General features: G+C 42.2%; 2 protein-coding genes across 2 annotated transcripts; both read left to right on the forward strand.

Annotated features, from left to right (window-relative positions):
• Window positions 1-6,828: 6,828 nt before the first annotated feature.
• LOC307229552 (sterile alpha motif domain-containing protein 9-like) lies at window positions 6,829-12,715 on the forward strand (the record flags this gene model as incomplete). The annotated part of the gene is made up of 1 exon (XM_079999552.1): window positions 6,829-12,715. The coding sequence occupies one exon, from the start codon at window positions 6,829-6,831 to the stop codon at window positions 11,548-11,550; it is 4,722 nt and encodes a 1,573-aa protein (XP_079855678.1). The 3' UTR covers window positions 11,551-12,715.
• A 25,021-nt stretch (window positions 12,716-37,736) lies between these two features.
• Window positions 37,737-43,623, forward strand: LOC307229553 (sterile alpha motif domain-containing protein 9-like; the record flags this gene model as incomplete). Its single annotated transcript, XM_079999553.1, has 1 exon — window positions 37,737-43,623. The coding sequence occupies one exon, from the start codon at window positions 37,737-37,739 to the stop codon at window positions 42,456-42,458; it is 4,722 nt and encodes a 1,573-aa protein (XP_079855679.1). The 3' UTR covers window positions 42,459-43,623.
• Between the last annotated feature and the right edge of the window lie 22,204 nt (window positions 43,624-65,827).

The raw sequence follows: 65,827 nt of genomic DNA on the forward strand, positions 1-65,827 counted from the left end.
AAGGACCGCTACAGGAGGTCATTTCTGCCCATCACGATGGCCACCTACAACGACTCCCCTCTGTGCCAGGAGAAGTTAAATTCAATTTTATCAATAAATTGTCATTTATTTTTATATGGAACGGTATATATTTTGCTATGTATATGTACAGTATATACACATATGCATATGTGTATGTATCTGTATATATGTATATATGTATATATGTGTGTATGTGTATATATGTATGTGTGTATATATATATATATATATATACACTGTGTGCATATGCGTGTTTGTGTGTGTGTGTGTGTGTGTGTGTGTGTATATAAATATAGTAATTGATTCAAAAACGTGGGCTTTTGTACATTATGTGTGTTTTGTCATGTATGTCATTGCTGCTGCAACACTGGAATTTCCATTTGGGGGTTAATAATTTATTTATTATGATTTATTTTCAGACTATGAAACATAATAGAAACAACTTTTTTCATGATTACGTGTCAAATTTTTACAGACGTATTAATAGGCAATTCCATTAACTAAGAAAAAATGCGGTACAGTTTGTTTTTCCCTTGATGTTCCCTGCTGTTGTGTTTACAGACACACTGACACTTTATATGGATGTGATATTGTTACTGCCGCTACGCTCATGCTCCGGTAGGTGTCGCCGTATGACTGCAAGATTAGGTGAGAGAGGCGGTATGTAAGAGAGAGAGCAGAGCAAGTGAGGATAAGTGACGTGAGAATTGAGAGTGAGAATAAAATACTTAACAGTTCGTCATCTCCTGCGCTTCACTCACCAACATAACAAATTGGTGACGAGGATGAACGCTTCAGTACCGAGTCCACCTCCCTTCTTTCCTCATGTTGTTGAGCCGCCGATACTGTTTGACACATGGCGGAAATTCTTCGACAATTACATGCTAGTGATACATGCTAGAGGAGACGCATGGCCAGATACAAGGCAACTTGCGGTCCTACTACATTGCCTGGTCCCGGAGTGACAACGCCTATTCTATACTCTGCTAGTACAAGGTGCAACATTTGATGAAGCCATGGCTGTGCTTCAAAAGCACTTTGTCACAAAGTGAATGTGTTAGCATGCCGACATGCATTCAGACAATGCATTCAAAGGACTGATGAAACCGTGACACAGTACATTGCATCTTTGAGGGCCCTAGCTATGCCATGCGGTTTTGGGCCAATGGAAAGTAAGATGATAGGAGACCAACTAATTGCTACTGCCTCTCTCACTGCTGTCAGGGAAAAGTTAGTACTGGAAGAAGATCTCACACTGGACAAGGCCCAAACAATCGCACGCCAAGTGGAGGCAGCGGTCAAAAACGCCATGCTCTTTTCTTCTGTCAGCGCAGTCCCGACGCAACAGTACAGGCTGTCGGTGCTTCAAACACAAATTTGGAGGAATATTTAGGAACGGAGGAGACCGAGCACCGCCACCAGACAGTCGCAAACATGCAAATGGTAACCAGCAACCACGCAAATGCTTCAGAGGTGGATTCAACACACACTTGGCTAATCATAAAAACTGTCCAACTGCAACAATGAAATGCAACAACTGTGCAAAGAAGGGACATTTCACCAAGGAATGCAAATCAACAGTGAGGAACGTGAGGGAAGTGGTAATCCTAGAGCTGGCTGTGCTCTGTGTTGGTGATGTCAAGCTTCTGGCTTCAGCTCGTGATAAGATAAGCTGTGACGTCAACATTCAAGCGCACAAGTAAATTCTCACATCCTTCAGGTAATTGTAGATATTGCACCTTCTGTGTCTATGCTACCAAAGACAATTTACAGGCATCATTTTGCAGATTGCCCACTTGCAGAACCTAAAGTGGAACTAGTCACTTATGCAAACGATGACTTGCCTGTCATTGGCTGTCTACCAACAGCAGCTGCCCTAGGAGATCATGCCAACACAGTTCCCAGAACAGACATGCAGACACTTTGATGTAGATGAATGTGATAATGTTAGTGCCGCTACGATCACCCTCCAGGAGTTGTCGCCGCAAGACTTCAGGATGAGGTGAGAGAAGAAGAGTATAAGAGAGCGAGCAAAGAGAGCGAGGATATGTGATGTACACCATGATTGCGAGCAGTTGCGAAGAGTAGAATAAAATACTCAACAGTACGTTGTCTCCTGTGCTTCACTCACCAACATAACACCGGCTAGGAGAAGACAATCTGGTCAATGGCCCTCAGGTCATTTGGGTTTGAGACCCCTGATTTTAAGAGTAATTTCAGTTTCAATTAAAATATGGTCTACCTCATTGTCATGTAGTCTTCTTTTACATTCAATTCTTATTGTAGTTACGATGCTTATGCATGCAAAAATCAGCCATTCGCAGGCTTTATTCAATTTCATTCAAATGAACAATTCGTACATGATCACATTTCTTCATTTTTCTTTTCTATTCAGTATGGCAGCTACACAGAACAGCTAGCCATTCCCTCCCTGGACAAGAAGGAAATGGAAACCGAGTGGGAAGAAAGAAGCAGTTCCCCAAGCCGTCTCTCTTTAAAGAGTGATTCTTCTTTGGAGGAACCCCTCAACTTCAAATGTTCGGAAGAAAACAGAAAGGAGCGGTAAGATTAAGAGTTTGTCTTCCAATCTGTTTAAATCAGACCATGAAGGTTGGACCACATTTTAAAGCACACTCTCAGACTCCACAGTGTACAGTATTGACTCAGACTTGACTTGATTTTGGTTTGGTGCAGACGCTGACATTATTTTGAACGTTTTACGTTAACTTATTTGAAATGAATATCAAAAATTAATTTAGATGAATTAAAGGGTAAGCTAACTTTTTTAACTTTGGTTTCTCAAATGAAAGGAAAATAATGTACACAGTATTCAGTCATGGTATTCAAATTGACTTGCATTGTTGTCCTGGTGTCCGGCTTGACTCAAGTTTGAGTTGAACCCACGACCAGAAAGTCTCACAAAAGGATTGCGTGGCTTTTGCGGCTGCTAAACCCGCACAAAAAACAGAAAAATGTCTAATTCCCAAAGCACCCGGAAAGGGTGAATGCATCGCTAACTACGCTGCCACTTGCGCATTTTTGAATTAGGTATTATTCATACATTTGGTGCAAAATTTGCCCCTTTCTATGCAAATGAGCCTCATTGCAAAAAACTTCTAATTCACAAACAACAGCACTAGTAGCCACATGCAGTTAGCATGAAAATATTACCATCTGCCGAGAGTGATGGTAATATTTGCCTATCTATCATCTTCATAGAGCTGGTGAAATTGAAGCGCATTTATCTGTAAATGATATTTTCACATTATTATTAGGGGTCCAGCCCGCCTATTGTTATTGCTCGGCATGGTTTTATTTGTCTTCTATGCATTTTTCAGGCTAAAAAGTATCTCAAACACGACAACGACAGAATACACAGACATGGTTGAGGTCTCATTACAACAGGGACATTTTAGATGTCTTAAGAAATTTGTGAAAAACTGTCGGAATTTAATTTGTTTGTGGAGCAGGCCTCTTTGTGATGAGGTGTCTTGGAATGTGTGGCATCCCAAGACAGTACCCATTGTATAAGATAATTATTAACAGACGGTGCCAGGGGTCTCAAGAGAGGGAGAGAGAGAGCCCATTGTCAGGGGTCCCGGTGAGAAGGGAGGTGAAAATGTGAACGGTGACCTATGTAGGGGAATCAGATGGTCAACGTTGTCTCTGGTTAAGCATAAAAGCACCTGCCCGAGTTTCATCTGACAGAGAATCCATCTGGCTCGCTTCTCTCCTGGACGTCCTAGGCAAGTCTGGTCTGATGCTGTTCTTTTGTAATAAATCTATTATTTTACTCAAGTCAGTGTCAGCGGTCACTTCTTCTTCATCAACACATCAAATTCATCAAAAAACTACAGTGACATCATCAACTGAAGGACCGAGGTCCAAGCTTTGTCTCTCGGAAATCATTCCTGTCCAGTGACTTGCGCCAGCCACTTGTACTGCATAGTGTTCACAGACAACCTAGGTAGACAGACAACCTGAGCAGGGCGCGAGACTAACGGCGTCCTGTCGTCCCGGGAAAGATAGAAAATGTATTTGGGAACAACAGAGAGACACCATCAGTTCGCCAGGACAAGAAATATATTTTTTCAACACCAAAAATTATGCCAAATATCCATTTACTTTTGGATAAATAGTAAATGTGTTAATCTTAAATATGTTTTAATCTTTTTCAAATTCCAATTTTTTAAACCATTAATCCTTATTGACAGATGACTTGGCTCATTGTGTACTATAAATACTTACCGCTTGCACTTGCCATAAAAGTTTAGTGGCCGCATGTATACTGTAGTCTCAGTGTTCAAAGCTGGTGCTGCGTTTTTTCAAAACCACGGAAACAATATTCATTAAAGAAAGTTGTATTTGTACCGCAGGAAGTTCTAAGAACCATTGGAGGAATGACGGTTTATTTGTGTCCACACTGCATCATCCAAGAACGATCGCAATTTTAAAAATGCCGTTCTTCAGGGATATTTCAACTGAACGTCACGCTCTGCTCGCTCCCTGTTACGCATTTGGGCTTTCCCTGTTCTTTATTTTCCAAAACAAAACAAAAATTAACATTTTTTTCATTTTACATTCATTACATTTTCTACGTTTTCCTATTTTATGAAACAAAAAACCGCTGTGTGAACGTACCGTGTCGTGTCCGCAGAGCCATTGGTATCCATTTTTCTCATTCTCTCTGCCATTGTCCTGCCTACTGTGTTCTTGGTGTAAAGCCACACTGTGCCACATGGATAATTGAAACCAGATGCAAAACAAGGGCAAATTGCACCCAGCAGCAAAATGTAATATATTTTGTGAATCGGACGCTAAGACGGCGCTGAAGCAATTGATGCGCAATTCATGATGCTATTACAAGCTATTCTCAGAGAATTCTCCCCTCAGATTTGACCTCACCGCCACCTCCAAAAAAATTGGGACACGACTTAGTCTGACTTTGGGTGTTCTTGACTTCAATACTGTGGTATTGTAGCCAAAATACAACTTCACATATAAAAAAAACATTCTACAGAGGCCGCATGAAAGAGTGCCAAAGATACTGTATATTATATCATATCGTAATCTCAAAAGTGAATGTAAATGTTGTCAACAAAAGGTAAAGGTAAAGTTTCATACAGTTACTTTACATATATGATTTCAACAGCTATGGGGTTGACTGTATATGGAAATATGTTTTCTTTTCATATGAAAAGATGTTTTTTTTTTCATATGCAGTCAACCCCATAGCTGTCTCTCTTTCTTGCAGTAAAAAACATACAACAAATATTCCATTCTAACTGGACTTTTGAATTACACTGTGTGCAGGAATGTGAGACCAGACGAAACTCAACTGTCTGTTGATGGGACACAAGCAACACCGGTATGTTATCTTGGGAGTTCCTCAAGAGTAAAAAGCGAGGGGACACGAACAGTGGAATTACTATGGAACAGTATTAGTGCCAGAGAAATACATAATCAACACCATTTAACATCAGTGTATGTGTCATTAGTGTTGGATATCGTCCACCAGTTCCTTTTAGGAATCCTGAGCAAGTGGTTTGATTATACGAGAACAAAGTAATTTGTATATATTGATTCCTTATTTTGATTCTCCGAAGGTGCCTACTACTATGGACTCCCTTATTCCTGTTTGTCAGACACTTGGCATGCCCACACACAGCTTTTTCAAATTGTGGCGATAGCATGAGGTGCATATTAATATTGCTTTGTCAGTCTGTCATGCAGAAGAAAAGCAAGACAGATTATCATCCAGGCGTATGTACAGTATATGTATGTGACAAATAATCTCTTGAACTTGAACTTGAGCTTGAATAAGTAAACCAATCAGAATCCTTGAGGGTGAAGCCTAACTGCAATATGCTTACTACTGCCCTGGCGAAATAGTGTAGAGGGAAAAACAAGGAAGATCTGAAGATGGGATACACGCATGGCAGAGCATCATCAGACTTAACTGTAAAGGATTTGCAGCCAAATATTAAATATGGCAACTATTTAAGTTAATCTTTATCTGTCCAATTACTTTTGAGTCCCAAAAATAGCGATAGTAAGCATTAAAATGCTATACTCTAATCTTAAATTGTTCACCCAACATTGATTTAAATACTCTCAAACTAAATTTTAGAATCTGAACTTTAATCTCAGAGTAATTATAAAATGTGTAATCTATTGTATTGGAGTACAGAGAGAGAGACAATAATAACAATGTCTCACAATTACTTAAGTCAGCACTACATGCACCCAAGACAACCATCTGTATACTTGCATTGAAGATGTGTAAAATGGGTCCAGCTACAGATTTTAACGAGGTGAAATAAGACGTTGACAAAAATCAGTTGTTTCACCTTAAGTCATCTAAACAACTCAAAGATGCTATCCATCCAACATCCAAAGTTGCTGCAAGCAGTTCATACTATCGGTAAGGGGGTAAATGACGAGTCATTGGAAACGATAGAGTGATGTGTGCATAGGTAACCTTATTTGATATGATGTAAAACTGAAACTAAAACTAAAGCTTGTTTTTGTATCTTTGTATTGAATTTCTATCTGGCACGATACTGCTTAATACTGTACCCTATAAACCTTATAAATATAGTTAAGATTTGACTGTTAATATTTTTGCCACCCAAACACTTTAATGGATATTCCTCTAATGATTTACCCATGTGCTTGCAGAGAGGAAAAGAAGTTGATGAATATCCACAAATGATGGAGGACTGGACCAGTCATACTGTGAAAGAGTGGCTTATCATCCATCTAAAAATCCCACTGAGTATTGCGCAGAGCCTATATGACAAAGAGATGACAGGGGCTGCCTTGGCCTCCTTTGAAAAACAGGACCTATTCGATTTAGGTGTTCCGCCCGCGCTCGCACTCCAGATTGTACGCCAGGTGGAGAGGTTTAGGAGACCTTCAGAGATGTCCCAGAAGAGTGCAAGATTACCAGGCAGAGCAGCTGAGCTCAGAGGAAATGTGCACAATTACAATGTGTCAGCAGGCCTCGATGACTATACAGATGTGGAAACTGGGTCATCAGAGACTGGATTCCAAAGTCAAAGCCCTTCGCTGCTGTTACTGAAAGAACTAAGAAATAAAATTAATTCCATCCAAAATACAACAGACCACGGCCAACTAGAGAAAGAACCTCCCAGAATCTCAACCACAACTACTGAGGACACAGCAGCTGTACACCCAGCAAAGACAATACGTCTTACCCGGCCATTTGACTTAAAGGACCCATCTTTCTTGTACACTGAAAATGACATTCTCCCTCCTCCAGATGGTCCAAGCAATCTTCTTGATCCGGTGCATGAGTACCATATTTTGCCTAGCATAAAGAAGGTCAGTGAAATTGAAATTATATATAAATTCACAACTGCAGTATTTTCTTTCGCTGCGAGTTGCATGAATTCCCGCACAAATGGCACTATTCATTTTGGTGTGAAAAGCCAGCTGACGCAGGAATGTGGTCGGGTAATTGGACAAGAGATAACTTCTTTTGCTAAATATAGCGAGGCATTTGAATTGAATCTAAGGTGGCACTTTGAAGAGGAACATGTAAATGTTGCAAAAACATGCATCAGGCCTCCTAAATTCATTCAGATTCAGTGTCTTGATGGAACAACCTCTGACAAATGGGTCATTGAGGTTGATGTTGTTCCAACGCATTCTGTGACACAAGAAACGGTTTTCTATACATTTTTAAAAATTGCTACAGCAGGAGATGAGGAGCAATGCAAGACTGAATGTCTGTTTGTGCGTGAAGGCCCAACAGCTATTAACATCTTAGAAGATCCTAATCCTCGTGCAACCCAGCAGAAAATTAAAATCATAACAGACAAAATAATCTCCTGGGCATTAGCACGCAAATCAGCAGAAAACAAAGAGGGATATAGAAGCCAAGCCCCCCAAGGCCACCAGGGGAAAAGGCTGAGACAACTGATAACTCGTGGTAGTGATATGTTAGAAAACATTCAACTAATAGTCATTACCAACAAATGTCACCCTAGCCAACTGGAGTACCTAGGCTTTCTGAAAGATATGAAGCCATTTGCAGTACTCGATTTTGACCCGGAGTCTGATATAAATGGGACGTGCAGTTTTTACCGCAAGGACAACATCGCTAATATACACTATCCACATATGTACACCACCCAGGACAGTTTTACAGCTTTCATTGGAAAGCTGAACCTCTTTAGACAAACGAGCTGGGTCTTCTGCAATGGACGGGTTAATGAAGATACTGAGATGAATAAACCACTAAACCCTGTCGATTGGCTTAAAATACGCTCTGGAGGAATCAGCAACATGGTTTCATTCCTCTGCAATTCAAATCTGCTTTCCCGAGATGGATTATTGGTGGTCTTCATTCTTCACTCTGCAGTCACTGACATCTCAAGCCCTATTATAGAAACCTTTTGTGCAATATATCGCACAATGGAAGGCCACGATAATATGCTATGTATATGCAAAGACTCTGATGTCTTCAACAATTGGCGACAACTTATAGAGACTCGTTGCAAAGTGGATATCACTGGAAAATGCATCTATGAACTGAGCCTTAATGAAATCAACAGCACCATCAACAAGCTCAAAGAACCCCAAACACAGTCTTATAGGAGATACCTGCCCTCCTCAGGTTTCAGCCCAGTCTTACTGACAAAGAAAGATGAGGGTATGATGACTGCTTTAAACATCTTAAGTGAAAATGAATGTGAGAACACAGAAATTGAGGCAAATGAGTCTTTTCACGAGTTTAAGACCAAAATTGAGGAGGACTTTTACAGAGGCGGTCAAGTCACATGGTGGAACTTTTATCTTTCAGAGAGGCCAGGTTGCCTGCCGTTTATCAAGCGAGACAAATACAGCGAGCTTTACGGACTGATCACTCCAACAGAGGGCTACACATCCCCATGTGTCATGGTTAATCTCTTTCATCACCCTGGCTGTGGGGGGACTACTCTTGCAATGCATATTCTCTGGAATTTGAGGAATACATTCAGATGTGCTGTTGTGAAGAACAACATGGTGCCGAACAGCGAGGTTGCAGTTCAAGTCAGACACTTGCTGTCGTGTGGCAACCAAGAGCAGTCGGTCTACACACCTGTCTTGCTCTTGGTGGACAACTGGAACAACATGGAGGACCTAAAGCAGTGTATCCTGAGTGTGCTTAGTGAGAAAAATCGCCGTAACAATCCAACGGTCATAGTACTGAACTGTGAGAGGACTCAGTTCCCAACTGAAAGCTCCAGAAAAAGCCTTGTGGCAAATGTGTTCCTCAACAACAAGCTGTCCCTCAAAGAGAAAAGTCTTTTTGCCGAGAAGCTGGAACAGCTTAAGGACCACCATGACAAACCTGAAACCTTCTACGCCTTCATGATCATGACCATGAATTTCAGTGAGACATACATCAAAAATCTGGTGAACAACATTCTCACAGATTTGGATCCCAGGAGCCAACAAGGTAGATTAATCTGCTTCCTAACATTGCTGAATACTTTTGTAAATGGGTCCTACATGTCACTCTCTCTATGTGAAGAGCTAGTGGGCATAAGGTTTTCCCTTTGGAATTCAGAAAAACTTGAAGAAAAAATGAATCCTTATTCTACGTTGCTCATCATTTCCACTGTTGAGGAGCATGGCACCTATCGAGCAGTACGGTTCTTACACCAAATGATTGCCAAAAGCTGCCTCAAAGTGTTTAACGAGAGACACAAGCTTTCTTGTAGTGAGCTTACAACTGACATGTTGCACTGTGACATTCTCTACAAATCCTTAATGGGAAAGGACTTTCTAGAGCAAAACATTCAAAGTATGTTAATCAAACGTTACAAAAAGGAGAAGGGGGATGACAAAAACACATTGTTTTCTCCTTTGATTGAGCAAATATATGAAAAAGAGAGCCCAGACAAAGTGGAACAGATCTTACAGAGGGCATCATTAAGATTTAACAGAAGTGCAACATTGCCACAAGCACTGGCAAGACATTTCTACCTTAAAGACAAAAACTATGTATTGTCCCTCAAGTGGGCCAAGGATGCGCTTGAGAAGAAATCGAATTCCTACATTGCAGACACAATTGGACAAGTCTACAAGAGCCAGCTAAAAGATGAAACCAATTGCCTTGAGCACCTTACCCCAGAAGTGGTTGAAAAGTGCCTAAAATTAGCATCCAATGCCATAAAGGCATTCAGGAACTCACAGGAGTTAGCCGAGACGGACAAGTTGATAGATCCATATGAACCTCTTGACGGAAACATGCAAAGGTTATATAATATGTCAGGCTATGCAGGAGAGGCAGAGGTCACCCTAAACATTTTAAAGGTAATTCAAGCTGTTCCTCTTTTCACGATCAGTGATAGTTACAAAAAGGACACAATGCTACAGTTCCTCAAAGGTACCTGGAAAATTAAGAGTTGTCATGGCGATAGCAATGAAACAAACAACCACTTCATTCGAGTCCTGACAGACAATGAGACATTTCTGATCTCTCTGCAGCCAAGACTCAAGAAGATTTTTGGTGTTTTTGAGGAATACTTCACATACCTGAAGCCAAGGTCACTGAGGGAGAGGGACACAACAGATGATAGAAACAAAATAAAGTTGTCACAGTGCTTTAAACGGTACATCGAGATATTCTGCACTTCCAGTAAAGAGAAGGAATCTGAAAAAGCTTGTTACCCCAAACTAAGTCTTGCACAGCAAATAGCAGATCAGAGAGACTACCTGGAAATAAAACGTGCCGACTCATTTGCGGGACTCTTGCATTATTTAAATGAGAAGAATGGCCTTGAAATGGAGATAATTCTCCGCAAATGGGAATTTCTCATCAACAATTCCCCCCATAAAACCACATCAGACAGGATCAACTTCATCCTGGCCAATATTGTTCTGCACAGCATCAATCCAAATTCTAAACTGTTGAAAAAATATGGCCAACTGGTCTCACTTCTCAATGAGGCACTACAACAAGAAGGGACTAATTCAAATGTGACAGAGTTGTACTTCCTCTTCATGGTACTGATGTGGCCTACAAAACACAGAAAGTTTGAGCACCAAGCAGCCTTCCAGAACATCAGTAGCTACATCACATTGACCAAGAAATCCTTTCATCGTCGCTTCTCCCACATGATGCCAGCAAGAATGCCCATTACACACTTCTTCCTTGGACACAATACTGGACTGAAAAGAATAGTTTCCAAGGGAAAGATTGATCAAGCCTGTGCTTCAAATCAAATATCCGCTTCGAGTGGTCAGAGCCAGCCATGCAAGCCATACCTTCTCTGGCAGACCGGTGCTGTGTGGAAAGACCCTGAGGTCCAAAGGATGTTGCTGCGAGTTAAGGGTAAGACGGAAAACCGTGAAATTTATGTTAATTGCGGTAGCGATCTTAGAATACAGGTGCGTCCCATTTACTTGGGTGGTATTCGCAGTGGAGGAAGTCAGGAGGAAGTATCGTTTTATCTTGGATTCAGCATGGAGGGACCTGTGGCCTATGATATTAAATATGAAAATGAGCAGTGAGTGCATAACCTCAATCCTGTCAGCACATGACATAAATCTTAGAATACTGCTTTTAAAAGGAATGTACAGGCATTTATATACTGTATACGGTACCTTCTTCTCTAGGTAGTTTTGTTTAAACTGAAGTGGCAGGTATATTTTGGGCATAGTTGCCTTGATTGACAGGTCTCTCATTCAGTCCAGCCAGCTAATGCTCACTGCCAGCTGAAACTAGTGGCTTCAAACCATCTTTTCAGAAACCTGTGTGTGACATAGCAATCTATAAAGACTTCTATACATTAATTTTGAGTTTAACTTTTTATTCTGAATTTAAATATTGAATACTGGTGCTTAAAATATACTTTAAAAAATTATAATAAACCTAAAATATTGAAATGTGTATTTTCTGTAAGTCATAGTCTACGCTTAAAGTATAAAAGTTTAATAAAGTACAAAAGCCAATGTTTAACATGCCAATACAAAGTATGGAAAAAAGTATGCAGATAATTATGAAAGTTTGCTTGCGGGAGCTAAGTAAGCCACTAATATGATCATCTCCATTTGTACAGAAAAGTGCATCAATAAGAGGCTCCATTTTCCTGTATTATTGTATGTGTATGGATTATGGATAATGATTTCAATATACAAGTGTAAGAATTATGTGATGTTCCTGTTGCTTCCTACAATCCTTTTTTTAAATTAACAGTGCCACAAAAGACCTATATGCATCAATTATTGTATCATTAACACAAGCACATGGCCTTTAGGTTTTTAACACTAAAGCCATGAAATTAATTTTTAAGACATATTGTAAAATTTAACAAATGAATGAATAGATACATAGCATAGTATAAAATATTGTTGTGTATTTTTGTCAGCCAATGTCTACACTTAAAATATAAAAGTTTAATTAAGTACAAAAGCCAATGTTTAACATTGTCAATAAAGAGTATGGAGATTAAATATGCAGATAATTATTCAAGTACGCTTGTGCGAACTATGTAAGCTCTGAGCTCAGCCATTTTCATAGAAATGTACATCATTAAGAGGCTCCCTTTTGATGTAATATACGTATGTATGGATTATAGATCATTTAAATATACAAGTGTAAGAATTATGTGATGTTACTTTTGCTCCCTTTACTTTATCATTTACAAAAGCACATGGACTTTTGGATTTTTACGCTAAAGCCTTGAAATGTATGTTTAAGACATTGTTTAATGGAATAAATAAATAAATAGATACATAGATGATTGCTGATGTTTCACTGATTATTGACAAAAAGCGTTTGTCTTCACTTACTGCTAGAGCACCAAATTGACCACCCATGAAATCTGGGCCTTGATAGGACAGTGGTGTGTGACCTCAGATTTTTTTTCTTTCAAGATAAATTGACTGACTCAGAATTGTGTGTGTATAATAGCTATGGATAGTCCGGCTCTTTTAGGTGATTGGGCTCTTTACAAGTCATGTGTAAGAAGATTTGTTACATTGTTCCAACTCTTTGTTCATTTAATTCAGTTGGTGTAACAAGTCAGAAGAATCGGTTGACCCTGAGTTGTAAATGGAATTCTCACGAGAATGACTTAATTTGGCCAAAATTATTTGTTTAAGTAGAATTGAAAGTATAAACCAGACACATTCAATATGAATTATATAATTGTTTCACATTAATCTAATCCTCAGTCATTATTTTCTATTCGTCGGTAGAGGATTCGCTACAGGGCTCGATTTGAATGCGTGACTCGTGACTCAAAAAATGTATATTTGATGTGACAAAGACAGCTTGATATTCAATATTCATCAGACATTCAAATTTCAACTCGCGATTGCTCAAAACAATACTAGAAATGTTGAGTGGACGACTGCCGATATTTTTTTTCAACCATGTCACACTTGATCCATTTTGACTAATGTCACTGTTTTAAATCTCTATCTAAAATAAACAAAAATACAATGCAGTTTGACCATGTGGTCCCCAGAGAAGATTTACAAGTTTCAGAATTGGGAGACCTTTTGTCTATTTGTGAAAACAGAATTTGGATTTCTGCGTCCTTACATGGCCGACCACATGAGAACAGGTCTCGATGAAAACGAACGACCCTTGAGAATTGTTATAGCCATGGGAAAAAATATATACATATTTCTGTCTGCTTTCACAAATAGACAGTAGGTTTCACAAATATGAAAGAGTGTCTTTTTTTTAACAAGGCTCTCATTCGAACACAGTTAGTATGTAGTCCATTGCTATCACGGTATTTGTGTGTGACGGTGTTAGACATGAAGGTTGTAAACCCTCAAACACAACTAGACGGAAATAGGCCATAAACGCTCTGAAATAACAGGTTAACTGGCTGTTCTCTGCATTCTGGGATCTGTTTAAAGCCACACTTTCAGCACTGCTTTCGGCAAATTCGATTTTGAGTTCAGGTTTTCACATTTCAACCAAAACCTTTTCCATTCACCTCCCAAGCAGGTTCCTATACGATAGCATGTCATTAACAACTTTGTGATTCAAATCAAGGGTTGGAATGGTCAAGGTACAGTATGGTCAATAAGAAACATTGCTAATTTAATAATCTTCTAACGATGCTATAAGTTCACTGGGCCAACAGACAATTTAAAAAAGTACATGGAAGGAATTCTCTATTTCATCAATAATACTTAGAGCATCAACAATTATTAGATTAATTTATGAGTTTTTTTCTATGATGTGCCCATGATTGTCTATTAGGAAAACTAGAGATGACACAATACCATTATTTCGAGACAGATACTAAAATCTTAAATGTCTACCGCAGGCAGGGCTGTTTGCAGGCTATGCGGTTGCAAAGGGCCCCCACGGCCACCAGGGGGCCCCCAAGCCCCTAAGCCTATTTTTTGTTGGACAAGCTCTTGCAAGTCACAGGCTCAGTTTTTAGGCTTCCAGTAAGCTTCCGGTATTAGAGGAAATGAGGCTTCCAGATGAATCCGTAGCTGTAAACCATCTTATGATACCTCGCCGAGAAGCGGGCATAACATAGCTCCAAAGACGGCGATCTTTTTTGACAAAAGGAAATGTGCATGACCATATTTGAACGGGCCTCTTGACCTTTCACATCAAGATATCTGAATGAAATTGGGTTCATTAGAATCGCAGGAGTCTCACCTTTACAGTTATGCCTGACATATCACAACTACATAGGGTATCTTAGCTTTAAAGTCCGAAAAAAAAAAACCTGAAAATGTTAGCTTTGCTTTTTTTTATTTTCGCTATTTGTGCACATTGTGGTAACTAAACAGTCATTGAATTGTTGAAATGTGTGGCTACAAAGCTGGGATTCTGATCAATCCAAAGAGCCCAATTGCATTAATGTGTGATAAAATACACTCATCAGCCACAACATTAAAACCGCTGACAGGTGAAGTGAATCACATTGCTCATCTCGTTCCAACGGCACCTTTCAAGGGGTGGAATATATTAGGCAGCAAGTAGATAGTCAGTCCTTGAAGTTGATATCTGTTGGAGTCAGGAAAAATGTGAATTAATGTGCAGCCATTCGGCAGATTTACGATTAAATCATAAATCGGCGATCGACTCCATTATCGAAGATTGATTCCATTGATCGCGATTGACATTGATGACAGATTTTTGTTTGTTTGGTTGTTGTTTTTTCGCGAGGAAACATCCGGGAATTGAAACGGTGTTGGCGCAGTTTACCGTGTCCTGAAAATGGAGCGAGAGAGAGGAAGAGGGAGAGAGGGGACGGGGGCTCTCAGAGCTGTCCAGTAACCACTGGTGATCGGGTCTACTTTCCCTCTACAGTCCGAACAGAAACTTTCGGCAGGTGCTCAAAAAGAAGAAAAGTCACATGGACCCCCTGATCTGATTCTAAGCATTTTGCTGTTCTGGGCAAGCACAGCGGAGCCGCTGATCACTTAGAGGAGGCGCCCCGTTGGGGCGCCCGTGATCTGCACTGCGCTGTGGGCACGTCGCAGGTGGCCGAGGTTCATGAGGAATTCCTCATGAATATATCTTTCCCAGACAATCCGCTACTTCGATACCCATTAATTAAAATTAAAACAAAAAGCACGCCTGATAAGGACACCGTGCGGTCCATAGGATCCCCTCCTCGCCTGCACGTACCTGCCGCTCTATATGCAAATCTTGTGATAATAACATAGCAATGTTATCTCATAGAGAAAGAAGATATTTCCAAATTAACACTTAAAGTTTGGAATGGCCAAATTAAAAACCATTAGTAAGCGAACCCATAACTCCTAACCAAAAAAATGTCCCTCTTTGTTACCCTACTTGGCAAGTTTTATACTGTATATCAACAGCTACCTAATTCAATGTCTAGTCGAGATCAGTTTTAGAGTGAGAAAAAAAAAATGCTGTTTCGATTATACTTCAACAATTACCAGCCTTACCAAAAAAGAAACCAGTAAGGATTTGAACACACAAACATTACTGTATTTCACACTAAAACTGACAGTTTACGCATGCAATATTTTTATTTAATGTATTTATTTAATGTAATGTATAATCTATACTGTTCGTTAGTTTATTATGTCCTTTAATTTAGAATTACCAATTTACTAATGCTTCATGCTATTGTGCCAATCTGTGACTGCTGTAATACTGCAAACTTCCCCACTGTGGGACAGATAAAAGATTATATTAACCAGCAGATCACTTTGATGCAATAACACAAAACAAAGAACAGAAAATAAATAACTCCAACTTTATAAACCAAAAACGAATGGATTCCTCCTGTTGGCATGCATCATATCTGCTTTCCGTGACATCACAAAATTATTTTTATAAGCAATTTTTCCCAATTTGTATTTGATTAGTTTTATCAATTTGGAATGCTTTGCGATTAAATTCTATTAACAAAGCACAAAAAACACTTCTGAAAACAAAAACTCATCATACTCCTCACCTTTACCAAAGTTACATCAATAAACCAACACACCTTTTCCAGCAACTTAAGATTCATTAATATACGCAGTGAAATGTTAATATCTGCTAAAGCTCACCACACACACCACTATTGTCATATATAAGACATATGAAACACAGAAACAGCATTGATCATCTGCATTTTCTCTCACAGGCTATTTTAGATTCACAAACTATTCTTGAGGAAAAAAATAAAAACTCACTCCACTTAGGGTTTGGGGCTTTGGTTTTGGATGGGGTTTATCCAATCATGTTCAGCGACACAAAGTGGTATTTCACCTTCAAATGGTATGAGAGTAACACAACGCAATTCCTTCCTATCTAATGAACCGCAAGCTACTGTCTATCCCTGTAGCGCAGATATGGTGTTAGCATTCCACTTGCAGTACGGCTCAAAAATGGCAACGCAGCTTATGAACCTGGTGAAGATACGGCCTTAGTTGAGACAGGAGGTTAAGGACAAATGGCGATGGACATGAATAGAGGAAACTGGTGGAGACAGGATGCCATTAGGCACTTGGTTACAGTTACCACTGGTGCTTTGGCATCAATGGCCGACCGTGTTTGTGATCAAAAAGACAAAACTGCTTTGACAGAACTGTCAATTTCAAATCAACATGCCAGCTATTTAAATGCCCATGGCATTGCTCCAGAGTTCAGGCAAGGTTTATCTGACAAGCTAAAAAAAAGTGTGTAAAAGAATGTTTTCACTGAATGTTGATGAAGCTACGAGCCTGAACATGGACAAAATTCTCAATGTCCTTGTTTGCTTTTATGATGATGATCTGGCCAAAATGTTTACACATCTAGCAAGCAGAAAAGTTAATATCACCAATGCATCAGCCCTTATACTGGAGCTAAAAGATATCCTGGAGTCCAATGGTCATCAGTCAAAAGTCATCAGTATTCTACTGGACAACTGTACGGTAAGGCAAGAAGACTGCAGTGAAGACACTACCCTCACTGGAGCACCCAGAGGCCCCACTACCCCCACTAGAGCACCCACAGGCCCAAATATCTCTACCAGAGTACCTAGAGGCCCCACTACCTCCACTGGAGCACCCAGCGGCACCACTGGCTCCAGGGCTGTGAGATCTGTAGGACCTGTAATAACTATTAGACTAGGCCCATATTCCACTTCTTCTGAGGAAGTGGGGCTTTCTCATCTCAGAATAGAGTCAGTGCCTTGAAAAGGAGTGGCTTGGATCAGTTGCAGGGCTTTGTTTACAACCCAAAAAGAATGAAGAAATAAGTGATAGCGGCCATGTTATTTTCACGAGTGTACCAGTCCTTTAAGGACATAATTGTTACTGTATTTTTTTCATTCTTCATTTTTTCCTCCCATTATTTAATTATCTCTTTTTCAGAAAGAAGCACTTCAGAGTTGGGAACTGTTAACAGTATTGCAGCATTGTACAAAGTTTTAATTCAGTATGCAATGCACATACTTGTATAGAGCAATTAGTCTTTGCCATTCTTCATTCGTTCTAAAAGTCACTTAATGCAGAGTTCAGACTACGTGATTATGGCCTGATTTTCCACTTGCTGACAGACTTTTGGAGATCGCCAAGTAAAGCCCCAGATCGGAGGCAAATTAGAGCAACGAGTGTGTGGTGTGAACTGCTCACAGCTTGCCGAGCGCTTGCCAATGGCTCGCAGATGCCTGGCGAGATCTCAAGCAAGTATCTGGTCATGTTGGTCTCAACTCGGGAGTGGCTCAACAAGCTACAGCCAATGAGAGCAGACACGGAGCGAGGGGGAGGGGAGGAGTCGAAAAGGTTAGACAGGATTGCAGTAGAGCAGCAGCCAGAAACATGAAGCATACCGATCTTACTTTCCTTCTCTAGATTTAGATCTAGATAATCCTGTCCCGCCCATGGTATTGTGTAATTTCCGGTGTCACTTCTCGCCTGTGTTGTCGTGACAAAATGGAGTTTGGAGACCCGACACACTCGTTGGGGATTCATCCTGGTGAAAGATCTTGTAATGTGTGACCCCCTGTTGCCCATCAGCCAAACCACAACAACTTCTCAGGACGTGGAGTGGGTCGTCTAGTAACCCAAAGGTTGCCGGTTTGATCCCCAGCTCCTCTTGCTAGCGTACTGTCTTGTCCTTGAGCAACATACACTTGACTATGTCTGTCATGATCTCCGCCTTCTTCTACTTCCCCTCCCTCTCCTGACCTGTCCCATTAATCCAACTCCATTCACTTGCGCACACAGCTGTTCCCGATCTGTAATCCAACCCCTATATAAGCCTCTCTCACCAGTCACCCATTGCCAGTTTGTCTTTGATGCTTGCACCAGACTCGCCAGCGTTCTCCGGACTGATTCCCCGCTACCGACTCTGCCTCGCTCCGACCACGTATCCTGCCTGCCCCTCCGCCTGTCTTCTGTCTGCATTCCTCGTTATCGAACCTGCCTGTCCCCGACGATGTATCCTGCCTGCCCCCTGCCTGTCTTCCGTCTGCTCTACAAATAAAAGACATTACCAAATATCCCTGCCTGTCTTTGTGCTGCAATTGGGTCCTAACCACACCGTTACAATGTCAATCGGTGTATGAGTAAGTTGCTTTGGACAAAGTGTCTGCTAAATTATGTAATAATATGTAGATGGCTGAAAGAAGATACATTGTTAAAAACAATCAGAAAATGAGGGCAAAACGAGCAGAAATAGGCAAATGCGGCAAATACATAAAATAATAAAAACAACACAAGCAGCAGTTCCAGGGAATGTAGTTTGAAGTGACCAGAGCATATGCAGAAATATAATCAGCAGATTAGCATTGCTGGATAAAAAGCCTGACGGCCTGGGGATAATAAGTCTGGTAGTCTCTTCTCGAATGCTCCAGTAACATCTTCCAGACGGTATTAATGTGAACAGCCAATAGCCTGGGTGGCTGTAGTCTTTTATGATTTCCTGTGCATTCCGAATGAATTCTGTATGGTAGATGCCTTGCACGGAGGGGAGATGGCAACCCATGATGCACTCCGATGTCTTTATGACCCTCTGGAGGGCCTTGCGATCAGCAGTGGAGAAGCTGCTGTACCAGGTCGTCTTTGATGAACACACCGAGGAACTTGAAGCAGGAGAACCTCTCCACTTCAGCTAGATAGACGTGTATGGGGGCATGACCCCACTCCTGCTGCTTCCTGAAATTCACAATAATCTCCTTGGTCTTGCAGACATTGAGAGAGAGGTTGTTGCCCTGGCACCATATTACAAGACACTAATCTCCTCTCTGTAGGCGGTCTCATTGTTGTTGGAGATGAGATCCAGGATGGTTGTGTAGTCTACAAACTTGGGGATGATGCTGGAGCTGCAGGTGGCCACACAGTCATGCGCGAACAGGGCATACAGAAGGGGACTGAGTATGGAGCTGTGGCAGTTCAATATGCCACATGCCATTTAAGTGGCGTTTCCAGGGCACCCCCTAACCTGGCGGTGGCTGCTGGGTGGAGGAGCTGGCTGCAGACGGTTACCCATGGTGATTGCTGCGGCTGCTTCTCCACCGGACCACTAGGTGCTGCTGCTTGTCGGGAGAGGGTTGGTGCTGGGGCTGCCGGTTGACCCACTGGTGGCTCCAGGGCGTCTTCGGCAGTTCAGTTTCGCCACCCCACGCCACCCAAATGCCGTTTCCAGGGCACACTGGCACAGAGACACAGACAACGATGGGTTGTAGACCTCAGTTTTCTGCAGAGAGGAGGCTAGGTGGAATTAGCCAGGAGCAGATGGAACATGTCATGACAGGGCTCATCTCCTGAGTGTGTGTATGTGGAGGGGGTTTTTAAACCTGCTGCTCGTTAGCCTAACCAACGAGCGTCAGGTGTCGCTGCTAAAGCCCTCCCATCCACACACCACAGCAGGCCTGAGGGCTCTGGGGACAGGAGGTGCAGTTACCCATTCTCACCACCTGGAGTCTACCCGTCAGAAAGTCCAATATCCAGTTGCAAAGGGAGGTGATAAGACCCAGGATCCTGAGCTTGGGAACAAGCTTAGCAGGCACAATAGTATTGAACGCTGAACTATAATCTACAAACAGAATCCCCAGGTATGTGTTTGCCTTATGGTGTGTACTGTCAGGGCAATGGCATCGTCTGTAGATCTGTTGGGGTGGTATGCAAATTGATGTCACGCCCACAGCCTTCTAGCCCCACTAGGGGCCACTCGTCTCTTTATCATGGACAGGTCGCCTGGCGTTAACCCCTTCCTGGTCCCCTCTGACGCTCCTTCCTCCTGCACCTCCCCACAGACCTGAGTTCAATCCCTCATCAAAGCCTGCAGTACCTATTCCCTGGCCTTCCATTCGCTCATCGCCAGATCGTCTGCTAATTGAACTCACCATTTCCGTCCTGCCTCGCCGAGCCTGGCTTCCTGTCACCCCGTCCGGAACCTGGATCCCTCCTTCCTCATCCCTGCCCTGTCTGGCCTTGTCCCGTCCAGCGGTCCCGCCTTTCAGGACCTGTCCACAGGATCCTGCCCAACTGACTCTCACCCTTTGTTATGCCAGTGACTCACAATAAAGTGCCTTTGTTAAACCTCGTCTGCCAGCTGTCTCTGTGTTGTGCGTTGGAGCCCCCCTTAGCCCTGGTCCTAACAATTGAAAGACGTCCAAGGTTTCAGGAAGGGTGGAGCGGATGTGGTCTCTGACTAGCCGCTCAGGGACTTCAAGTTGATTGAGTTCAATGTTACCGGGTGGGTCGTTCAGGCGGGTGATGGAAGGTTTCTTTGGCACAGGGACAATGGTGTGTGGGAGTCTCCACCACCATGTACTGGTTTAGGGAGGAAGAAGGAGTCCTTCTGTGAGTGAAGTGCCGGCATGGTGAGGGTTTTATAAATAAACATAACAAAAATGCTTGCTGGCAAAATCGGAACATAAAATGAAAGGAATGATCAGTGTCTGCGAGTCACGCTCTCGTGGTCGCACTCTGGTCCGCAGGCGTTTCCGCGTTCTGCACCGTGTGATTCCCACTGAAAAGACAGTACAACATATAATAAAACTGTCCCAGTCGGATCTGACCAATCAGCACTAAAGAGGCAGATCAGGCAAACCCGGTACAGCTGTGCCACTACGGAGCCAAGCCAGCCCAGTCACTTGCAGCCCTTGTCTGTCACGTACCCCCACCGGCTGACTTAGGCCGGGGAGCTATCCCCCCCCGGTGCGGAGAGGAAGTTGGCCACCACCAACTGCACCGCTTATGGATCACCTTGAACTTAAATAGCTGAAGAGCCAGGTACCAATGGGTGATCTGCACATTGGTATCCCTCATGCGGTGGAGCCACTTCCCCTAGCCTCCCTCATTAAAGTGTCAAACCCTGGCTGATCCGTTTCCAAAATCAGGGAGTGCGACAGGCAGGAATTAACCTGACTAACTATACCTGCTACCAGTACATCTTCCGGTTCCGGGAACGTCTTTGTGTGTGCGTTACTTCGTTGAATGTGTACATGCATGTGTAGGCAGTCTGTTTCTGGTGATTCTAGTCCTTCTCTCAAGAAGGCTCATTTTGTTATCAAATATATAAAGTCCTGTGAAGGTTCATATCCTTTGTCAAATGTATAAAACGTCCTTTAAAAGAAAAAGGCTCAAATATATTTATCAAATGTCCTGTGAAGAAAAAGGCTCATATATATTTATCATCAGTTTTACAAAGTCCATAAACAGGCTCATGTATATTTATCACTAAAGGGGCAAGAAATGTTTCTTTTATGTATTATTTAACTGCTCACCACATATGTATACCTATTTAATAACCCATGTATTCTATATATCATTTACACATATACACGAACAATACACAAATCTCTTCACATCTCTTTAGCTGCGGCACACACACACACAGGCACAGGCACACTCACACCTCAACAGGCAAAAGACATCTGACCAACAGTACATCAAATTCTCCAAAAACTTCAACAGCGCTTGACTTTATACTTTAACGTCGACTCATGTATACTTTTCTAATTTCATCAAGATTTTCACTTTGGCCAGACTTTTAACAAATGATCTTCTTAATCAGATTCTTTCAGCATACATTTATTCTCTTAGGCTGGTTTAGCGCTGCTTTTCCCCATTTTTTTCTCAAACTTTATTTTTCATCCTTTTAGCCTTTATTTTGTTACTCTTTTTACTTCACTTTTCATCTTTTTCATTTTACTTTAGGCTTTTAACTTTTATCTCTTTTTCACTTTTCATCTTTTTCATCTTACTTTAGACTTTTAACTTTTATCTCTTTTTCACTTTTCATCTTACTTAAGACTTTTAACTTTTATCTCTTTTTCACTTTTCATCCTTTTTCATCTTCATTCATATAATTTTATTTTGAGTCAATTCCCCTGGCCACGGTTATTTCCTCTGTTTTTCCTACCTAGATTTGATTATATAATATTTTCATTGGGCCAACTTTCACGCAGCATTTAATGTACACATGTCTTACTTTTTAAGGAGTTACGGGCCCTGTATCCATTAATCTTGCATGGTTATTTAAATAACTTTTGGCTACTAGTTCTGCCATTCTACAATTACTTTTTACTTCTACTTTTTCCACATCTTTTAAGCCTTTATCTTTTACTTTTAACTTCATCTTTTATTTCTCTCGTCTCTATTCTCTATTTCAACTGAATTCTTTCTTTCTTCATTCATTATTCTCTTATTCCCCTTATTTACGTCTTTTACAACTTAATAAACCCCAATTTAGACGGAAACTCACTTCACACATCAACACATCATCTCCATCTCCGCACAGTTTTGCTCTTGTTAGTGCAGCGTATCTGCCCAAAATACTACCACTTCAAAAACCACACACAGCTCAATTTTGTGAGGTAACACTCACTCTGCGAGTGGTAATTTGCTGGAGCAGGCAGCATCGGCAGGTGAGGCCCAGCAGATCCTAGTTTGTGACGCCACTTTGCAGTTTCTTGATGAATTTGATGTGTTGATGAAGAAGGAGAGACCGCTGACGCTGACTTGAGTAAAATCATGGATTTATTACAAAAGAACAGCATCAGACCAGACTTGCCATGGACGGTCTGGGAGAGAACCAAGCCGGAAGGATTCTCTGTCGAATGCAACTCGCGCGGGTCTTTTATACTGGCCGAAAGACAACATTTACCATTTGGTTCCCCTACATAGGTCACAGGTCACATTTCACTTCCTTTCTTACCAGGACCCCTGGTGATGTGCTCTCTCTCTCGGGACCCCTGGCACCGTCTCTTAGTAATTATCTTATACGATGGGGCTGTTTGGGACGCCACACATCCCAAGACACCTCACCATCTCACTAATTGGTAGGATAGCAGCAGTGAAAATGAATATACTTCCAAAAGCAAACTATGTATATATAATGATCCCAGTGCAACCAACAGTACATTGGTTTAATACTCTAGACTCAATAGTCAATAAATCTTATTGGAAATACAAGAAACGGAGAATTAAATTAACAACACTACAGAAAAACAAAGACTGTGGAGGCCTAGCAGCCCCAAACTTTAGATATTATGATAGCAAGCCATTTTCAATTTATAATTAAATGGTTACAACCAGAGCAACAATTGGCCCATGGATGATGAGACATTGAACAAACAGAATGTCAGCACTTATCATTATCTGATCTACCATTCCTTACTAAATCAATAAGGAAACATAAGGTCTTTAAAAACCCATTATCGCAACAACTCTGTCAGCCTGGTGGAAATTATTCAAACTCAGTGGTCACACTCTAACTCCAAACAAATTCACGCCAATCTGGCACAACCCAGATTTTCTGGTTAAAAACAGACAAATAATCTTCAGGTCATGGAAAAGACAAGGAATTACTCACCTGGAACACATTTTTGAAAACAATTTGCTTCTATCCTTCCCAACCTTGACCCAAAGGTATAATATCGGTGGCCCGGCTTCCTTCAATTCCTTCAATTACAGCAGTCTCTAAATGTTAAAATCAAATTGACGAACAACATCCTACAACCACCTCCAATGATTGAACATTACATTTAGCAGATGCTTTTATCCAAAGCGACTTACAATAATTCAAACACCGACGGACGCAGCCATCAGGAGCAATTAGGGGTTAAGTGTCTTGCTCAAGAACACTACAGCATGCTAGCAGGAAGAGCCTGGGATTGAACCAGCAACCTTTAGATCACTAGACCACCAGCTCTACCTCCTAAGCTACCATCCCCCAACATCGCGCGCATATCAACTTTTATTAAAAACAGTTGACACTTTATCTTTACCTACAATGGAATTGGAAAGAGACCATGCTGGTCCCACCAATATCAACCTGTGGGAGCTTATTGTATTTGCAACAACACCTTTTCTATGACTCGCAACTCCAAAATGCAACTCATCAAATATAAGATTCTGCACAGAGCTCATATCACGAAAAACACAAAATGCTCAAAATGGGTTTTGTGGATGAAGACATTTGCTCTCACTGTTCCCTTAATACCAGAGATGACTACTTTCATGCCTTCTGGCTCTGCCCACCTATCCTAGCATTCTGGACCAACATCACCAAGAAGCTATCAACCCTTCTGGGTCGCAGCATTCCAGTCTTCCTATCTATATGTCTTCTTGGTGACCTCTCCTCAGTCGACCCACCACTTAAATACCACCAACCCATTTTGATCGCCTTAACAATTGCCAAGAAAATGATAATACTCAATTGGAAATATAGAGATAATCTCACCACATCCCAATGGTGGCTGGAACTCCTGCTGGCTGGGCTGGAGTCCTGGCGGCTTGCACCTGGTGGCTTAAGGCTGGTGTGCTGCGACCTGGCGGGGCTGCGGAGAGCGCCGCCGGGTGCCTTCCGGGACCCCTGGGGGGGTTCTCTGCTGTTGTGGGTGTGGGTTGGCGTGTGGGGGGCGGCTTTTGGCCTTTTGCTTCTGCTGCACGGCTTTTCTGCGGTGGGCGCCCCGGGTGCTGGGGGTGGTGGAGGGCCTGTAAATCTGCCGGCCTGCTGGCATCGGTGGCGGGGGAAGCTGGCTAACATCCAGGTGCCCTGTGCTGAGCACACCCGCAACGTGTATGGGCACTTGGCACACACGCCGGGTGGGGCGTCTGATCGGCTGCGGTGGGGCTGGCCTTCCACTTACGTGGGCCGTGGGTTGGCATGGGAATCCTGCCTGCTCGCCTGCAGGGCGGGCGGTTCGCGTGGGGTGTCGGTCTGGATAAAGTTGTGGCACAGTGTTACGATGGCGCACCTGTCATGTCATCTGGACTAAATGGAGTGCATGGCAATATTTTTCAGTCATCAGCACCAACCAAGAGAACACATTTGGAGTTCTGTGATGGAGGCGGTCAAGACAAGCATGCATTTTTCTTTGGAGATTGGGCTTTGGCTACATGTGTTATGTGTTGTATGTGTTATCTGCAGTACTGTGCCATGCATTTCAGACCTAGGCCTTCAGTGGGGGTCTCCTGCAAAAACATGCCAAAATCACAAGACCATATCACCATAATACAATGCCTATAGCCATGCCCAACAACTTCAAAAATCACTTCTATTGTTCCACAGTTCCAATAAAACCAACCAACCAACCAATATGACAAAAACGAAAGCAAAATGTCATCATTTTCTAATATGTTGACATTAATTTATATATGATAATATTGTGTTTTAAAGCATTATGTAACATGAAAAAGTTCTATACAGATTAAGGTGTGTTATTGTAATGTATTTTTAACAAGAAGCAACAAGCTGCTCTGAGGAAGTGCCCTTTGTTTGAAGAGGAAATCCATCGTTCTTTCTGTGGTGCGGGGGTGGTGTGGTTTAAGCAGCCACACCTGTTTTGGGTCTAGGTTATTGGGCCCGGGATCGGAGGTGGCTGTACGCCTTTTGCTTGTCAGAGCAATCAACGAGCAACAGGTAAATCAACCATACCCACACACACACAGCGAGAGGCTCCGTCATGACATGTGTCCATCTGCTCCCGGCTTGTTACATCTTGCCACTCTCTTCAATAAACTAGTGTGTTTGCTGTCTCTGCCTGTGTCTCGGTCGGAGGGCCCTGAAAATGCCACTCTGGTGGCGTGTAGCAGGAGGAAGTGCCACGCTTTCCTTCATGGTGAAATGGGAGATGACAGGTTCATACAGCAGATCCTTGGATTTAATTTCATTTCATTTCTTGGACTTCATAAGCAGGTTCTTTTCAATAGACACGGAGGCTAATGAAGAAAGTCAAGCCTGTCCTGTGGTGTTTCTGTTGTATGACTTGATGTGTTTGAGTGCAGAGAAGATGCACTCCACTGAGGCAATCAACACGGGGATGGTGACACTTCCGCACATTCATTTAAACAGTTGGCGCATGCTTTCATACTGTTCATTCTGCTGCCTGAAAAGGAGGAGGTTGACAGGGCTCTTTCCCTCGAAATCTGCCATGGAGTACATGACAGTCAGCTTGGTTTTCAGACAGGGCAGGTCAAAGATAGCTCCATGGCTCTCCAACAGGTGGGTGAAGGCTGAGACTAGGAATGTGGACTTGAAGGTGATGAATTGTTGTGGATCATGCAGGGAAAGGAACGCAAGTTCTTTTTGGTCTTTAAATCTATTACGTATCTGTTAGTGTGCAGTTTTTTGTATTTGAGAGACTTTGTATTTGTAGATTGAATTAAAGTGGTCCCTCTCCTGATTTATCTTGTCACAGAACCTGCTCACTCTAGCCAGGCAGAACTGTATCTCCAGTGCCTTGGACTGTAAAATTTCAAGGACATCAGCATAACTAAAAATGCCACTGAAAGTAAGCAGCAAAAGGTTGAATTCAAAGTTTCCCAAGTGAGCAATATATCCACCAGCACTGCAGACAACATTGTCGTTGATTTTGACGCTCAAATGTTCTTAAAAAGCTCCTTCAGTTCATTTATTTTCTCAATGACTGTGCACACCAATCTGGAAGTAAAATTCCACCTTGTTGGTGCTACTTGCGGGAGTCGCTTTTGACATATTTCATCTAGCACTGAGAGGTGGGAAGAATATCTTACATTCTCTCATCTTTGCTAAACCATGGGTGAGGACTAGGTTCAGGGTATGAGTGTACCAATGGATGAAAGAGTGAGAGGGACCTTCTCCTTTCACTTTAGCCTGGATGCCGTTCAGATCGAAGGCCATAATTGCTGCATTGTCATAACACTGAGCCACAACTTTATCCAAGCACTCATAATCTTCTACAAATTGGAGGATCAGAGCGCCCCTGACGCCATCAAACTTGATGAACCTTTTTTTGACACCGATGTCAATAATTTAGCAAAGCACAAGAGACAGCTGTGCTGCCTTGCTCACCTTTGTGGATTCATCCACCATACCAGAAACAAATTGAGCTTGATCAATATGTTGTAATGTCATTTTTAAACAATTAATAAGCAGAAATCACAAAGATGAATTTATATTTACACAATAACAAATAAAAAATTGGTGGTATTTCAGACATTAAACTTATCCCAACAATGTTGGGACGTGTCTGAGATGATTTCCCACATAGCCGGTGTAACCGGTAAAAAACTCCGCCCATGCCTGTATGCTGTGCCAACATGCACAGCAGTCGTGAATTGTCATTTTTAAAATAAAGGCAATGGCATTCTCACACACACACACGCACACGCACACACACACACACACACACACACACACACACACACACACCCAGCATCTCAAACCCAACCCTCAATAGAAATCGGGAAGGATCAGAATCACTTTTGGTATTGCCTCTGTGTGGATGCACACTGTCTGGTAAACCGTTCTGCTTTTTCGAACAAATTATACAAGGTTTACAAGTTCCCGAGGTGACTGAAGACCATTAAAGCACCTCTGAAGCATTCACAGTTGGATATCGAGAGGTAAGTGTTGAATAAGAATATGATACTTTTCACAGTAAGGCTGTTTAATAAAGCAAAGAAAGAATGTTACAACTTCTCTGAAAATTTTAAAATGCAGATGTTGAACGTGTAAAATTTAATTCACCTTTTCTTTAAAATGCTTTAGACCTCGAGAGCACTTGTAATTTTTGAAATTCTGCAATCCTCTACAGCCTGTGATTGCAGGGAAAAAAATAATCATGTGAAGCAAAGATTATTTTTCTGCGGACACGCCTGAGGACCTCAGGAATGGAGAGGAACAGGCTTTTTAATAAAGGGTACATTGTGTTCTATGACTGTCCTTTCTGTACAGGTCAAGTCCACTTTCTGGCATGCACAACATCGCTATACGTTTATCATATTTTGTTTAATCTGGCTCACAAAATAATTTGAAAATCATAAAGCTTAATTATTACACACAATTTTACTTGTTATTTTTGTATTTTTGTGTTGTCACATAGATGGCGCCGTGCTAGTGGCAGCCTGTTGCAGTAGCTCCGATCAACGATTGTATTTTCTTGTGTATATATTGCGCTTTCTTTTCTGGTAAACGACTCCACATTCCATGGGGCTCAACGGATTTCTGTTGATACTCCTGGCACTTTTAACTTTTGTTATGGGGGGTTGCTATGCCAACGGGTGTCGGGGTATTGTTTACCTGCGGGACGAGCTGATTGTGCTCTTCAAGCCTACACTGCTGCCTGGAGCGAGATCCCACATCCCTGACGAGTTAAAGAGAAGATGTTGGGGATGCAGGGCCGGTGTCAAACGGAGAGGAAGGAGGTGGAGATACAAACCATTTCTTCCCTCGATTGTCATGGGGAATGTGAGGTCCCTGGCGAATAAGATGGACAAGCTCCGAGCGCTGACGAGGACACAGCGGGAATGTTGGGAATGCAGTATTATGTGTTTCATCGAGATGTGGCTGCAGGAACATATTCCAAATGCTAATACAGTGGTACCTCGACTTACGACTGTAGTTCTTCTATAAGAACGGTCGTATGTTAAAACAGTCGTTTGTCAAAGCAATTTTTCCCTTATAAATTATGAAATCATGAAGGTTGAAAATAAACAAAATACACAGCACAAACACAGTAAATATGAAAAAAATATCCATAAGCCACAAACTACATGCACACACGATCAGGTCGCCCGCTGTGACTGACTGCTGACTGAGCGCCGATGCACCAACTGCAAATTTCCACGGTCGCATCTTGTCGGCAGTCGGTTGCAAGTCGATACAAATTTTCGTGACTTTTTCTACTCGTATCTTGGATTAGTCATAAGTAGATGCAGTCGTAAGTCGAGGTACCACTGTACCACCGTCCCCAGCTTTTAGACAGTACGGGCTGACAGAGATTGCAGACGGAGTGGAAAGAAGAAAGAAGGGGGGATTGCTGTGTTTGTGAACAACAGGTGGTACAATCCCGGATATATTACTGTGAAGGAGCGTTTCTGTTGCCCAGACATCGAACTGTTAATCGTGAGTTTTCGTCCATATTAACTGCTGAGGGTGTTAACATGCGGCATCATTATGGCTGTTTACATCCCACCATCAGCTGTTGCCGACATGGCCTCTCAGGTGAGTACCTCTCTGGACCCACTGCAGTTTGCCTACTGCCCCAAGATTGGAATTGAAGACGCCATCATCTACCTGCTTCAGCGAGCCCACTTCACCTGAACAAAGCAGGCAGCACTGTGATGATCATGTTTTTTGATTTCTCCAGTGCTTTCAACACGATCCAGCCTACACTGCTGCGAGAGAAGCTTCAAGAGATAAAAGTGGATACCTCCACAACCTCCTGGATTATTGACTACCTGACAGACAGACCTCAGTTTGTGCGGCTGAGGGAATGTGTGTCTGATCAGGTGGTTAGCAACACAGGAGCACCGCAGGGGACTGTACTCTCACCTTTCCCCTTCACCCTGTATACCTCAGACTTCCAATACAACTCGGAGTCCTGTCATCCGCAGAAATGTTTTCGGATGACTCTGCGGTTGTGAGGTGTATCACTGGTGGACAGAAGACTGAGTACAGGGAACTGGTGGACCGCTTTGTGGTATGGTGTGGAAACAACCACCTCGTCCTGAATGCGACCAAGACGAAGGAGATGGTTGTGGATTTCAGTAGGACCAAGACCAAGCCGAATACTATTTCCATCCTGGGAGAAGAGGTGGACATAGTGGAGGGTTACAGGTACCTGGGTGTTTACCTAGACAGCAGACTGGACTGGAAATGCAACACTGAGGCTGTCTACAGGAAGGGTCTGTACTTCTTGAGGAAGCTCAGGTCCTTTAATGTATGCAGCAAGATGTTGAAAAACTTCTACCAGTCTGTTGTGGCTGGTGCAATTTTGTTTGCAGTCGTCTGTTGGGGCAGCAGCATTCGAGCCAGAGACTCCAAGAAACTGAACAAACTGATAAAGAAGGCTGGCTCTGTGTTGGGGGCTGCTCGGGAGCCCCTAGAGCTGGTTGTGGAAAGAAGGATGTTGCACAAGCTGCTCAGCATACTGCACACCCAGCACACTGCACACCCCCTACACAACCTACTGGTCAGACAACAGAGTGTCAGAGGCTCCTTCAGCTCCGCTGCAATAAGGACCGCTACAGGAGGTCATTTCTGCCCATCACGATGGCCACCTACAACGACTCCCCTCTGTGCCAGGAGAAGTTAAATTCAATTTTATCAATAAATTGTCATTTATTTTTATATGGAACGGTATATATTTTGCTATGTATATGTACAGTATATACACATATGCATATGTGTATGTATCTGTATATATGTATATATGTATATATGTGTGTATGTGTATATATGTATGTGTGTATATATATATATATATATATACACTGTGTGCATATGCGTGTTTGTGTGTGTGTGTGTGTGTGTGAATTGATTCAAAAACAACGTGGGCTTTTGTACATTATGTGTGTTTTGTCATGTATGTCATTGCTGCTGCAACACTGGAATTTCCATTTGGGGGTTAATAATTTATTTATTATGATTTATTTTCAGACTATGAAACATAATAGAAACAACTTTTTTCATGATTACGTGTCAAATTTTTACAGACGTATTAATAGGCAATTCCATTAACTAAGAAAAAATGCGGTACAGTTTGTTTTTCCCTTGATGTTCCCTGCTGTTGTGTTTACAGACACACTGACACTTTATATGGATGTGATATTGTTACTGCCGCTACGCTCATGCTCCGGTAGGTGTCGCCGTATGACTGCAAGATTAGGTGAGAGAGGCGGTATGTAAGAGAGAGAGCAGAGCAAGTGAGGATAAGTGACGTGAGAATTGAGAGTGAGAATAAAATACTTAACAGTTCGTCATCTCCTGCGCTTCACTCACCAACATAACAAATTGGTGACGAGGATGAACGCTTCAGTACCGAGTCCACCTCCCTTCTTTCCTCATGTTGTTGAGCCGCCGATACTGTTTGACACATGGCGGAAATTCTTCGACAATTACATGCTAGTGATACATGCTAGAGGAGACGCATGGCCAGATACAAGGCAACTTGCGGTCCTACTACATTGCCTGGTCCCGGAGTGACAACGCCTATTCTATACTCTGCTAGTACAAGGTGCAACATTTGATGAAGCCATGGCTGTGCTTCAAAAGCACTTTGTCACAAAGTGAATGTGTTAGCATGCCGACATGCATTCAGACAATGCATTCAAAGGACTGATGAAACCGTGACACAGTACATTGCATCTTTGAGGGCCCTAGCTATGCCATGCGGTTTTGGGCCAATGGAAAGTAAGATGATAGGAGACCAACTAATTGCTACTGCCTCTCTCACTGCTGTCAGGGAAAAGTTAGTACTGGAAGAAGATCTCACACTGGACAAGGCCCAAACAATCGCACGCCAAGTGGAGGCAGCGGTCAAAAACGCCATGCTCTTTTCTTCTGTCAGCGCAGTCCCGACGCAACAGTACAGGCTGTCGGTGCTTCAAACACAAATTTGGAGGAATATTTAGGAACGGAGGAGACCGAGCACCGCCACCAGACAGTCGCAAACATGCAAATGGTAACCAGCAACCACGCAAATGCTTCAGAGGTGGATTCAACACACACTTGGCTAATCATAAAAACTGTCCAACTGCAACAATGAAATGCAACAACTGTGCAAAGAAGGGACATTTCACCAAGGAATGCAAATCAACAGTGAGGAACGTGAGGGAAGTGGTAATCCTAGAGCTGGCTGTGCTCTGTGTTGGTGATGTCAAGCTTCTGGCTTCAGCTCGTGATAAGATAAGCTGTGACGTCAACATTCAAGCGCACAAGTAAATTCTCACATCCTTCAGGTAATTGTAGATATTGCACCTTCTGTGTCTATGCTACCAAAGACAATTTACAGGCATCATTTTGCAGATTGCCCACTTGCAGAACCTAAAGTGGAACTAGTCACTTATGCAAACGATGACTTGCCTGTCATTGGCTGTCTACCAACAGCAGCTGCCCTAGGAGATCATGCCAACACAGTTCCCAGAACAGACATGCAGACACTTTGATGTAGATGAATGTGATAATGTTAGTGCCGCTACGATCACCCTCCAGGAGTTGTCGCCGCAAGACTTCAGGATGAGGTGAGAGAAGAAGAGTATAAGAGAGCGAGCAAAGAGAGCGAGGATATGTGATGTACACCATGATTGCGAGCAGTTGCGAAGAGTAGAATAAAATACTCAACAGTACGTTGTCTCCTGTGCTTCACTCACCAACATAACACCGGCTAGGAGAAGACAATCTGGTCAATGGCCCTCAGGTCATTTGGGTTTGAGACCCCTGATTTTAAGAGTAATTTCAGTTTCAATTAAAAAATGTTCTACCTCATTGTCATGTAGTCTTCTTTTACATTCAATTCTTATTGTAGTTACGATGCTTATGCATGCAAAAATCAGCCATTCGCAGGCTTTATTCAATTTCATTCAAATGAACAATTCGTACATGATCACATTTCTTCATTTTTCTTTTCTATTCAGTATGGCAGCTACACAGAACAGCTAGCCATTCCCTCCCTGGACAAGAAGGAAATGGAAACCGAGTGGGAAGAAAGAAGCAGTTCCCCAAGCCGTCTCTCTTTAAAGAGTGATTCTTCTTTGGAGGAACCCCTCAACTTCAAATGTTCGGAAGAAAACAGAAAGGAGCGGTAAGATTAAGAGTTTGTCTTCCAATCTGTTTAAATCAGACCATGAAGGTTGGACCACATTTTAAAGCACACTCTCAGACTCCACAGTGTACAGTATTGACTCAGACTTGACTTGATTTTGGTTTGGTGCAGACGCTGACATTATTTTGAACGTTTTACGTTAACTTATTTGAAATGAATATCAAAAATTAATTTAGATGAATTAAAGGGTAAGCTAACTTTTTTAACTTTGGTTTCTCAAATGAAAGGAAAATAATGTACACAGTATTCAGTCATGGTATTCAAATTGACTTGCATTGTTGTCCTGGTGTCCGGCTTGACTCAAGTTTGAGTTGAACCCACGACCAGAAAGTCTCACAAAAGGATTGCGTGGCTTTTGCGGCTGCTAAACCCGCACAAAAAACAGAAAAATGTCTAATTCCCAAAGCACCCGGAAAGGGTGAATGCATCGCTAACTACGCTGCCACTTGCGCATTTTTGAATTAGGTATTATTCATACATTTGGTGCAAAATTTGCCCCTTTCTATGCAAATGAGCCTCATTGCAAAAAACTTCTAATTCACAAACAACAGCACTAGTAGCCACATGCAGTTAGCATGAAAATATTACCATCTGCCGAGAGTGATGGTAATATTTGCCTATCTATCATCTTCATAGAGCTGGTGAAATTGAAGCGCATTTATCTGTAAATGATATTTTCACATTATTATTAGGGGTCCAGCCCGCCTATTGTTATTGCTCGGCATGGTTTTATTTGTCTTCTATGCATTTTTCAGGCTAAAAAGTATCTCAAACACGACAACGACAGAATACACAGACATGGTTGAGGTCTCATTACAACAGGGACATTTTAGATGTCTTAAGAAATTTGTGAAAAACTGTCGGAATTTAATTTGTTTGTGGAGCAGGCCTCTTTGTGATGAGGTGTCTTGGAATGTGTGGCATCCCAAGACAGTACCCATTGTATAAGATAATTATTAACAGACGGTGCCAGGGGTCTCAAGAGAGGGAGAGAGAGAGCCCATTGTCAGGGGTCCCGGTGAGAAGGGAGGTGAAAATGTGAACGGTGACCTATGTAGGGGAATCAGATGGTCAACGTTGTCTCTGGTTAAGCATAAAAGCACCTGCCCGAGTTTCATCTGACAGAGAATCCATCTGGCTCGCTTCTCTCCTGGACGTCCTAGGCAAGTCTGGTCTGATGCTGTTCTTTTGTAATAAATCTATTATTTTACTCAAGTCAGTGTCAGCGGTCACTTCTTCTTCATCAACACATCAAATTCATCAAAAAACTACAGTGACATCATCAACTGAAGGACCGAGGTCCAAGCTTTGTCTCTCGGAAATCATTCCTGTCCAGTGACTTGCGCCAGCCACTTGTACTGCATAGTGTTCACAGACAACCTAGGTAGACAGACAACCTGAGCAGGGCGCGAGACTAACGGCGTCCTGTCGTCCCGGGAAAGATAGAAAATGTATTTGGGAACAACAGAGAGACACCATCAGTTCGCCAGGACAAGAAATATATTTTTTCAACACCAAAAATTATGCCAAATATCCATTTACTTTTGGATAAATAGTAAATGTGTTAATCTTAAATATGTTTTAATCTTTTTCAAATTCCAATTTTTTAAACCATTAATCCTTATTGACAGATGACTTGGCTCATTGTGTACTATAAATACTTACCGCTTGCACTTGCCATAAAAGTTTAGTGGCCGCATGTATACTGTAGTCTCAGTGTTCAAAGCTGGTGCTGCGTTTTTTCAAAACCACGGAAACAATATTCATTAAAGAAAGTTGTATTTGTACCGCAGGAAGTTCTAAGAACCATTGGAGGAATGACGGTTTATTTGTGTCCACACTGCATCATCCAAGAACGATCGCAATTTTAAAAATGCCGTTCTTCAGGGATATTTCAACTGAACGTCACGCTCTGCTCGCTCCCTGTTACGCATTTGGGCTTTCCCTGTTCTTTATTTTCCAAAACAAAACAAAAATTAACATTTTTTTCATTTTACATTCATTACATTTTCTACGTTTTCCTATTTTATGAAACAAAAAACCGCTGTGTGAACGTACCGTGTCGTGTCCGCAGAGCCATTGGTATCCATTTTTCTCATTCTCTCTGCCATTGTCCTGCCTACTGTGTTCTTGGTGTAAAGCCACACTGTGCCACATGGATAATTGAAACCAGATGCAAAACAAGGGCAAATTGCACCCAGCAGCAAAATGTAATATATTTTGTGAATCGGACGCTAAGACGGCGCTGAAGCAATTGATGCGCAATTCATGATGCTATTACAAGCTATTCTCAGAGAATTCTCCCCTCAGATTTGACCTCACCGCCACCTCCAAAAAAATTGGGACACGACTTAGTCTGACTTTGGGTGTTCTTGACTTCAATACTGTGGTATTGTAGCCAAAATACAACTTCACATATAAAAAAAACATTCTACAGAGGCCGCATGAAAGAGTGCCAAAGATACTGTATATTATATCATATCGTAATCTCAAAAGTGAATGTAAATGTTGTCAACAAAAGGTAAAGGTAAAGTTTCATACAGTTACTTTACATATATGATTTCAACAGCTATGGGGTTGACTGTATATGGAAATATGTTTTCTTTTCATATGAAAAGATGTTTTTTTTTTCATATGCAGTCAACCCCATAGCTGTCTCTCTTTCTTGCAGTAAAAAACATACAACAAATATTCCATTCTAACTGGACTTTTGAATTACACTGTGTGCAGGAATGTGAGACCAGACGAAACTCAACTGTCTGTTGATGGGACACAAGCAACACCGGTATGTTATCTTGGGAGTTCCTCAAGAGTAAAAAGCGAGGGGACACGAACAGTGGAATTACTATGGAACAGTATTAGTGCCAGAGAAATACATAATCAACACCATTTAACATCAGTGTATGTGTCATTAGTGTTGGATATCGTCCACCAGTTCCTTTTAGGAATCCTGAGCAAGTGGTTTGATTATACGAGAACAAAGTAATTTGTATATATTGATTCCTTATTTTGATTCTCCGAAGGTGCCTACTACTATGGACTCCCTTATTCCTGTTTGTCAGACACTTGGCATGCCCACACACAGCTTTTTCAAATTGTGGCGATAGCATGAGGTGCATATTAATATTGCTTTGTCAGTCTGTCATGCAGAAGAAAAGCAAGACAGATTATCATCCAGGCGTATGTACAGTATATGTATGTGACAAATAATCTCTTGAACTTGAACTTGAGCTTGAATAAGTAAACCAATCAGAATCCTTGAGGGTGAAGCCTAACTGCAATATGCTTACTACTGCCCTGGCGAAATAGTGTAGAGGGAAAAACAAGGAAGATCTGAAGATGGGATACACGCATGGCAGAGCATCATCAGACTTAACTGTAAAGGATTTGCAGCCAAATATTAAATATGGCAACTATTTAAGTTAATCTTTATCTGTCCAATTACTTTTGAGTCCCAAAAATAGCGATAGTAAGCATTAAAATGCTATACTCTAATCTTAAATTGTTCACCCAACATTGATTTAAATACTCTCAAACTAAATTTTAGAATCTGAACTTTAATCTCAGAGTAATTATAAAATGTGTAATCTATTGTATTGGAGTACAGAGAGAGAGACAATAATAACAATGTCTCACAATTACTTAAGTCAGCACTACATGCACCCAAGACAACCATCTGTATACTTGCATTGAAGATGTGTAAAATGGGTCCAGCTACAGATTTTAACGAGGTGAAATAAGACGTTGACAAAAATCAGTTGTTTCACCTTAAGTCATCTAAACAACTCAAAGATGCTATCCATCCAACATCCAAAGTTGCTGCAAGCAGTTCATACTATCGGTAAGGGGGTAAATGACGAGTCATTGGAAACGATAGAGTGATGTGTGCATAGGTAACCTTATTTGATATGATGTAAAACTGAAACTAAAACTAAAGCTTGTTTTTGTATCTTTGTATTGAATTTCTATCTGGCACGATACTGCTTAATACTGTACCCTATAAACCTTATAAATATAGTTAAGATTTGACTGTTAATATTTTTGCCACCCAAACACTTTAATGGATATTCCTCTAATGATTTACCCATGTGCTTGCAGAGAGGAAAAGAAGTTGATGAATATCCACAAATGATGGAGGACTGGACCAGTCATACTGTGAAAGAGTGGCTTATCATCCATCTAAAAATCCCACTGAGTATTGCGCAGAGCCTATATGACAAAGAGATGACAGGGGCTGCCTTGGCCTCCTTTGAAAAACAGGACCTATTCGATTTAGGTGTTCCGCCCGCGCTCGCACTCCAGATTGTACGCCAGGTGGAGAGGTTTAGGAGACCTTCAGAGATGTCCCAGAAGAGTGCAAGATTACCAGGCAGAGCAGCTGAGCTCAGAGGAAATGTGCACAATTACAATGTGTCAGCAGGCCTCGATGACTATACAGATGTGGAAACTGGGTCATCAGAGACTGGATTCCAAAGTCAAAGCCCTTCGCTGCTGTTACTGAAAGAACTAAGAAATAAAATTAATTCCATCCAAAATACAACAGACCACGGCCAACTAGAGAAAGAACCTCCCAGAATCTCAACCACAACTACTGAGGACACAGCAGCTGTACACCCAGCAAAGACAATACGTCTTACCCGGCCATTTGACTTAAAGGACCCATCTTTCTTGTACACTGAAAATGACATTCTCCCTCCTCCAGATGGTCCAAGCAATCTTCTTGATCCGGTGCATGAGTACCATATTTTGCCTAGCATAAAGAAGGTCAGTGAAATTGAAATTATATATAAATTCACAACTGCAGTATTTTCTTTCGCTGCGAGTTGCATGAATTCCCGCACAAATGGCACTATTCATTTTGGTGTGAAAAGCCAGCTGACGCAGGAATGTGGTCGGGTAATTGGACAAGAGATAACTTCTTTTGCTAAATATAGCGAGGCATTTGAATTGAATCTAAGGTGGCACTTTGAAGAGGAACATGTAAATGTTGCAAAAACATGCATCAGGCCTCCTAAATTCATTCAGATTCAGTGTCTTGATGGAACAACCTCTGACAAATGGGTCATTGAGGTTGATGTTGTTCCAACGCATTCTGTGACACAAGAAACGGTTTTCTATACATTTTTAAAAATTGCTACAGCAGGAGATGAGGAGCAATGCAAGACTGAATGTCTGTTTGTGCGTGAAGGCCCAACAGCTATTAACATCTTAGAAGATCCTAATCCTCGTGCAACCCAGCAGAAAATTAAAATCATAACAGACAAAATAATCTCCTGGGCATTAGCACGCAAATCAGCAGAAAACAAAGAGGGATATAGAAGCCAAGCCCCCCAAGGCCACCAGGGGAAAAGGCTGAGACAACTGATAACTCGTGGTAGTGATATGTTAGAAAACATTCAACTAATAGTCATTACCAACAAATGTCACCCTAGCCAACTGGAGTACCTAGGCTTTCTGAAAGATATGAAGCCATTTGCAGTACTCGATTTTGACCCGGAGTCTGATATAAATGGGACGTGCAGTTTTTACCGCAAGGACAACATCGCTAATATACACTATCCACATATGTACACCACCCAGGACAGTTTTACAGCTTTCATTGGAAAGCTGAACCTCTTTAGACAAACGAGCTGGGTCTTCTGCAATGGACGGGTTAATGAAGATACTGAGATGAATAAACCACTAAACCCTGTCGATTGGCTTAAAATACGCTCTGGAGGAATCAGCAACATGGTTTCATTCCTCTGCAATTCAAATCTGCTTTCCCGAGATGGATTATTGGTGGTCTTCATTCTTCACTCTGCAGTCACTGACATCTCAAGCCCTATTATAGAAACCTTTTGTGCAATATATCGCACAATGGAAGGCCACGATAATATGCTATGTATATGCAAAGACTCTGATGTCTTCAACAATTGGCGACAACTTATAGAGACTCGTTGCAAAGTGGATATCACTGGAAAATGCATCTATGAACTGAGCCTTAATGAAATCAACAGCACCATCAACAAGCTCAAAGAACCCCAAACACAGTCTTATAGGAGATACCTGCCCTCCTCAGGTTTCAGCCCAGTCTTACTGACAAAGAAAGATGAGGGTATGATGACTGCTTTAAACATCTTAAGTGAAAATGAATGTGAGAACACAGAAATTGAGGCAAATGAGTCTTTTCACGAGTTTAAGACCAAAATTGAGGAGGACTTTTACAGAGGCGGTCAAGTCACATGGTGGAACTTTTATCTTTCAGAGAGGCCAGGTTGCCTGCCGTTTATCAAGCGAGACAAATACAGCGAGCTTTACGGACTGATCACTCCAACAGAGGGCTACACATCCCCATGTGTCATGGTTAATCTCTTTCATCACCCTGGCTGTGGGGGGACTACTCTTGCAATGCATATTCTCTGGAATTTGAGGAATACATTCAGATGTGCTGTTGTGAAGAACAACATGGTGCCGAACAGCGAGGTTGCAGTTCAAGTCAGACACTTGCTGTCGTGTGGCAACCAAGAGCAGTCGGTCTACACACCTGTCTTGCTCTTGGTGGACAACTGGAACAACATGGAGGACCTAAAGCAGTGTATCCTGAGTGTGCTTAGTGAGAAAAATCGCCGTAACAATCCAACGGTCATAGTACTGAACTGTGAGAGGACTCAGTTCCCAACTGAAAGCTCCAGAAAAAGCCTTGTGGCAAATGTGTTCCTCAACAACAAGCTGTCCCTCAAAGAGAAAAGTCTTTTTGCCGAGAAGCTGGAACAGCTTAAGGACCACCATGACAAACCTGAAACCTTCTACGCCTTCATGATCATGACCATGAATTTCAGTGAGACATACATCAAAAATCTGGTGAACAACATTCTCACAGATTTGGATCCCAGGAGCCAACAAGGTAGATTAATCTGCTTCCTAACATTGCTGAATACTTTTGTAAATGGGTCCTACATGTCACTCTCTCTATGTGAAGAGCTAGTGGGCATAAGGTTTTCCCTTTGGAATTCAGAAAAACTTGAAGAAAAAATGAATCCTTATTCTACGTTGCTCATCATTTCCACTGTTGAGGAGCATGGCACCTATCGAGCAGTACGGTTCTTACACCAAATGATTGCCAAAAGCTGCCTCAAAGTGTTTAACGAGAGACACAAGCTTTCTTGTAGTGAGCTTACAACTGACATGTTGCACTGTGACATTCTCTACAAATCCTTAATGGGAAAGGACTTTCTAGAGCAAAACATTCAAAGTATGTTAATCAAACGTTACAAAAAGGAGAAGGGGGATGACAAAAACACATTGTTTTCTCCTTTGATTGAGCAAATATATGAAAAAGAGAGCCCAGACAAAGTGGAACAGATCTTACAGAGGGCATCATTAAGATTTAACAGAAGTGCAACATTGCCACAAGCACTGGCAAGACATTTCTACCTTAAAGACAAAAACTATGTATTGTCCCTCAAGTGGGCCAAGGATGCGCTTGAGAAGAAATCGAATTCCTACATTGCAGACACAATTGGACAAGTCTACAAGAGCCAGCTAAAAGATGAAACCAATTGCCTTGAGCACCTTACCCCAGAAGTGGTTGAAAAGTGCCTAAAATTAGCATCCAATGCCATAAAGGCATTCAGGAACTCACAGGAGTTAGCCGAGACGGACAAGTTGATAGATCCATATGAACCTCTTGACGGAAACATGCAAAGGTTATATAATATGTCAGGCTATGCAGGAGAGGCAGAGGTCACCCTAAACATTTTAAAGGTAATTCAAGCTGTTCCTCTTTTCACGATCAGTGATAGTTACAAAAAGGACACAATGCTACAGTTCCTCAAAGGTACCTGGAAAATTAAGAGTTGTCATGGCGATAGCAATGAAACAAACAACCACTTCATTCGAGTCCTGACAGACAATGAGACATTTCTGATCTCTCTGCAGCCAAGACTCAAGAAGATTTTTGGTGTTTTTGAGGAATACTTCACATACCTGAAGCCAAGGTCACTGAGGGAGAGGGACACAACAGATGATAGAAACAAAATAAAGTTGTCACAGTGCTTTAAACGGTACATCGAGATATTCTGCACTTCCAGTAAAGAGAAGGAATCTGAAAAAGCTTGTTACCCCAAACTAAGTCTTGCACAGCAAATAGCAGATCAGAGAGACTACCTGGAAATAAAACGTGCCGACTCATTTGCGGGACTCTTGCATTATTTAAATGAGAAGAATGGCCTTGAAATGGAGATAATTCTCCGCAAATGGGAATTTCTCATCAACAATTCCCCCCATAAAACCACATCAGACAGGATCAACTTCATCCTGGCCAATATTGTTCTGCACAGCATCAATCCAAATTCTAAACTGTTGAAAAAATATGGCCAACTGGTCTCACTTCTCAATGAGGCACTACAACAAGAAGGGACTAATTCAAATGTGACAGAGTTGTACTTCCTCTTCATGGTACTGATGTGGCCTACAAAACACAGAAAGTTTGAGCACCAAGCAGCCTTCCAGAACATCAGTAGCTACATCACATTGACCAAGAAATCCTTTCATCGTCGCTTCTCCCACATGATGCCAGCAAGAATGCCCATTACACACTTCTTCCTTGGACACAATACTGGACTGAAAAGAATAGTTTCCAAGGGAAAGATTGATCAAGCCTGTGCTTCAAATCAAATATCCGCTTCGAGTGGTCAGAGCCAGCCATGCAAGCCATACCTTCTCTGGCAGACCGGTGCTGTGTGGAAAGACCCTGAGGTCCAAAGGATGTTGCTGCGAGTTAAGGGTAAGACGGAAAACCGTGAAATTTATGTTAATTGCGGTAGCGATCTTAGAATACAGGTGCGTCCCATTTACTTGGGTGGTATTCGCAGTGGAGGAAGTCAGGAGGAAGTATCGTTTTATCTTGGATTCAGCATGGAGGGACCTGTGGCCTATGATATTAAATATGAAAATGAGCAGTGAGTGCATAACCTCAATCCTGTCAGCACATGACATAAATCTTAGAATACTGCTTTTAAAAGGAATGTACAGGCATTTATATACTGTATACGGTACCTTCTTCTCTAGGTAGTTTTGTTTAAACTGAAGTGGCAGGTATATTTTGGGCATAGTTGCCTTGATTGACAGGTCTCTCATTCAGTCCAGCCAGCTAATGCTCACTGCCAGCTGAAACTAGTGGCTTCAAACCATCTTTTCAGAAACCTGTGTGTGACATAGCAATCTATAAAGACTTCTATACATTAATTTTGAGTTTAACTTTTTATTCTGAATTTAAATATTGAATACTGGTGCTTAAAATATACTTTAAAAAATTATAATAAACCTAAAATATTGAAATGTGTATTTTCTGTAAGTCATAGTCTACGCTTAAAGTATAAAAGTTTAATAAAGTACAAAAGCCAATGTTTAACATGCCAATACAAAGTATGGAAAAAAGTATGCAGATAATTATGAAAGTTTGCTTGCGGGAGCTAAGTAAGCCACTAATATGATCATCTCCATTTGTACAGAAAAGTGCATCAATAAGAGGCTCCATTTTCCTGTATTATTGTATGTGTATGGATTATGGATAATGATTTCAATATACAAGTGTAAGAATTATGTGATGTTCCTGTTGCTTCCTACAATCCTTTTTTTAAATTAACAGTGCCACAAAAGACCTATATGCATCAATTATTGTATCATTAACACAAGCACATGGCCTTTAGGTTTTTAACACTAAAGCCATGAAATTAATTTTTAAGACATATTGTAAAATTTAACAAATGAATGAATAGATACATAGCATAGTATAAAATATTGTTGTGTATTTTTGTCAGCCAATGTCTACACTTAAAATATAAAAGTTTAATTAAGTACAAAAGCCAATGTTTAACATTGTCAATAAAGAGTATGGAGATTAAATATGCAGATAATTATTCAAGTACGCTTGTGCGAACTATGTAAGCTCTGAGCTCAGCCATTTTCATAGAAATGTACATCATTAAGAGGCTCCCTTTTGATGTAATATACGTATGTATGGATTATAGATCATTTAAATATACAAGTGTAAGAATTATGTGATGTTACTTTTGCTCCCTTTACTTTATCATTTACAAAAGCACATGGACTTTTGGATTTTTACGCTAAAGCCTTGAAATGTATGTTTAAGACATTGTTTAATGGAATAAATAAATAAATAGATACATAGATGATTGCTGATGTTTCACTGATTATTGACAAAAAGCGTTTGTCTTCACTTACTGCTAGAGCACCAAATTGACCACCCATGAAATCTGGGCCTTGATAGGACAGTGGTGTGTGACCTCAGATTTTTTTTCTTTCAAGATAAATTGACTGACTCAGAATTGTGTGTGTATAATAGCTATGGATAGTCCGGCTCTTTTAGGTGATTGGGCTCTTTACAAGTCATGTGTAAGAAGATTTGTTACATTGTTCCAACTCTTTGTTCATTTAATTCAGTTGGTGTAACAAGTCAGAAGAATCGGTTGACCCTGAGTTGTAAATGGAATTCTCACGAGAATGACTTAATTTGGCCAAAATTATTTGTTTAAGTAGAATTGAAAGTATAAACCAGACACATTCAATATGAATTATATAATTGTTTCACATTAATCTAATCCTCAGTCATTATTTTCTATTCGTCGGTAGAGGATTCGCTACAGGGCTCGATTTGAATGCGTGACTCGTGACTCAAAAAATGTATATTTGATGTGACAAAGACAGCTTGATATTCAATATTCATCAGACATTCAAATTTCAACTCGCGATTGCTCAAAACAATACTAGAAATGTTGAGTGGACGACTGCCGATATTTTTTTTCAACCATGTCACACTTGATCCATTTTGACTAATGTCACTGTTTTAAATCTCTATCTAAAATAAACAAAAATACAATGCAGTTTGACCATGTGGTCCCCAGAGAAGATTTACAAGTTTCAGAATTGGGAGACCTTTTGTCTATTTGTGAAAACAGAATTTGGATTTCTGCGTCCTTACATGGCCGACCACATGAGAACAGGTCTCGATGAAAACGAACGACCCTTGAGAATTGTTATAGCCATGGGAAAAAATATATACATATTTCTGTCTGCTTTCACAAATAGACAGTAGGTTTCACAAATATGAAAGAGTGTCTTTTTTTTAACAAGGCTCTCATTCGAACACAGTTAGTATGTAGTCCATTGCTATCACGGTATTTGTGTGTGACGGTGTTAGACATGAAGGTTGTAAACCCTCAAACACAACTAGACGGAAATAGGCCATAAACGCTCTGAAATAACAGGTTAACTGGCTGTTCTCTGCATTCTGGGATCTGTTTAAAGCCACACTTTCAGCACTGCTTTCGGCAAATTCGATTTTGAGTTCAGGTTTTCACATTTCAACCAAAACCTTTTCCATTCACCTCCCAAGCAGGTTCCTATACGATAGCATGTCATTAACAACTTTGTGATTCAAATCAAGGGTTGGAATGGTCAAGGTACAGTATGGTCAATAAGAAACATTGCTAATTTAATAATCTTCTAACGATGCTATAAGTTCACTGGGCCAACAGACAATTTAAAAAAGTACATGGAAGGAATTCTCTATTTCATCAATAATACTTAGAGCATCAACAATTATTAGATTAATTTATGAGTTTTTTTCTATGATGTGCCCATGATTGTCTATTAGGAAAACTAGAGATGACACAATACCATTATTTCGAGACAGATACTAAAATCTTAAATGTCTACCGCAGGCAGGGCTGTTTGCAGGCTATGCGGTTGCAAAGGGCCCCCACGGCCACCAGGGGGCCCCCAAGCCCCTAAGCCTATTTTTTGTTGGACAAGCTCTTGCAAGTCACAGGCTCAGTTTTTAGGCTTCCAGTAAGCTTCCGGTATTAGAGGAAATGAGGCTTCCAGATGAATCCGTAGCTGTAAACCATCTTATGATACCTCGCCGAGAAGCGGGCATAACATAGCTCCAAAGACGGCGATCTTTTTTGACAAAAGGAAATGTGCATGACCATATTTGAACGGGCCTCTTGACCTTTCACATCAAGATATCTGAATGAAATTGGGTTCATTAGAATCGCAGGAGTCTCACCTTTACAGTTATGCCTGACATATCACAACTACATAGGGTATCTTAGCTTTAAAGTCCGAAAAAAAAAAACCTGAAAATGTTAGCTTTGCTTTTTTTTATTTTCGCTATTTGTGCACATTGTGGTAACTAAACAGTCATTGAATTGTTGAAATGTGTGGCTACAAAGCTGGGATTCTGATCAATCCAAAGAGCCCAATTGCATTAATGTGTGATAAAATACACTCATCAGCCACAACATTAAAACCGCTGACAGGTGAAGTGAATCACATTGCTCATCTCGTTCCAACGGCACCTTTCAAGGGGTGGAATATATTAGGCAGCAAGTAGATAGTCAGTCCTTGAAGTTGATATCTGTTGGAGTCAGGAAAAATGTGAATTAATGTGCAGCCATTCGGCAGATTTACGATTAAATCATAAATCGGCGATCGACTCCATTATCGAAGATTGATTCCATTGATCGCGATTGACATTGATGACAGATTTTTGTTTGTTTGGTTGTTGTTTTTTCGCGAGGAAACATCCGGGAATTGAAACGGTGTTGGCGCAGTTTACCGTGTCCTGAAAATGGAGCGAGAGAGAGGAAGAGGGAGAGAGGGGACGGGGGCTCTCAGAGCTGTCCAGTAACCACTGGTGATCGGGTCTACTTTCCCTCTACAGTCCGAACAGAAACTTTCGGCAGGTGCTCAAAAAGAAGAAAAGTCACATGGACCCCCTGATCTGATTCTAAGCATTTTGCTGTTCTGGGCAAGCACAGCGGAGCCGCTGATCACTTAGAGGAGGCGCCCCGTTGGGGCGCCCGTGATCTGCACTGCGCTGTGGGCACGTCGCAGGTGGCCGAGGTTCATGAGGAATTCCTCATGAATATATCTTTCCCAGACAATCCGCTACTTCGATACCCATTAATTAAAATTAAAACAAAAAGCACGCCTGATAAGGACACCGTGCGGTCCATAGGATCCCCTCCTCGCCTGCACGTACCTGCCGCTCTATATGCAAATCTTGTGATAATAACATAGCAATGTTATCTCATAGAGAAAGAAGATATTTCCAAATTAACACTTAAAGTTTGGAATGGCCAAATTAAAAACCATTAGTAAGCGAACCCATAACTCCTAACCAAAAAAATGTCCCTCTTTGTTACCCTACTTGGCAAGTTTTATACTGTATATCAACAGCTACCTAATTCAATGTCTAGTCGAGATCAGTTTTAGAGTGAGAAAAAAAAAATGCTGTTTCGATTATACTTCAACAATTACCAGCCTTACCAAAAAAGAAACCAGTAAGGATTTGAACACACAAACATTACTGTATTTCACACTAAAACTGACAGTTTACGCATGCAATATTTTTATTTAATGTATTTATTTAATGTAATGTATAATCTATACTGTTCGTTAGTTTATTATGTCCTTTAATTTAGAATTACCAATTTACTAATGCTTCATGCTATTGTGCCAATCTGTGACTGCTGTAATACTGCAAACTTCCCCACTGTGGGACAGATAAAAGATTATATTAACCAGCAGATCACTTTGATGCAATAACACAAAACAAAGAACAGAAAATAAATAACTCCAACTTTATAAACCAAAAACGAATGGATTCCTCCTGTTGGCATGCATCATATCTGCTTTCCGTGACATCACAAAATTATTTTTATAAGCAATTTTTCCCAATTTGTATTTGATTAGTTTTATCAATTTGGAATGCTTTGCGATTAAATTCTATTAACAAAGCACAAAAAACACTTCTGAAAACAAAAACTCATCATACTCCTCACCTTTACCAAAGTTACATCAATAAACCAACACACCTTTTCCAGCAACTTAAGATTCATTAATATACGCAGTGAAATGTTAATATCTGCTAAAGCTCACCACACACACCACTATTGTCATATATAAGACATATGAAACACAGAAACAGCATTGATCATCTGCATTTTCTCTCACAGGCTATTTTAGATTCACAAACTATTCTTGAGGAAAAAAATAAAAACTCACTCCACTTAGGGTTTGGGGCTTTGGTTTTGGATGGGGTTTATCCAATCATGTTCAGCGACACAAAGTGGTATTTCACCTTCAAATGGTATGAGAGTAACACAACGCAATTCCTTCCTATCTAATGAACCGCAAGCTACTGTCTATCCCTGTAGCGCAGATATGGTGTTAGCATTCCACTTGCAGTACGGCTCAAAAATGGCAACGCAGCTTATGAACCTGGTGAAGATACGGCCTTAGTTGAGACAGGAGGTTAAGGACAAATGGCGATGGACATGAATAGAGGAAACTGGTGGAGACAGGATGCCATTAGGCACTTGGTTACAGTTACCACTGGTGCTTTGGCATCAATGGCCGACCGTGTTTGTGATCAAAAAGACAAAACTGCTTTGACAGAACTGTCAATTTCAAATCAACATGCCAGCTATTTAAATGCCCATGGCATTGCTCCAGAGTTCAGGCAAGGTTTATCTGACAAGCTAAAAAAAAGTGTGTAAAAGAATGTTTTCACTGAATGTTGATGAAGCTACGAGCCTGAACATGGACAAAATTCTCAATGTCCTTGTTTGCTTTTATGATGATGATCTGGCCAAAATGTTTACACATCTAGCAAGCAGAAAAGTTAATATCACCAATGCATCAGCCCTTATACTGGAGCTAAAAGATATCCTGGAGTCCAATGGTCATCAGTCAAAAGTCATCAGTATTCTACTGGACAACTGTACGGTAAGGCAAGAAGACTGCAGTGAAGACACTACCCTCACTGGAGCACCCAGAGGCCCCACTACCCCCACTAGAGCACCCACAGGCCCAAATATCTCTACCAGAGTACCTAGAGGCCCCACTACCTCCACTGGAGCACCCAGCGGCACCACTGGCTCCAGGGCTGTGAGATCTGTAGGACCTGTAATAACTATTAGACTAGGCCCATATTCCACTTCTTCTGAGGAAGTGGGGCTTTCTCATCTCAGAATAGAGTCAGTGCCTTGAAAAGGAGTGGCTTGGATCAGTTGCAGGGCTTTGTTTACAACCCAAAAAGAATGAAGAAATAAGTGATAGCGGCCATGTTATTTTCACGAGTGTACCAGTCCTTTAAGGACATAATTGTTACTGTATTTTTTTCATTCTTCATTTTTTCCTCCCATTATTTAATTATCTCTTTTTCAGAAAGAAGCACTTCAGAGTTGGGAACTGTTAACAGTATTGCAGCATTGTACAAAGTTTTAATTCAGTATGCAATGCACATACTTGTATAGAGCAATTAGTCTTTGCCATTCTTCATTCGTTCTAAAAGTCACTTAATGCAGAGTTCAGACTACGTGATTATGGCCTGATTTTCCACTTGCTGACAGACTTTTGGAGATCGCCAAGTAAAGCCCCAGATCGGAGGCAAATTAGAGCAACGAGTGTGTGGTGTGAACTGCTCACAGCTTGCCGAGCGCTTGCCAATGGCTCGCAGATGCCTGGCGAGATCTCAAGCAAGTATCTGGTCATGTTGGTCTCAACTCGGGAGTGGCTCAACAAGCTACAGCCAATGAGAGCAGACACGGAGCGAGGGGGAGGGGAGGAGTCGAAAAGGTTAGACAGGATTGCAGTAGAGCAGCAGCCAGAAACATGAAGCATACCGATCTTACTTTCCTTCTCTAGATTTAGATCTAGATAATCCTGTCCCGCCCATGGTATTGTGTAATTTCCGGTGTCACTTCTCGCCTGTGTTGTCGTGACAAAATGGAGTTTGGAGACCCGACACACTCGTTGGGGATTCATCCTGGTGAAAGATCTTGTAATGTGTGACCCCCTGTTGCCCATCAGCCAAACCACAACAACTTCTCAGGACGTGGAGTGGGTCGTCTAGTAACCCAAAGGTTGCCGGTTTGATCCCCAGCTCCTCTTGCTAGCGTACTGTCTTGTCCTTGAGCAACATACACTTGACTATGTCTGTCATGATCTCCGCCTTCTTCTACTTCCCCTCCCTCTCCTGACCTGTCCCATTAATCCAACTCCATTCACTTGCGCACACAGCTGTTCCCGATCTGTAATCCAACCCCTATATAAGCCTCTCTCACCAGTCACCCATTGCCAGTTTGTCTTTGATGCTTGCACCAGACTCGCCAGCGTTCTCCGGACTGATTCCCCGCTACCGACTCTGCCTCGCTCCGACCACGTATCCTGCCTGCCCCTCCGCCTGTCTTCTGTCTGCATTCCTCGTTATCGAACCTGCCTGTCCCCGACGATGTATCCTGCCTGCCCCCTGCCTGTCTTCCGTCTGCTCTACAAATAAAAGACATTACCAAATATCCCTGCCTGTCTTTGTGCTGCAATTGGGTCCTAACCACACCGTTACAATGTCAATCGGTGTATGAGTAAGTTGCTTTGGACAAAGTGTCTGCTAAATTATGTAATAATATGTAGATGGCTGAAAGAAGATACATTGTTAAAAACAATCAGAAAATGAGGGCAAAACGAGCAGAAATAGGCAAATGCGGCAAATACATAAAATAATAAAAACAACACAAGCAGCAGTTCCAGGGAATGTAGTTTGAAGTGACCAGAGCATATGCAGAAATATAATCAGCAGATTAGCATTGCTGGATAAAAAGCCTGACGGCCTGGGGATAATAAGTCTGGTAGTCTCTTCTCGAATGCTCCAGTAACATCTTCCAGACGGTATTAATGTGAACAGCCAATAGCCTGGGTGGCTGTAGTCTTTTATGATTTCCTGTGCATTCCGAATGAATTCTGTATGGTAGATGCCTTGCACGGAGGGGAGATGGCAACCCATGATGCACTCCGATGTCTTTATGACCCTCTGGAGGGCCTTGCGATCAGCAGTGGAGAAGCTGCTGTACCAGGTCGTCTTTGATGAACACACCGAGGAACTTGAAGCAGGAGAACCTCTCCACTTCAGCTAGATAGACGTGTATGGGGGCATGACCCCACTCCTGCTGCTTCCTGAAATTCACAATAATCTCCTTGGTCTTGCAGACATTGAGAGAGAGGTTGTTGCCCTGGCACCATATTACAAGACACTAATCTCCTCTCTGTAGGCGGTCTCATTGTTGTTGGAGATGAGATCCAGGATGGTTGTGTAGTCTACAAACTTGGGGATGATGCTGGAGCTGCAGGTGGCCACACAGTCATGCGCGAACAGGGCATACAGAAGGGGACTGAGTATGGAGCTGTGGCAGTTCAATATGCCACATGCCATTTAAGTGGCGTTTCCAGGGCACCCCCTAACCTGGCGGTGGCTGCTGGGTGGAGGAGCTGGCTGCAGACGGTTACCCATGGTGATTGCTGCGGCTGCTTCTCCACCGGACCACTAGGTGCTGCTGCTTGTCGGGAGAGGGTTGGTGCTGGGGCTGCCGGTTGACCCACTGGTGGCTCCAGGGCGTCTTCGGCAGTTCAGTTTCGCCACCCCACGCCACCCAAATGCCGTTTCCAGGGCACACTGGCACAGAGACACAGACAACGATGGGTTGTAGACCTCAGTTTTCTGCAGAGAGGAGGCTAGGTGGAATTAGCCAGGAGCAGATGGAACATGTCATGACAGGGCTCATCTCCTGAGTGTGTGTATGTGGAGGGGGTTTTTAAACCTGCTGCTCGTTAGCCTAACCAACGAGCGTCAGGTGTCGCTGCTAAAGCCCTCCCATCCACACACCACAGCAGGCCTGAGGGCTCTGGGGACAGGAGGTGCAGTTACCCATTCTCACCACCTGGAGTCTACCCGTCAGAAAGTCCAATATCCAGTTGCAAAGGGAGGTGATAAGACCCAGGATCCTGAGCTTGGGAACAAGCTTAGCAGGCACAATAGTATTGAACGCTGAACTATAATCTACAAACAGAATCCCCAGGTATGTGTTTGCCTTATGGTGTGTACTGTCAGGGCAATGGCATCGTCTGTAGATCTGTTGGGGTGGTATGCAAATTGATGTCACGCCCACAGCCTTCTAGCCCCACTAGGGGCCACTCGTCTCTTTATCATGGACAGGTCGCCTGGCGTTAACCCCTTCCTGGTCCCCTCTGACGCTCCTTCCTCCTGCACCTCCCCACAGACCTGAGTTCAATCCCTCATCAAAGCCTGCAGTACCTATTCCCTGGCCTTCCATTCGCTCATCGCCAGATCGTCTGCTAATTGAACTCACCATTTCCGTCCTGCCTCGCCGAGCCTGGCTTCCTGTCACCCCGTCCGGAACCTGGATCCCTCCTTCCTCATCCCTGCCCTGTCTGGCCTTGTCCCGTCCAGCGGTCCCGCCTTTCAGGACCTGTCCACAGGATCCTGCCCAACTGACTCTCACCCTTTGTTATGCCAGTGACTCACAATAAAGTGCCTTTGTTAAACCTCGTCTGCCAGCTGTCTCTGTGTTGTGCGTTGGAGCCCCCCTTAGCCCTGGTCCTAACAATTGAAAGACGTCCAAGGTTTCAGGAAGGGTGGAGCGGATGTGGTCTCTGACTAGCCGCTCAGGGACTTCAAGTTGATTGAGTTCAATGTTACCGGGTGGGTCGTTCAGGCGGGTGATGGAAGGTTTCTTTGGCACAGGGACAATGGTGTGTGGGAGTCTCCACCACCATGTACTGGTTTAGGGAGGAAGAAGGAGTCCTTCTGTGAGTGAAGTGCCGGCATGGTGAGGGTTTTATAAATAAACATAACAAAAATGCTTGCTGGCAAAATCGGAACATAAAATGAAAGGAATGATCAGTGTCTGCGAGTCACGCTCTCGTGGTCGCACTCTGGTCCGCAGGCGTTTCCGCGTTCTGCACCGTGTGATTCCCACTGAAAAGACAGTACAACATATAATAAAACTGTCCCAGTCGGATCTGACCAATCAGCACTAAAGAGGCAGATCAGGCAAACCCGGTACAGCTGTGCCACTACGGAGCCAAGCCAGCCCAGTCACTTGCAGCCCTTGTCTGTCACGTACCCCCACCGGCTGACTTAGGCCGGGGAGCTATCCCCCCCCGGTGCGGAGAGGAAGTTGGCCACCACCAACTGCACCGCTTATGGATCACCTTGAACTTAAATAGCTGAAGAGCCAGGTACCAATGGGTGATCTGCACATTGGTATCCCTCATGCGGTGGAGCCACTTCCCCTAGCCTCCCTCATTAAAGTGTCAAACCCTGGCTGATCCGTTTCCAAAATCAGGGAGTGCGACAGGCAGGAATTAACCTGACTAACTATACCTGCTACCAGTACATCTTCCGGTTCCGGGAACGTCTTTGTGTGTGCGTTACTTCGTTGAATGTGTACATGCATGTGTAGGCAGTCTGTTTCTGGTGATTCTAGTCCTTCTCTCAAGAAGGCTCATTTTGTTATCAAATATATAAAGTCCTGTGAAGGTTCATATCCTTTGTCAAATGTATAAAACGTCCTTTAAAAGAAAAAGGCTCAAATATATTTATCAAATGTCCTGTGAAGAAAAAGGCTCATATATATTTATCATCAGTTTTACAAAGTCCATAAACAGGCTCATGTATATTTATCACTAAAGGGGCAAGAAATGTTTCTTTTATGTATTATTTAACTGCTCACCACATATGTATACCTATTTAATAACCCATGTATTCTATATATCATTTACACATATACACGAACAATACACAAATCTCTTCACATCTCTTTAGCTGCGGCACACACACACACAGGCACAGGCACACTCACACCTCAACAGGCAAAAGACATCTGACCAACAGTACATCAAATTCTCCAAAAACTTCAACAGCGCTTGACTTTATACTTTAACGTCGACTCATGTATACTTTTCTAATTTCATCAAGATTTTCACTTTGGCCAGACTTTTAACAAATGATCTTCTTAATCAGATTCTTTCAGCATACATTTATTCTCTTAGGCTGGTTTAGCGCTGCTTTTCCCCATTTTTTTCTCAAACTTTATTTTTCATCCTTTTAGCCTTTATTTTGTTACTCTTTTTACTTCACTTTTCATCTTTTTCATTTTACTTTAGGCTTTTAACTTTTATCTCTTTTTCACTTTTCATCTTTTTCATCTTACTTTAGACTTTTAACTTTTATCTCTTTTTCACTTTTCATCTTACTTAAGACTTTTAACTTTTATCTCTTTTTCACTTTTCATCCTTTTTCATCTTCATTCATATAATTTTATTTTGAGTCAATTCCCCTGGCCACGGTTATTTCCTCTGTTTTTCCTACCTAGATTTGATTATATAATATTTTCATTGGGCCAACTTTCACGCAGCATTTAATGTACACATGTCTTACTTTTTAAGGAGTTACGGGCCCTGTATCCATTAATCTTGCATGGTTATTTAAATAACTTTTGGCTACTAGTTCTGCCATTCTACAATTACTTTTTACTTCTACTTTTTCCACATCTTTTAAGCCTTTATCTTTTACTTTTAACTTCATCTTTTATTTCTCTCGTCTCTATTCTCTATTTCAACTGAATTCTTTCTTTCTTCATTCATTATTCTCTTATTCCCCTTATTTACGTCTTTTACAACTTAATAAACCCCAATTTAGACGGAAACTCACTTCACACATCAACACATCATCTCCATCTCCGCACAGTTTTGCTCTTGTTAGTGCAGCGTATCTGCCCAAAATACTACCACTTCAAAAACCACACACAGCTCAATTTTGTGAGGTAACACTCACTCTGCGAGTGGTAATTTGCTGGAGCAGGCAGCATCGGCAGGTGAGGCCCAGCAGATCCTAGTTTGTGACGCCACTTTGCAGTTTCTTGATGAATTTGATGTGTTGATGAAGAAGGAGAGACCGCTGACGCTGACTTGAGTAAAATCATGGATTTATTACAAAAGAACAGCATCAGACCAGACTTGCCATGGACGGTCTGGGAGAGAACCAAGCCGGAAGGATTCTCTGTCGAATGCAACTCGCGCGGGTCTTTTATACTGGCCGAAAGACAACATTTACCATTTGGTTCCCCTACATAGGTCACAGGTCACATTTCACTTCCTTTCTTACCAGGACCCCTGGTGATGTGCTCTCTCTCTCGGGACCCCTGGCACCGTCTCTTAGTAATTATCTTATACGATGGGGCTGTTTGGGACGCCACACATCCCAAGACACCTCACCATCTCACTAATTGGTAGGATAGCAGCAGTGAAAATGAATATACTTCCAAAAGCAAACTATGTATATATAATGATCCCAGTGCAACCAACAGTACATTGGTTTAATACTCTAGACTCAATAGTCAATAAATCTTATTGGAAATACAAGAAACGGAGAATTAAATTAACAACACTACAGAAAAACAAAGACTGTGGAGGCCTAGCAGCCCCAAACTTTAGATATTATGATAGCAAGCCATTTTCAATTTATAATTAAATGGTTACAACCAGAGCAACAATTGGCCCATGGATGATGAGACATTGAACAAACAGAATGTCAGCACTTATCATTATCTGATCTACCATTCCTTACTAAATCAATAAGGAAACATAAGGTCTTTAAAAACCCATTTATCGCAACAACTCTGTCAGCCTGGTGGAAATTATTCAAACTCAGTGGTCACACTCTAACTCCAAACAAATTCACGCCAATCTGGCACAACCCAGATTTTCTGGTTAAAAACAGACAAATAATCTTCAGGTCATGGAAAAGACAAGGAATTACTCACCTGGAACACATTTTTGAAAACAATTTGCTTCTATCCTTCCCAACCTTGACCCAAAGGTATAATATCGGTGGCCCGGCTTCCTTCAATTCCTTCAATTACAGCAGTCTCTAAATGTTAAAATCAAATTGACGAACAACATCCTACAACCACCTCCAATGATTGAACATTACATTTAGCAGATGCTTTTATCCAAAGCGACTTACAATAATTCAAACACCGACGGACGCAGCCATCAGGAGCAATTAGGGGTTAAGTGTCTTGCTCAAGAACACTACAGCATGCTAGCAGGAAGAGCCTGGGATTGAACCAGCAACCTTTAGATCACTAGACCACCAGCTCTACCTCCTAAGCTACCATCCCCCAACATCTCACGCATATCAACTTTTATTAAAAACAGTTGACACTTTATCTTTACCTACAATGGAATTGGAAAGAGACCATGCTGGTCCCACCAATATCAACCTGTGGGAGCTTATTGTATTTGCAACAACACCTTTTCTATGACTCGCAACTCCAAAATGCAACTCATCAAATATAAGATTCTGCACAGAGCTCATATCACGAAAAACACAAAATGCTCAAAATGGGTTTTGTGGATGAAGACATTTGCTCTCACTGTTCCCTTAATACCAGAGATGACTACTTTCATGCCTTCTGGCTCTGCCCACCTATCCTAGCATTCTGGACCAACATCACCAAGAAGCTATCAACCCTTCTGGGTCGCAGCATTCCAGTCTTCCTATCTATATGTCTTCTTGGTGACCTCTCCTCAGTCGACCCACCACTTAAATACCACCAACCCATTTTGATCGCCTTAACAATTGCCAAGAAAATGATAATACTCAATTGGAAATATAGAGATAATCTCACCACATCCCAATGGTGGCTGGAACTCCTGCTGGCTGGGCTGGAGTCCTGGCGGCTTGCACCTGGTGGCTTAAGGCTGGTGTGCTGCGACCTGGCGGGGCTGCGGAGAGCGCCGCCGGGTGCCTTCCGGGACCCCTGGGGGGGTTCTCTGCTGTTGTGGGTGTGGGTTGGCGTGTGGGGGGCGGCTTTTGGCCTTTTGCTTCTGCTGCACGGCTTTTCTGCGGTGGGCGCCCCGGGTGCTGGGGGTGGTGGAGGGCCTGTAAATCTGCCGGCCTGCTGGCATCGGTGGCGGGGGAAGCTGGCTAACATCCAGGTGCCCTGTGCTGAGCACACTCTGCAACGTGTATGGGCACTTGGCACACACGCCGGGTGGGGCGTCTGATCGGCTGCGGTGGGGCTGGCCTTCCACTTACGTGGGCCGTGGGTTGGCATGGGAATCCTGCCTGCTCGCCTGCAGGGCGGGCGGTTCGCGTGGGGTGTCCGTCTGGATAAAGTTGTGGCACAGTGTTACGATGGCGCACCTGTCATGTCATCTGGACTAAATGGAGTGCATGGCAATATTTTTCAGTCATCAGCACCAACCAAGAGAACACATTTGGAGTTCTGTGATGGAGGCGGTCAAGACAAGCATGCATTTTTCTTTGGAGATTGGGCTTTGGCTACATGTGTTATGTGTTGTATGTGTTATCTGCAGTACTGTGCCATGCATTTCAGACCTAGGCCTTCAGTGGGGGTCTCCTGCAAAAACATGCCAAAATCACAAGACCATATCACCATAATACAATGCCTATAGCCATGCCCAACAACTTCAAAAATCACTTCTATTGTTCCACAGTTCCAATAAAACCAACCAACCAACCAATATGACAAAAACGAAAGCAAAATGTCATAATTTTCTAATATGTTGACATTAATTTATATATGATAATATTGTGTTTTAAAGCATTATGTAACATGAAAAAGTTCTATACAGATTAAGGTGTGTTATTGTAATGTATTTTTAACAAGAAGCAACAAGCTGCTCTGAGGAAGTGCCCTTTGTTTGAAGAGGAAATCCATCGTTCTTTCTGTGGTGCGGGGGTGGTGTGGTTTAAGCAGCCACACCTGTTTTGGGTCTAGGTTATTGGGCCCGGGATCGGAGGTGGCTGTACGCCTTTTGCTTGTCAGAGCAATCAACGAGCAACAGGTAAATCAACCATACCCACACACACACAGCGAGAGGCTCCGTCATGACATGTGTCCATCTGCTCCCGGCTTGTTACATCTTGCCACTCTCTTCAATAAACTAGTGTGTTTGCTGTCTCTGCCTGTGTCTCGGTCGGAGGGCCCTGAAAATGCCACTCTGGTGGCGTGTAGCAGGAGGAAGTGCCACGCTTTCCTTCATGGTGAAATGGGAGATGACAGGTTCATACAGCAGATCCTTGGATTTAATTTCATTTCATTTCTTGGACTTCATAAGCAGGTTCTTTTCAATAGACACGGAGGCTAATGAAGAAAGTCAAGCCTGTCCTGTGGTGTTTCTGTTGTATGACTTGATGTGTTTGAGTGCAGAGAAGATGCACTCCACTGAGGCAATCAACACGGGGATGGTGACACTTCCGCACATTCATTTAAACAGTTGGCGCATGCTTTCATACTGTTCATTCTGCTGCCTGAAAAGGAGGAGGTTGACAGGGCTCTTTCCCTCGAAATCTGCCATGGAGTACATGACAGTCAGCTTGGTTTTCAGACAGGGCAGGTCAAAGATAGCTCCATGGCTCTCCAACAGGTGGGTGAAGGCTGAGACTAGGAATGTGGACTTGAAGGTGATGAATTGTTGTGGATCATGCAGGGAAAGGAACGCAAGTTCTTTTTGGTCTTTAAATCTATTACGTATCTGTTAGTGTGCAGTTTTTTGTATTTGAGAGACTTTGTATTTGTAGATTGAATTAAAGTGGTCCCTCTCCTGATTTATCTTGTCACAGAACCTGCTCACTCTAGCCAGGCAGAACTGTATCTCCAGTGCCTTGGACTGTAAAATTTCAAGGACATCAGCATAACTAAAAATGCCACTGAAAGTAAGCAGCAAAAGGTTGAATTCAAAGTTTCCCAAGTGAGCAATATATCCACCAGCACTGCAGACAACATTGTCGTTGATTTTGACGCTCAAATGTTCTTAAAAAGCTCCTTCAGTTCATTTATTTTCTCAATGACTGTGCACACCAATCTGGAAGTAAAATTCCACCTTGTTGGTGCTACTTGCGGGAGTCGCTTTTGACATATTTCATCTAGCACTGAGAGGTGGGAAGAATATCTTACATTCTCTCATCTTTGCTAAACCATGGGTGAGGACTAGGTTCAGGGTATGAGTGTACCAATGGATGAAAGAGTGAGAGGGACCTTCTCCTTTCACTTTAGCCTGGATGCCGTTCAGATCGAAGGCCATAATTGCTGCATTGTCATAACACTGAGCCACAACTTTATCCAAGCACTCATAATCTTCTACAAATTGGAGGATCAGAGCGCCCCTGACGCCATCAAACTTGATGAACCTTTTTTTGACACCGATGTCAATAATTTAGCAAAGCACAAGAGACAGCTGTGCTGCCTTGCTCACCTTTGTGGATTCATCCACCATACCAGAAACAAATTGAGCTTGATCAATATGTTGTAATGTCATTTTTAAACAATTAATAAGCAGAAATCACAAAGATGAATTTATATTTACACAATAACAAATAAAAAATTGGTGGTATTTCAGACATTAAACTTATCCCAACAATGTTGGGACGTGTCTGAGATGATTTCCCACATAGCCGGTGTAACCGGTAAAAAACTCCGCCCATGCCTGTATGCTGTGCCAACATGCACAGCAGTCGTGAATTGTCATTTTTAAAATAAAGGCAATGGCATTCTCACACACACACACGCACACGCACACACACACACACACACACACACACACACACACACACACACCCAGCATCTCAAACCCAACCCTCAATAGAAATCGGGAAGGATCAGAATCACTTTTGGTATTGCCTCTGTGTGGATGCACACTGTCTGGTAAACCGTTCTGCTTTTTCGAACAAATTATACAAGGTTTACAAGTTCCCGAGGTGACTGAAGACCATTAAAGCACCTCTGAAGCATTCACAGTTGGATATCGAGAGGTAAGTGTTGAATAAGAATATGATACTTTTCACAGTAAGGCTGTTTAATAAAGCAAAGAAAGAATGTTACAACTTCTCTGAAAATTTTAAAATGCAGATGTTGAACGTGTAAAATTTAATTCACCTTTTCTTTAAAATGCTTTAGACCTCGAGAGCACTTGTAATTTTTGAAATTCTGCAATCCTCTACAGCCTGTGATTGCAGGGAAAAAAATAATCATGTGAAGCAAAGATTATTTTTCTGCGGACACGCCTGAGGACCTCAGGAATGGAGAGGAACAGGCTTTTTAATAAAGGGTACATTGTGTTCTATGACTGTCCTTTCTGTACAGGTCAAGTCCACTTTCTGGCATGCACAACATCGCTATACGTTTATCATATTTTGTTTAATCTGGCTCACAAAATAATTTGAAAATCATAAAGCTTAATTATTACACACAATTTTACTTGTTATTTTTGTATTTTTGTGTTGTCACATAGATGGCGCCGTGCTAGTGGCAGCCTGTTGCAGTAGCTCCGATCAACGATTGTATTTTCTTGTGTATATATTGCGCTTTCTTTTCTGGTAAACGACTCCACATTCCATGGGGCTCAACGGATTTCTGTTGATACTCCTGGCACTTTTAACTTTTGTTATGGGGGGTTGCTATGCCAACGGGTGTCGGGGTATTGTTTACCTGCGGGACGAGCTGATTGTGCTCTTCAAGCCTACACTGCTGCCTGGAGCGAGATCCCACATCCCTGACGAGTTAAAGAGAAGATGTTGGGGATGCAGGGCCGGTGTCAAACGGAGAGGAAGGAGGTGGAGATACAAACCATTTCTTCCCTCGATTGTCATGGGGAATGTGAGGTCCCTGGCGAATAAGATGGACAAGCTCCGAGCGCTGACGAGGACACAGCGGGAATGTTGGGAATGCAGTATTATGTGTTTCATCGAGATGTGGCTGCAGGAACATATTCCAAATGCTAATACAGTGGTACCTCGACTTACGACTGTAGTTCTTCTATAAGAACGGTCGTATGTTAAAACAGTCGTTTGTCAAAGCAATTTTTCCCTTATAAATTATGAAATCATGAAGGTTGAAAATAAACAAAATACACAGCACAAACACAGTAAATATGAAAAAAATATCCATAAGCCACAAACTACATGCACACACGATCAGGTCGCCCGCTGTGACTGACTGCTGACTGAGCGCCGATGCACCAACTGCAAATTTCCACGGTCGCATCTTGTCGGCAGTCGGTTGCAAGTCGATACAAATTTTCGTGACTTTTTCTACTCGTATCTTGGATTAGTCATAAGTAGATGCAGTCGTAAGTCGAGGTACCACTGTACCACCGTCCCCAGCTTTTAGACAGTACGGGCTGACAGAGATTGCAGACGGAGTGGAAAGAAGAAAGAAGGGGGGATTGCTGTGTTTGTGAACAACAGGTGGTACAATCCCGGATATATTACTGTGAAGGAGCGTTTCTGTTGCCCAGACATCGAACTGTTAATCGTGAGTTTTCGTCCATATTAACTGCTGAGGGTGTTAACATGCGGCATCATTATGGCTGTTTACATCCCACCATCAGCTGTTGCCGACATGGCCTCTCAGGTGAGTACCTCTCTGGACCCACTGCAGTTTGCCTACTGCCCCAAGATTGGAATTGAAGACGCCATCATCTACCTGCTTCAGCGAGCCCACTTCACCTGAACAAAGCAGGCAGCACTGTGATGATCATGTTTTTTGATTTCTCCAGTGCTTTCAACACGATCCAGCCTACACTGCTGCGAGAGAAGCTTCAAGAGATAAAAGTGGATACCTCCACAACCTCCTGGATTATTGACTACCTGACAGACAGACCTCAGTTTGTGCGGCTGAGGGAATGTGTGTCTGATCAGGTGGTTAGCAACACAGGAGCACCGCAGGGGACTGTACTCTCACCTTTCCCCTTCACCCTGTATACCTCAGACTTCCAATACAACTCGGAGTCCTGTCATCCGCAGAAATGTTTTCGGATGACTCTGCGGTTGTGAGGTGTATCACTGGTGGACAGAAGACTGAGTACAGGGAACTGGTGGACCGCTTTGTGGTATGGTGTGGAAACAACCACCTCGTCCTGAATGCGACCAAGACGAAGGAGATGGTTGTGGATTTCAGTAGGACCAAGACCAAGCCGAATACTATTTCCATCCTGGGAGAAGAGGTGGACATAGTGGAGGGTTACAGGTACCTGGGTGTTTACCTAGACAGCAGACTGGACTGGAAATGCAACACTGAGGCTGTCTACAGGAAGGGTCTGTACTTCTTGAGGAAGCTCAGGTCCTTTAATGTATGCAGCAAGATGTTGAAAAACTTCTACCAGTCTGTTGTGGCTGGTGCAATTTTGTTTGCAGTCGTCTGTTGGGGCAGCAGCATTCGAGCCAGAGACTCCAAGAAACTGAACAAACTGATAAAGAAGGCTGGCTCTGTGTTGGGGGCTGCTCGGGAGCCCCTAGAGCTGGTTGTGGAAAGAAGGATGTTGCACAAGCTGCTCAGCATACTGCACACCCAGCACACTGCACACCCCCTACACAACCTACTGGTCAGACAACAGAGTGTCAGAGGCTCCTTCAGCTCCGCTGCAATAAGGACCGCTACAGGAGGTCATTTCTGCCCATCACGATGGCCACCTACAACGACTCCCCTCTGTGCCAGGAGAAGTTAAATTCAATTTTATCAATAAATTGTCATTTATTTTTATATGGAACGGTATATATTTTGCTATGTATATGTACAGTATATACACATATGCATATGTGTATGTATCTGTATATATGTATATATGTATATATGTGTGTATGTGTATATATGTATGTGTGTATATATATATATATATATATACACTGTGTGCATATGCGTGTTTGTGTGTGTGTGTGTGTGTGTGAATTGATTCAAAAACAACGTGGGCTTTTGTACATTATGTGTGTTTTGTCATGTATGTCATTGCTGCTGCAACACTGGAATTTCCATTTGGGGGTTAATAATTTATTTATTATGATTTATTTTCAGACTATGAAACATAATAGAAACAACTTTTTTCATGATTACGTGTCAAATTTTTACAGACGTATTAATAGGCAATTCCATTAACTAAGAAAAAATGCGGTACAGTTTGTTTTTCCCTTGATGTTCCCTGCTGTTGTGTTTACAGACACACTGACACTTTATATGGATGTGATATTGTTACTGCCGCTACGCTCATGCTCCGGTAGGTGTCGCCGTATGACTGCAAGATTAGGTGAGAGAGGCGGTATGTAAGAGAGAGAGCAGAGCAAGTGAGGATAAGTGACGTGAGAATTGAGAGTGAGAATAAAATACTTAACAGTTCGTCATCTCCTGCGCTTCACTCACCAACATAACAAATTGGTGACGAGGATGAACGCTTCAGTACCGAGTCCACCTCCCTTCTTTCCTCATGTTGTTGAGCCGCCGATACTGTTTGACACATGGCGGAAATTCTTCGACAATTACATGCTAGTGATACATGCTAGAGGAGACGCATGGCCAGATACAAGGCAACTTGCGGTCCTACTACATTGCCTGGTCCCGGAGTGACAACGCCTATTCTATACTCTGCTAGTACAAGGTGCAACATTTGATGAAGCCATGGCTGTGCTTCAAAAGCACTTTGTCACAAAGTGAATGTGTTAGCATGCCGACATGCATTCAGACAATGCATTCAAAGGACTGATGAAACCGTGACACAGTACATTGCATCTTTGAGGGCCCTAGCTATGCCATGCGGTTTTGGGCCAATGGAAAGTAAGATGATAGGAGACCAACTAATTGCTACTGCCTCTCTCACTGCTGTCAGGGAAAAGTTAGTACTGGAAGAAGATCTCACACTGGACAAGGCCCAAACAATCGCACGCCAAGTGGAGGCAGCGGTCAAAAACGCCATGCTCTTTTCTTCTGTCAGCGCAGTCCCGACGCAACAGTACAGGCTGTCGGTGCTTCAAACACAAATTTGGAGGAATATTTAGGAACGGAGGAGACCGAGCACCGCCACCAGACAGTCGCAAACATGCAAATGGTAACCAGCAACCACGCAAATGCTTCAGAGGTGGATTCAACACACACTTGGCTAATCATAAAAACTGTCCAACTGCAACAATGAAATGCAACAACTGTGCAAAGAAGGGACATTTCACCAAGGAATGCAAATCAACAGTGAGGAACGTGAGGGAAGTGGTAATCCTAGAGCTGGCTGTGCTCTGTGTTGGTGATGTCAAGCTTCTGGCTTCAGCTCGTGATAAGATAAGCTGTGACGTCAACATTCAAGCGCACAAGTAAATTCTCACATCCTTCAGGTAATTGTAGATATTGCACCTTCTGTGTCTATGCTACCAAAGACAATTTACAGGCATCATTTTGCAGATTGCCCACTTGCAGAACCTAAAGTGGAACTAGTCACTTATGCAAACGATGACTTGCCTGTCATTGGCTGTCTACCAACAGCAGCTGCCCTAGGAGATCATGCCAACACAGTTCCCAGAACAGACATGCAGACACTTTGATGTAGATGAATGTGATAATGTTAGTGCCGCTACGATCACCCTCCAGGAGTTGTCGCCGCAAGACTTCAGGATGAGGTGAGAGAAGAAGAGTATAAGAGAGCGAGCAAAGAGAGCGAGGATATGTGATGTACACCATGATTGCGAGCAGTTGCGAAGAGTAGAATAAAATACTCAACAGTACGTTGTCTCCTGTGCTTCACTCACCAACATAACACCGGCTAGGAGAAGACAATCTGGTCAATGGCCCTCAGGTCATTTGGGTTTGAGACCCCTGATTTTAAGAGTAATTTCAGTTTCAATTAAAAAATGTTCTACCTCATTGTCATGTAGTCTTCTTTTACATTCAATTCTTATTGTAGTTACGATGCTTATGCATGCAAAAATCAGCCATTCGCAGGCTTTATTCAATTTCATTCAAATGAACAATTCGTACATGATCACATTTCTTCATTTTTCTTTTCTATTCAGTATGGCAGCTACACAGAACAGCTAGCCATTCCCTCCCTGGACAAGAAGGAAATGGAAACCGAGTGGGAAGAAAGAAGCAGTTCCCCAAGCCGTCTCTCTTTAAAGAGTGATTCTTCTTTGGAGGAACCCCTCAACTTCAAATGTTCGGAAGAAAACAGAAAGGAGCGGTAAGATTAAGAGTTTGTCTTCCAATCTGTTTAAATCAGACCATGAAGGTTGGACCACATTTTAAAGCACACTCTCAGACTCCACAGTGTACAGTATTGACTCAGACTTGACTTGATTTTGGTTTGGTGCAGACGCTGACATTATTTTGAACGTTTTACGTTAACTTATTTGAAATGAATATCAAAAATTAATTTAGATGAATTAAAGGGTAAGCTAACTTTTTTAACTTTGGTTTCTCAAATGAAAGGAAAATAATGTACACAGTATTCAGTCATGGTATTCAAATTGACTTGCATTGTTGTCCTGGTGTCCGGCTTGACTCAAGTTTGAGTTGAACCCACGACCAGAAAGTCTCACAAAAGGATTGCGTGGCTTTTGCGGCTGCTAAACCCGCACAAAAAACAGAAAAATGTCTAATTCCCAAAGCACCCGGAAAGGGTGAATGCATCGCTAACTACGCTGCCACTTGCGCATTTTTGAATTAGGTATTATTCATACATTTGGTGCAAAATTTGCCCCTTTCTATGCAAATGAGCCTCATTGCAAAAAACTTCTAATTCACAAACAACAGCACTAGTAGCCACATGCAGTTAGCATGAAAATATTACCATCTGCCGAGAGTGATGGTAATATTTGCCTATCTATCATCTTCATAGAGCTGGTGAAATTGAAGCGCATTTATCTGTAAATGATATTTTCACATTATTATTAGGGGTCCAGCCCGCCTATTGTTATTGCTCGGCATGGTTTTATTTGTCTTCTATGCATTTTTCAGGCTAAAAAGTATCTCAAACACGACAACGACAGAATACACAGACATGGTTGAGGTCTCATTACAACAGGGACATTTTAGATGTCTTAAGAAATTTGTGAAAAACTGTCGGAATTTAATTTGTTTGTGGAGCAGGCCTCTTTGTGATGAGGTGTCTTGGAATGTGTGGCATCCCAAGACAGTACCCATTGTATAAGATAATTATTAACAGACGGTGCCAGGGGTCTCAAGAGAGGGAGAGAGAGAGCCCATTGTCAGGGGTCCCGGTGAGAAGGGAGGTGAAAATGTGAACGGTGACCTATGTAGGGGAATCAGATGGTCAACGTTGTCTCTGGTTAAGCATAAAAGCACCTGCCCGAGTTTCATCTGACAGAGAATCCATCTGGCTCGCTTCTCTCCTGGACGTCCTAGGCAAGTCTGGTCTGATGCTGTTCTTTTGTAATAAATCTATTATTTTACTCAAGTCAGTGTCAGCGGTCACTTCTTCTTCATCAACACATCAAATTCATCAAAAAACTACAGTGACATCATCAACTGAAGGACCGAGGTCCAAGCTTTGTCTCTCGGAAATCATTCCTGTCCAGTGACTTGCGCCAGCCACTTGTACTGCATAGTGTTCACAGACAACCTAGGTAGACAGACAACCTGAGC

Source organism: Zeus faber, assembly GCF_960531495.2.
Source record: "Zeus faber genome assembly, chromosome: 4".
NCBI lineage: Eukaryota > Metazoa > Chordata > Actinopteri > Zeiformes > Zeidae > Zeus > Zeus faber.